The sequence below is a fragment of the Nyctereutes procyonoides genome, unplaced genomic scaffold, assembly GCF_905146905.1.
Source record: "Nyctereutes procyonoides isolate TBG_1078 unplaced genomic scaffold, NYPRO_anot_genome, whole genome shotgun sequence".
In the NCBI taxonomy this organism is placed as follows: Eukaryota; Metazoa; Chordata; class Mammalia; order Carnivora; family Canidae; genus Nyctereutes; species Nyctereutes procyonoides.
Window position 1 is genome coordinate 72836 of NW_026575106.1, and position 71420 is coordinate 144255.

The 71420-nt window shown below is 40.5% G+C and overlaps 5 protein-coding genes and 1 pseudogene across 5 annotated transcripts; 4 read left to right on the top strand and 2 right to left on the bottom strand.

Annotated features, from left to right (window-relative positions):
• Positions 1–6626: 6626 nt before the first annotated feature.
• Positions 6627–16662, top strand: LOC129514791 (ecto-ADP-ribosyltransferase 4-like; annotated as a pseudogene).
• A 3773-nt stretch (positions 16663–20435) lies between these two features.
• LOC129514790 (uncharacterized protein C12orf60-like) lies at positions 20436–23160 on the bottom strand. Its single transcript, XM_055333497.1, has one exon. It carries the CDS (start codon positions 23158–23160, stop codon positions 22429–22431), a length of 732 nt encoding a protein of 243 aa, XP_055189472.1. The 3' UTR covers positions 20436–22428.
• Positions 23161–30998: 7838 nt separating this feature from the next.
• Positions 30999–31703, top strand: LOC129514793 (single-pass membrane and coiled-coil domain-containing protein 3-like). The gene is given in 2 exon segments (XM_055333500.1): positions 30999–31251; positions 31254–31703. Coding segments are annotated over 2 exon segments (672 nt in total). The 3' UTR covers positions 31673–31703.
• Positions 31704–31838: 135 nt separating this feature from the next.
• On the top strand, positions 31839–50868 carry LOC129514788 (WW domain-binding protein 11-like). Its single transcript, XM_055333494.1, has 13 exons — positions 31839–31871; positions 36457–36568; positions 37035–37066; positions 37907–38000; positions 41073–41269; positions 42553–42686; positions 43220–43410; positions 44007–44210; positions 46820–46921; positions 47351–47644; positions 48631–48714; positions 48751–48849; positions 49906–50868. Exons 2-13 carry the CDS (start codon positions 36505–36507, stop codon positions 50337–50339), a joined length of 1929 nt encoding a protein of 642 aa, XP_055189469.1. The 5' UTR covers positions 31839–31871; positions 36457–36504; the 3' UTR covers positions 50340–50868.
• Positions 50869–65518: 14650 nt separating this feature from the next.
• Positions 65519–69783, bottom strand: LOC129514785 (histone H2A.J-like). Its single transcript, XM_055333492.1, has 2 exons — positions 69722–69783; positions 65519–65969 (listed from the first exon to the last, which is right to left on the bottom strand). Exons 1-2 carry the CDS (start codon positions 69781–69783, stop codon positions 65519–65521), a joined length of 513 nt encoding a protein of 170 aa, XP_055189467.1.
• On the top strand, positions 69782–70093 carry LOC129514789 (uncharacterized). Its single transcript, XM_055333495.1, has one exon. The coding sequence runs from the start codon at positions 69782–69784 to the stop codon at positions 70091–70093; it is 312 nt and encodes a 103-aa protein (XP_055189470.1).
• Positions 70094–71420: the final 1327 nt, after the last annotated feature.

Genomic DNA, 71420 nt, shown 5'->3' on the forward strand with positions numbered 1-71420 from the left:
AATTTCTGGATACTTCTAAACTGTGGCTTTTTTCTGTGTCCCAGCACAGCTAGGGCTGGTGTAGTCTGGTGGACCCTGGGCTTCTGAGGTTGCAAACTTTCTGTGCCAATCTGACCCACCAGTTTCCGGACGGGACCTACTAATTATGGCATCCCAACCGGGGCCTTATGATGTCCAGACCCAGGCTGGGCTTTTTAAGTGGCATAAGGAGAGTGTTCCACTGTCTTCGCGCTTTTAAAATCTGGCTTCTTTTTCTGTGCCCCAGCGTGGCTAGTGCTGATGTGGGCTGGTGGACCCTGGGCTCGCTGAAGTCCCAAGCTCACTGAGACAGCTGGACCTGCCCCTGACAGTTTCCAGACCCTGCTCCCATCTAGGTGGAGTGAGAACAGAAACCATGTCCCTCTGACTAGGAAAGCTTTCTCGGAGCAGAATTCTAGCACTGTCTCTTTTATAAGCTAGTTGCTCTTTTAAACCAGGACTTTTATTTCCTGTGCCCCAGGACACAGGGATCTGTTCCCAGGCCCTCAGTACTGTCCCTCCACACTGTGTTTACACAAGGGTGGAGGTTCCCTTCGTCACTGTGCCTCCATTTCTCTTGCTTCAGTTTGCCATTCTCTCTACCTTTGGTCGCTCTGTATCTATTTAGTCAGCCCTCAGTTCTTCTCCAGAAGGAATGGTTCTATTAACAGGTATAATTTGGTGTGTGCCCTCAAGGGAGTAAGTTCAGAGTCCTTCTATATCATCATCCAGAACCTCCTAAAGGGCATTAAAGCACCACCTCAGGGTGCCTGGGTGGCTCAGTGGGTGAATGTCTGCCTTTGGCTCAGGGCCTGATTCCCGCTGGGGTCCTGGGATCAAGTCCCACATCAGGCTCCCTGTGGGGAGCCTGATTCTCCCTCTGCCTATGTCTGCCTCTTTCTGTGTATCTCTCATGAATAAAGAAATAAAATCTTTAAAACTAATAATAATAAAGCACCACTTCATTAACAACTCAGGGGTGGTTGGAAGAGTCTGGTTCTGAATAACAAAAGACATCCATTTTAGCCTTTTGGCTCTGGATCTATTTCAGGAACCAGAAAAGATGCCCCTAAAGGCTCTTAGTGCTTCAGAAATTACAAAGGTCTTAGGAGGTGTGTGTCATAAACCACAGACAAGAGCAAATACATATTTATTTTTCAATATCTCAATACCCTAGGAACACACAATGGAAGTGTTCTGTCCAGAATGTTGAGGAGGAAATTCACAGTGGGTAGATGATGAAAACAAAGCTTTCCCAACACTGAGGTCCTATACTTAAAAAAAAAAAAAAAAAAAAGTGGAAATGAGAAAGCTTAGATAACATGTTTCATAATGAAGCTATTGATCTAACAACTATTGTTACAAATATATTGAAATAATGGATGCAAACACACATCTCTCCTGCAATTTCCCTGCTAACAGTGTATGACCGGAGTCTAATCATCAGGAAATAATAGATAAGTTCCAAACAAGAGACATATACAAAATAACTGGCCTATAATTTTCAAAAATGCCAAGATCAAAAAGCAATATGGACACTGAGGAAATGCTCCAATTTAAAGAGACTAAAGAAACTTGACAACTAAATGCAAATGATGGTCCTGGAAAATAGAAAGAAAATTATAGGAATAGTTGATGAAATTTGTGTATGGACTATGCATAAGATAATAGTATTCTCTTTTTTTTAAGATTTATTTACTTATTCTTGAGAAACACAGAGAGAGGCAGAGACATAGGCAGAGGGAGAAACAGGCTTCCTGTGGGGGGCCTGGGATCACTCCCTGAGCCCAAAGCAGGTGCTCAACCACTGAGCCACTCCAGTGCCCCAGATAATAGTATTCTATAAATGTTAAATCTCTTGATATTGGTAATTGTATTGTGGTTATGTAAAAGAATGCCCTTGTTTTTAAGAAATAAATTCTGAGCTATTTGATGGTAAAGTGTGTTAAGCTAGTGAAAGAAGGAGGCCATTTGACTGAGATGGTTCTAATACCTTAGCAGTCTATTGTAAGCAAGCCAAAACCTAAGTGTGTGAAGACCTCAAATTTAAGAAATCAAAACCTAAAGGCAACCAATCACAAATAGCCAACGAGGCTTTCCCAAATGAGGCAAATGCTTAATCTGTAGCCAATCAAATAATGTCCTTGCTTTGCTTCCCTTTTTTTCTATAAAAATCTTGCCCCTAACTCATGTTGGTAGAACTCTCCTAATCACTTCTGTGCTGGTGCTGCCTGATTTGAATCTATTTTTGCCCAAAAAAAACTATTTAAAATTTTAATATGCCTCATCTTTTCACAGGGACATGATGTCTGTAATTAGTTCTTGAGTGGTTTAGAAAAAAGAGCAAGAATGGTAGATCAAGTACAGCAAAATTTAGAAATCTAAACATATGTGTTACCTAACATGGATACAGTATATGGGAGTTCCTTAGACATATGCATGTTCCTTGTACAGACTTGCAACATTTCTGTAAGTTTAAATTTTTATCTAAATGAAAGTTAAAGACATTTAAAACATTTACCACTTTTGTAAGGGTATTGAGGGTAAAAAAGAACTGACAAGTTAAAATGTTAAAGCCACTCTGAATTACCAAATTTGGGGGGCTCTATCAAACTACCTTCCTTTGAATAACAAGGACTTTTGGCAGTAAAATATCCCCATTAAACTGACATGGGTCCAAAAGAGTTTAATAAGATCCAAACAGGAAATACTAAGTGCCATTTCAAAACCTTTAGGCTGGCAGCAAAATATACAGTTCCCCCTGGACAAGACCTTCTAGCAATTACTTTAACCTATGCTCCAAAAGTAGTTTTAGAAAACTAGTCTAGGGGCACCTGGGTCTGTCTGTCTGTCTGTCTTTGGCTCAGGACGTAATCCCGGGGTCCTGGAATTAAGTCCTGCATCAGGCTCCCCACAGGAGCCTGCATCTCCCTTGGCCTATGTCTCTGCCTCTCTCTCTCTCTGTGTCTCTCATGAATAAATAAGTAAAATCTTATAAAAAAAAATAGAAAACTAGTCTAGAATGTTTAGAAAATGGGCAAAACCTTTTCTTAAACAGCTGCTTATTTAAAAAATTAATAAAAATTGACTTTCACTTTGTTGGATACCTATGTGTTGGTCTTCACAAATCTTTGTAGAGCAAAAGAGGAGCCAGCATGCCTTGAGAAGCTGCTGTCAGTGGCACTAGGAAACAGGAAATTGAGGAAGAGAGAGGTAAAATACCTTGCCCAAGATCAAACATTAAGGACATGATAGATCTAGGAATTAAGCCTGTGTTTATTCACTAATCAATCTGCTTCTGAGCCAGTATGGTTCATGGATCCGTTCCATGATATTTCATAGAAGTATCTCCATGTCCCGTGGTGACAGCCCTGTAAGAGTGATGCCATCTCCATTTTTACATGTGAAGAAAATGCTACTGGGAACTAACATATTCAAATTCACAAAAACGAGGAAGACATGGAGGCAAAAAACATCAACATAGTTATGTGCGATTTCAAAAACCATATCCCTTTTACTCATCAAGACAGCAAGAAATAGGGATGCCTGGGTGGCTCAGCAGTTTAGCATCTGCCTTTGGCTCAGGACCTGATCCTGGAGTCCCAGGATAGAATCCCACGTCGGGCTCCTTGAATTGAGCCTGCTTCTCCTCCCTCTGCCTATGTCTCTGCCTCTCTTTCTGTGTCTCTCATGAATAAATAAATAAAATCTTAAAAACACACACACACAGCAAGAAATAGATTACATTTGGAAAAATTGGGTATCATCAAGAAAGTGATAACTAAGTGAATCCCAAGCTCTAAATTAACTACTATTAAATTATCACATGGGAACTTCCCTAAAACAGCCGCCAAGGCAAAAGATGATTTTTTAATGACTCTAAACATTGTCAGAAAATATTGTTTTCATTTTAATCCAAAAACGTACACACCCTCATGTATCAGACTTCTTGTCTTTCCCTGTTCCATTTCATGATCAGTGTTCTCTCTTCCCTTCCTCCCTCCCTTTCCGCCTTCTCTCTCTCTCTCTCTCTCTCTCTCTCTCTCTCTCTGGTTCTTTCTCTGCACTCCGTCTCTGTCTCTCCCTCCCTTTCTTCTCCTTTTTTTTTTATAAATTTATTTTTTATTGGTGTTCAATTTGCCAACAGATAGAATAACACCCAGTGCTCATCCCGTCAAGTGCCCACCTCAGTGCCCGGCACCCTGTCACCCCCACCTCCCGCCCACCTCCCCTTCCACCACCCCTAGTTCGTTTCCCAGAGTTCCCTTTCTTCTTTCCCTTTCTCTCTTCTTCCTCCTTGACCTTCTGGACACAGTTGTATAAAAAGGTTACAAAGGTTTCTGCTTCCCCCTAGAGGTATTGGTCTGGAAGTGGCAGTCACCATAGAAAATTCTGGACCTGGCAAGTCACATTGGGAAAATAGCAAAACTTTACAGACAGTAATAAAATGACACTTTAGACTCCTCTAGAGTTTTTGGAGACAGGGGCCAACAGGGTGAGAGGAAATAACCTGTGATCACAGACGGACTAGTTAACCTCACATGGCCTCAGGAAATGCACCTGTGACCAAGAAGTTAAACTATCTCCTTCTCACAGTTGTTTTGTGGATTGAGATAATATACTAAAGGGTCTTGAAGCACAGTACACTCCCACTAAAAGGTAACTATTATTTGCTTTTGACAGCTCTATAAGGTTAGGAAACTGAGGCTCAGCATGGCTTACTTAGTATCTTAAGTTAACTCAGCCAGCGAGCTGCAGAACTAAGCCCATAATCCAAGTTTTCAGACTCTCTAGTGTTCATCCTCACACCTCAGTATCCCAAATTAACAGTTGATAATGAGGAATCTTAAGAATTTTAAAAGTCTTAAGGGTATGTTTTCCAACACCACCTGTGTTTTCCATTAAATCCAAAAAAAAAATATGCATTTCAATGATCTGTGGTCATACCTTCCAGAATTACGTCTTAAAATTGTAAGAAGCACAGATTTGTGTCCAAAATGTTCACAGAGCCTTACCTATAATAGTGCAAAGCTCAAGTCCAGCTAAACATAAGATATTTATGCAACAAACCTTTGTACAAATAATGGCAATTGTTTTTACTTATTTATGTCATTTATTTCTCGGTGCCGGATGCTGTTGTAACAATTAGGATCAGATCAAAGCATTCAGTGAGGTAGGTGCTGTTCTGTTCTAGTCACTGATCAATCTGCTTCTGAGACAGATCCAGGGATCCACTCCATATTTCACTGCATGGTAACACCTATGGTGGGATATTGTACAACAGTGAAAAAAATCATGTTTTCAATAATTATTAAATTTTATGGACAGGTGCTTACATTTAAAGTGTTAAGGTAGGGACGCCTACATGGCTCAGTGGTTGAGCGTCTGCCTTTGGCTCAGGGCATGATCCGGGGATTGAGTCCCGCATTAGGCTCCCCTCAGGGAGCCTGTTTCTCCCTCTGCCTATATCTCTGCTTCTGCCTCTCTCTCTGTGTGTCTCTCATAAATAAATAAAATCTTTTTAAAAATAAAATAATAAAATGTTAAGGAAAAGACAGTATGAAGAATTGCATACTATATCATTTCAGTCTAAATGTGTGTGTGTGTGTGTGTGTGTGTAGTATCTAAATCTAAATAGTACTGTTCTCCAGGTTATAGATTATGAGTAATTTTGCGTCCTCTTTCATATTTTTCTGAATATTCTGAACTTTTGTAATGAGACAGAACTGCTGTGATCATCAGAAAATTTAGATAAAAACTATTTTAGGGTGCTAAAAAAAAACAGAATTTCTAAGAACAGGCTTTAGTTTCCTTTCACAGTTAAATAATGAATCGGGAAGTATAAATGGGAAAGATTTGCAAGAAAAACAATTACCCCAATGATGGGGAATGGAGGAAGGATGTTGAAACTAAAAGGGAAGTGCCTGAGGGAGGATGTTTAAAGAACACATGTGTGGCATTAACTTAGCCTACTGGATCCTACTTTTGATTGATGTCAGCTGTTCAGAAGCTGTCTTCTGACGGTAGTTGGATTCACTATAGACTGAACTAGTGCGGACAGAGGGTCCGACGCCTTCAGAAGAGAACACAGGGAAGACCTGTGACCCCAGAAGGTATAATTTCTGAATTGGAGAGTTTCAAAGTTACAATGGAAAAGCTGCAACAAGAGCCTTCTTTTTGACAGAAATCCAGAAGAGATGTGCTGCTTCCTACCAGCCCTCTCTGGCCAGGGCCTATCAGCAGCACCAAATGAGCGCGACAGAGGCCCACCTCTGAGATGGCATCTTCCCAGCCACTCGCAGGAGCCAATCATATCATCGCAATGGAAACCTGCAGCTCCAGATAATGTCACTTGGCCCCAACACTGTACAGCGTGTGCCTTTCCTGTCTTCCTGAGAAAGTTGAGGTTGAGCTGCTGAGCCTGACCCTTGAAAAGCCTTTGGAATTCCTCCCGACACAGACTAGATAAGGGATTTATTTTTAATTGGAAATTTTAAGGCGTTTACTTTACCATCCCTTATTTGGTGCACAGATCTAGCTATGTCACGGAGATTTCGGCTCTGCCAATGAGCGGGAGCTGATACCTTTCCTCAGAAAATCTGGTTGGGGGTGGTCAGCAGAAGATTCAACAGGACATGAACAAGGGAAGTTCCTGCCTAGACCCACCCAGAGAAAACCCCAGAGAAGAGCACTGAGCACTCATTTCATCATGAAGCTTCAAGAGCAGAGAAGTGCTTTTAACACAAACGAATACCGTCCAGTGCCCAACAGAAGCAGGAGGATTCTTCTCCCAACTCCTACTGCAGCCCCTGCTCTGAGGATCTGGCTTCTTCCCAGGCAGCTTCCTCTCTTGATGCTGTTCTCGGCCCTGCAGACACCCACCGGGAGTTCTGAGGTAGGGTGCCACTGAGGTGATTTCTTCCCTGTCCATGCTCCCCGGGGCACTTTCCTGGTGACAACCTTTAAGTGACCTGTGGTCACTTGGGATCTGATTTCATTCAGATATTTTAACAAATAATGCTGAAGGGTGTTGAAGGATGATGAAGGGTGTTGTGGTAGTGAAGAGTAGTGAAGGGTGTTGAAAGCAATTATTAAAAATTGTGGGATTCTTTGGAGTTTCTACATTTGGCATTATGGAAGCTAGAGGCATAATGTTACTTATATTTTTTTAAGATTTTATTTATCTATTCATGAGAGACACAGAGAGAGAGGCAGAGACAAAGGCAAAGAGAGAAGCAGGCTCCCTGCAGGAGCCCGATGTGGGACTCGATCCCAAACCCCGGGATCAGGATCTGAGTTGAAGGCAGATGCTCAACCGCTGAGCCCCGCAGGCATCCCTGTAATGTTCTTTTCTTGATTCTCCATAAAATTTAAGTAAAATACTGCTTCTGTATTTCAAATGATGCAAAATATAGTCTGTTTGCTTTAGATTGTTTCGTATGGATCAACTCCAAAAGAAGTATTATCATTTAAAGTTTTATATAATGAAAAATAACCAAATGTTAAGAGATAATAGAGTACATATTTGAGATCTCATAATATATTAAAGTTTTTAGAGCCCACAAGATTTAACAGCACATAATGAGATGGATTTTGTTTTGTTTGGGTTTAAATAGATTCTGTAGACCTATTTGTAAACCTTCTGTAAAGAGTTGTTGGTGAAAATCATTTAAGCAGTCTTAAAAATCTCCATTTTACATACAACTAGATGTCTTCTCATCATAAATAACAGTAAAAATACCAAAAGGTATGTTTCTGAGTTTCAACTGCAGCATCTTTGACATTGACTGAATGGAATCTTATCTCATAATATAAGAAGTGCTGTTCATTAGAAAAGCACTATTTCTTTGTCAAGAAGAAAACATCTTGGAATTTAGGTAATTGAAAATATGGTTCTAAAAAATAGACTGATGATACTTACTGAGCTTGTATTCAAATCTCTAACTTCAGTTTAATCTGGGCTAGATATTGATAAGTAGAATTCAATTGACTACCCATGGGAAAATGTCTTTTTCCCATTCCTGGGTTCTAAGAGGAAGGATGGTCCTAGGCACACCTCTCCTAACCACTATACCACTCCCCTGGTGGTTGGCAAGTTTAGTTGACTGGGAACATCAGGAACAATAACTGGGCATTCTGACTTTGACTCTGCTCTTCATCCTCCTGGGAGGTAGGCACATGCCAAAGGGCCTGAGCCCTGCGTTCCTCATGACAAGAATCTTACCTTTGGGCAGGCCACAATCCAACACTGTCTGCAGCTCAGTGGGCAAGTCTGCCTTGTTCCAGGGTTTACTCTTAACAAATCTTGCCATCAGACGTAAATATGTGTGCCCCAGCAATTCAGTAGTAAAGATGATATTTTAAATTTCATACATATACTCTTTTCCCCCAATTTTTTCAGATCCAGGTCAGAAGAGAGAGCTGTTATTTACTGGGGACCCCTTGGGAGAACCCAACATTACTCATCGCTGAAGCTTTTTCTTAAATATGGTTCAGAGACTTAATATAGATTTTAGGTATTCAAAAAAGAGATATTTCTTAACACCCATGAGAGAATATGAAAGGGGTCAGCAGGGAAAAAGAAAGTATACATAAACTTCTAGATGATCATTTGTTTTCTTCAAAGCACTATGCAAAAATACTGTTTTTGTTTATACAAGAAGGTCACACCCTCCCTGGGAGCGTGAGGGGTTTTTTAAGCTTCTAGTAATATTTATCAAACCAAATTCAATCTCCGGCACAAGTCACTGATCCAGGAGGTATTAGGGCAGTGTAATGATTATGAGTGAAACTTCAGCAAATAAATTTTGAGGAAAAGACTCGGCTTTATGGAAAATAGACAGCAAGCCACCACAGCCTACCATCTGATCTGAAAAGCTAAAATGAATATTTTTCCTTTCCTATAGGTTGCAGTTAACATCGACTTTGACTTGACACCAGATTCCTTTGATGATCAGTACCAAGGCTGCAGCCCACAGGTCATGGAGAAGCTAAATCAAGGGGATTATTTTGCAAAAGAACTAAAAGCACATAGAAATTACTCTAGATCTGGGCAAACGCCCACTTAACCTGGTTGAACAGAGCAGCAGATCTCCCCAGGAGCATGAATATTACACATGCTTTGGCCATCCTGGCTTATACATCAAACAACATTGTCCGCACAGATTTTACTAGAGCCATGGCCACTGCTGGCAGGTCCCCACAGCAGTATAAACACTCATTCCATTTCAAATACCTCCACTACTACCTGACTTCAGCAGTCCAGCTGCTAAGGGAAGAAATGATCCTGACGAATGACTCTTCATGTTATGAGGTACATCATGAGATGAAGGGTAACTATTTGAAAGCCAACAGAGGGGCCACCATCCGATTTGGCCAGTTCCTCTCCACTTCCCTCCTACAAGAAGAGGCACAGAAGGTTGGGAACCAAACTCTACTCACCATATTTACCTGCCTGGGAGTGCCTGTACAAGAATTCTCTCTCAGGAAGGAAGTCCTAGTCCCTCCCTACGAGGTGTTCAAAGTTGTAAATATGAGCTACCACCCTCAAGGAAATTGGTTGCAATTGCAGTCAGCTGGGAACCTGAGCACATACAACTGTCAGCTGCTAAAAGGTATTATGTTATCGTTCTAAATCAAATCTACTTGTGTCAGGATCCCAGAACACCAGTCTTTTTAAAAAGTTATTTTTCTGAGTGGGCCTGTGGGGGAAAATTGACCTTCAGGAATGGCAGAACTGACAGATTAGAAACCTGTCTTATTTCTTTTCCCTCCCCTTCTTTCTCAACTATCTCTAGAAAAACTGTGCTTCTTCAATGGCACTAATATGAGGAGACTTCTAGACACAGAGAGTAAACCTCTACTGAAAAAGATAGCACATAAAAATATAGCATTATTACCTTCACCCTCAAACTCATTTTGGTTTTTTGGGTTTTTTTGTTTGTTTTGTTTTGGGGGGGGTTGTTTTCGTTTTTGTCATGGTCACTACAGGAATACGGAGTGCTAAGAGTAAAGCAGGAGGCATGATTTATTCATTCACTCTTATCTATTACTCATCTTCAATGTTCCAAGCACTGGGATGGGAGGCCCCAGGCAATATGAAATGAATAAAGCAAAATCACTGTCGTAGGCGGATTTTAAGTCTACTGAGACATAGAAATATGAGCAATGTCCACACTCAAAAGCACTAAGCAATACACCAGATGTTTAAGCAATGGTTGTGGCTTCTCAGTGCTGGAAGCTACTCATTCTCTCTGGAGAAAGTGAGAAAGTCTTAATGATAGAGGACCACATGGGACTTGAAGAAGGAATGGGACAGGGTTGTAAAAGAAGAGAGGAAAAGTCATTTTAAGCAGAAAACAACATACGCTGAATCAAAGAGATTTCAAACAGCCAGTGTCTTTAGGGAATCAGCACAATAGGATGTATAGGACACAGGAAGAGGCTAGGAATGGAAAAGGAATAGGGGATCGATTGGGGTGGGGAGACTTCTGATGGGCCTGATGGTTAAAATTATTGTATTCTATACTAAGGGCTTTCTAACTTCATGCTAGAGGTAATGAGAAGTCCTTGGAGGAGTGGAGTATCAATTATATCAGTATTTTAGCAAGAGTTCTGACAATATTGTGAAAAATGAACTGAAGCAGGAGAAATTGGAGATATCACAAAACAAAAAAATATTGTTCAGATCATTTTTAGGAAAATATGTGGCTAACTCCATTCCATCTCTGTATGATGCCGGCCACAGTCCCTGCACAAAATGGTAGTTCTGTGGCAAGTGCTATGCCCTGTTTGATTTATAAGGAAGATTGTCCTTATCCACACGTGCACTTGTTCACACTCACACTTAACTGCAGTGTCTACCTTTGAAATATCCCCAAATCTTTCTCTATTCCATCATGATTGCTACTGTTAGTAATTCAAGCTATCAGCATTTCTTAGCATTTGGGGGCTGCAGTGTAACAAAGATCCTAAAACAGGCATCCACATTGAGGTCTTAGGCTTGCTTACTCTGGCCTATCTGCAAACACAAACCAGGGAAGAGGTGACCTATCAACACTTTTATCTCCTCCTGCCTGCCCTTGGAAGTGTGACAGGCAGCAGTATGAGCGAACTCAGTCTGTTCCATGGAACCAAGAGATTAGTGTTTGCAGAGGAGAATGAAAACCTAGAGTATAAAGCAAACAATGAGATTCTGATAATAAATAAGGACAATCATAGCTACTTTCCAGGGTTCTCTGGAACTACACTTGACTAAGGCACTGTTGCTTTATTCTCATCATGATGAAGTTGAGAGAGAAGAATTTTTCTCTAGGTCAATTCAATGAGCACAGTAAAATACATTAAGTAAAAAGTTGTAGAACATTTACATCAAAGAGGAGGAAAAAAGAGTATGTAATAGAAACTATTACCCATATTCTCTACTCTGTAAGTCTCAAAGAAAACTATTTCAAGACCCTCCCCCACCAAACTAATGATCTTTGCTTTCCTGTCAGGAAGCTGCTCAAACACAACTTTGAGTTAAGGCTTAGTTGGAGCAGCCGTGCACATTGCTAGACCTTGGAAGCTTGGTTGGTCTTGACTGGATATTTGAAATCACAAATCATATGTGAGGGAATCAGTAATCTTTTGTTGCTCTGTAAGCTCTCTCTGTGGGCAGGGACATGAGTACATAGTATTTAAGGGTTTGGCATGGAATCCAGGCAGTTTGACTCCAGATCCACTCTTTCTGGATTGCTATCCAACTTGTACCATTTTTTAGCTGTGTTCTCAGTCCAGTTGTTTAAACTCCCTATGTTTCTTTGACGATGTAAGAAGCATCATGATAGAGCCCCACAGGGTTCTTGTGAAAATTTAAAAAATAAACAAAATACTAAATTACTTCTACATGACCTACCATGTAATAAATGGCAAATAAGTGTCTTAACTGACAAGTAACACTCTACCTATCCCACCATCCTGGAGCAGTATTGGATTGATCCATACATGAAAAATGGGAGGAGGGAGGTGGTGTTTTTCTTTTCTGGGAGTCCTTCACTGAGAGGGAGTAAGATCAGTGGACTCTTTCCAGACCTGTTTTTCTAGATAACTCTTATTGCACCGACATCAACCTCAGTTTAGAGATTCACAAATGGTCCCTAGGATGCTGTCTCTTATCCCTTCAATTTTTTTTCTCATGCAAAAGCCACAAGCTATTTTAACATCTCAAAAGATCCCTCTGAGTCAGTGACTTGTTTCCTTTCCTGTTCCCTCTTAATCTGACAAATATCATACTTAAAAGACAACATGAAGACCTTTAAAATTGGTCAGCCAGGATACCGTAATTCTCCCAATGAAAAGACAATAGATCCAAGAGTACAGTTTCCCCGTCCTTTGATTTATTTCAAAATTGTTTCTGTTAACTTGTAACTACAGTTCTCAAGTTCAAAGAGTACTCAGGAATCTGTCAACCTCAGAATCAAAAGGTCAAATTGGTAGCATAAAATATTTAAGCAAGTCCATTTGCAAAAGAAAAATTAAGACATTCTTTTTTTTTTAATTAAGACATTCTAAACTAACAGCTCTCCCTTCTAATTCTTCTCTCACCCCTCTTGTGGCCTATAGTGGTTACCATAGAAACAGATGTTTTCATGCCCATTGAAAGACTCAAAATATGTTATTTTAGTTATTTGTCCTTAAATGTTGCTTTGTTCAGGAAAATAATCCATGCCAAAAATCTATAAACACACAAACACATACTCTGTTCTGTACCATTGGATTCACAAAGAAGGATTTATTTGTTAAAATGTTTCACATAATCAAAATTCTTAAGCATGTTTCTAGAAAAAATACAGTCAACTTTTGTAGTAAGCCTGGTTTTACATACTAACTTTACCAGTTACGAACAGTGAGAACACGGGCAAATGGCTTAGTCTCTGTGTGCCTCTACTATGTGTAACATAGGGAGGAAAATCTAATGAAAATCTACCTTATAGGATTCTGGTGAGTATAAAATGACTTATGCGTGTTAAAGCTCTTAGAACAGATTCTGACACTAGTAAGTACTCAAATTTTCCCTAAGCTACTATTACTGTCACATATGATTTACTTTATTAACTTCCTGTTCTTGTTTTCTTTTACTCTGGGTTTTATCTCAAACTAGTTTTCCCTATTGGTACCATCACATTAGCCTTGAAATGGAGTGTCTATCTGAGCTGCATGGATGAAAGAATGAGTAATTGAGGGGCACCTGGATGGCTTACTTGGTTAAGCATCTGCCTTCAGCTCAGGTCATGATCCTGAGGTCCTGGGATTGAGCCCCAGTCGGGCTTGCGCTCTCTCTCTCTCTCTCTCTAATAAATTTTAAAAAAAAAATTAAAGAAGGAAGGAAAAAAAGAAAAAGAAAAAGGAGAGAAGGAGGGAAGAAAGGGAGGAAGGGGAAGGAAGGGTGGAAAGAGAATAGATTTTGGAGCCAGGAAGGGCTGGGCATATATGTTAGTAGCTATGTGACCTTGTGTAAATGACAACCTCTGAGCCTGTTTCTTCATTTATAAAATGGGGGCAAAAAGAACATTGTGCAAGTACTTGGCGTCTACCCTCTCAAACATAATTGAAAAACCCTTGGAGGGACACCTGGGTGGCTCACTGGTTGGGCGCCTGCCTTTGGCTCAGGTCGTGATCCCGGGATCCAGGATCTATTCCTGCATCGGGCTCCCTGCGAGGAGCCTGCTTCTCCCTCTGCCTGTGTTTCTGCCTCTCTCTCTCTCTCAGTCTGTGTCTCATGAATAAATGAATAAATCTAGAAAGAAAAAGAAAGAAGAAGAAAGAAAGAAAGAAAGAAAGAAAGAAAGAAAGAAAGAAAGAAAGAAAGAAAGAAAGGCCCTGGGAAAGCACTTTGCATGTGGAAGTGGGATAATAGTTTCATGGCACAAATGTGTGCTTCACTGGTATTGACAGGCAAGAAAAAAAACAAAGAAGAGACAGAAGAAACAATGCTTATCATTGTTTGAGTGCCAAATTTTTCATAGATAACTCTCTTAAAAAATAACACTTGTTAATCTCCACATTCTGACAGAAAGAGGCTATAGATAGCATTTCCCTCCAAATATCAGATTAACTAGATATACTGCATATCAATTTTAGCTTCTGCTTTTCTTCAGGGGGTTGACTGTTTCTTTCTGAATAATCCAATATAATTCACAGATTCAGAGTTCATGAAATACAAGGTATAATAATTATGTATTTCTCCCCAAACTGTATACCCTAAGGCAGAGATGACCAAATTTATGTTATAATACACCAAAAATAAATGATACTTATGTAGCAAGTTTCATTCACAGAAGGTTTTCACACACATTATCTGTTTAATTCTTACAACTACCCTGTACATTGGTTATTGACCCCACTACACTGATTTGAATACTGAGGTTGAGAGAGGTTACATGGTTTGTGTGAGATTATTCAGTTTATAATAGACAAAAGCTTAGAAATATGTATGCACTATTAATTTTCCTTGTCTACTCTTATTGGTAAAAATGGGATTTTAAATATTGTTTATATATATAGAATTCCAAGAAATTTCAGAAAACACAAGGGATTTTATGTATTATTATGTGAAAACAATGGGAAAATATTTCTCTGTCATCTCATCATCCTATTGAACAATATGTTCAAATGTTGAGGCATTCACAGAGTTGAAGTTTTCCTAAATCAAACATCTTTTCTACCCTAAATAGTCACTGAAGGCTGGTTGAAAAGGAGATCCCACTCACTATTTAGAGCATTTTCTAAAGGTTTCCATCTTCCATCTCATTCTATATCCTCATCCCAGCATATTGCCAATCAGTAGTTTCTTGTATTTATTTTGCTTTCATCAGCCATACCCTAACTGGTTGCCAATCTTCTCCATCTTTCCATGAAGAGCATGTATGTATAGGAAGTACATACATACACACACACACACACACACACCAAGCAGGATTGTATGAATACTTTTTGCCCACTTTGTAATTTTTTTTAAGATTTTATTTATTCATTCATGAGAGACACAAGAGAGAGAGAGAGAGGCAGAGACATGGGCAGAAGGGAGAAGCAGGCTCCATGCAAGGAGCCCGATGTGGGACTTGATCTGGATCCTGGGATCATGCCCTGAGCCAAAGGCAGATACTTAACCGCTGAGCCACCCAGGCATCCCATCCCACTTTGTAATAAAAAAAAGAAAGAAAGAAAGAAAGAAAGAAAGAAGAAAGAAAGAAAGAAAGAAAGAAAGAAAGCAAGCAAGCCTATGTGTGGACATGCCATATATGGAGAAACAATACTGTGGCTAAAAAGATAGAGTTGAGTTGAGCCAGACTGCCTGAGTTGGAATGCTGCCTTCACTACATACCAGATGTGAGATGTTTGGTTAAGTTTCTCCACAAATCAAAATGTCACCTTTTGATCAGCGGAAAATAAGGAGAATAAGAATAAATACCTCGTAGATATCCTGTGAGGATCAAGTGAGTTAATTGATAGCATTGCTTAAAACAGACCACAGCACAGAACAAGTTGCTAATCGATGTTAGCTTTCATAATGGTGATGAAGATGATGGTAATTAAAATGGGGATACTGGTGATGGTGATGGTGTTGCTGCTGACAATAAAGACGGAAAATCAGGAGATCTCACACACTAAAGAAGAGATGGGTCACCTGGGGTAAATCTATGAGCTTCTTGGTGCTGTTCCATTACCTGTAAAATAAACAAGCTGAGTTCTGTTAGTTAGAGAACAATCTAAGAGGATACTTTTTTTAAAGCAGCTAACTGCAAATATTTGTATTAGGAGTTTTCTACATTAAAAAATGAATCAAAGGACAAATTAGATAGTTTTTTGGAGTTTTTTTAAGATTTTATTTATTTATTTGAGAGGAAGAATGAGAGAATGAGGAGGGGGGAGGCAGGAGGGTAAAGCAGAGCCCCCTGCTGATCAGGGAACCTGATGTGGGGCTTGTCCCAGGAGGAATCATGACCTGAGCTGAAGTCAGATGCTTCACCAACTGAGCAACCCAGGTGCACCAAGGTAGTTTTTCAAAAAACAAAAACAAAAAAATCTGCTACCTAAAAGATCTCTAACTTTGTTTTGTTTTTACAGGTTCCGGCAAAAAGTACAATCCTGCTCCTATGGTTATTGCTTGTCTCTTCTTTTTAACCAGTGTTGTCATCTCTTCCAAAAATGGAGTATAAATGAAACTTGTGGTTTTGCTTTTGCTGTGCCCTTTTGCTTGATGCCAGCCAGGGCACCCTGAATACCCTTGGGGACTCACTCTGCCTGGTTATCGACTGATACAGCGCTGGCTCAGCCTACTGCCTGTGAGTGGACCTAGAACTCAGTGTATTTCTTCTTCATGGACACAGATTTATCCTGGGATAGAAAAGGACCCAATCAAAGCTGATGAGATACAGTCATGGTAATTTTTTGGAATTCGGATCGGTAATGGGGTGGGGGCCTTTTTACTCAATGAAGATTAATGAAAGCAGAGTATGAGTCTACAGTTGCTGGCAGCTATCTTGCCACCAGTAGGGGAAACTCTATCTCCTTGAGAATAGAGTGAACACAATGAAGGAAGAACTAAAAAATGAAAAGAAACAGTTCTGATAAGAATATATGAGCCCCTAGATCCAACTATGCCTGAGTCGGAATCCTGGGCTTTTTTTATTACATAAATCAATAAATTTTATATTTTCATAAGTAATTTGAATTAAATTTCCTATCTCAAGTGATCAAAGGACTTTTTGGAGTTATGAATACAAGGATTCTCCATTATTTTTATTAGCCATCCTAAATGGGAACAAATTGAGAAGCTTGAGTTCGAAAGCACAGAACAAATTCTTCATCAAATGGAAAAGCTTTGAACCCCAGAGAAATAATTAAAGCAAATTTTCTTCAGAGATTTTTTAATCAGCATTCAAAGCCAAGCCAGTGTAGTCTCAAATAGGAGGAAATATGAAAACTTGAGAAATAAAAGGGAAGTTAATAAAAGATGTTAGTGAAATCTCATTCACTGGCAGTAATGGGATGCCACACCTATTTCTACAGTATTACAAAATTTAGAATTTAAATTCATATGTTAATTTACAGAGGGACTTTATGGCAAATTGGATTTTAAGTCATCTTCAAAACTTTAGGTACATTTATTAGGAAAGCACATGGATGTGTGTGGATTTAAAGGAGAAGATATGGAAGAAAAAAATCTGATAACCAAGCAAATATCAAAGATATATCAAGTCCCCACTATGTGACAACAATTAAACAAAAGGAAGTATAAATCACCAAACCTCACATCTGGGAATATTCTCTTACTTCCCTCAGGGAGTGACGGGGGTTGTTCTCCTGATTTCCAAAGACCCTGGTATTGGGCTAAATGGAGTAAAGGGGGAGACTAGCTCTATCCTTTGAGTTATGAAAGTCTATGCTACTTACCCCCCCCCGAGATTTGAGTAATAAACAATAAACAATGTCAGTTAATCTGACCCCATTAGGAATGTCTAAAGGGATGGTGTCTTGACAGAAGAGACACAATGGGGAGTTAGCTGCATAAAATCACCCAGTAGAGAATTTAGGCATCTAGTACTGTCATTCTTTACATGGCATTTTGAGAACAGGGCCAAGGGCATCTCTATCATCTAGCTTACATTGGCCTCTACACCAAATAAGGCAAGCATATAATTTCCATAGACACAGTTTACATGATTTATTGCCCAGGGACCTTGGCAAGTTAGTGGCTCCTGAGTAGAGAATTCTGTGGGCCTGGCTCTGGGAACAAGCTTTGCTCTGAGCCTTAGTGAGGCAGAGAAAAGCCTCCCAACATCTTGCATATTTTGTTTCTGTGCCATATAAATGCACTTATTGAGCCAGACTATGTACAAAACACTTTGGGGATGAAATGTTGAATATAATATGCCAGATCTTCCAAGAGTTTACAGTCTCTTGGGAGAGATTAAGAACACAAACAAGTCACAGAGGAATACCAAAAGAAAGGGGCAAGTCAAGTTTTCTGTTCACAAAAGTTCAAGAGAGAAACTCCTGAGGCAAGGGAAGAACCAATAAGGCTTCAGGGAAGAGGCAGCATTTGAGCAAGGCCTTGGGACACAGAGGTGGGAGCGAGAGATGAGAGGAAGAAGACAGTGAGTGTAGGTATGTGTCAAACGCTTAGAGCCAAAATGCATACAAATAGTAAGTACTTCAAATTTAGAGAAAAGTGAGATCCCACTGTCCTATGGTTGGAAACAGCTTTCTATGGGAAATGAGGCTCAAGGGAAGGCTTCAGAGGGAAAAGAGAGAGCTGAGTAGAAAGGAGACAGAGGATATAGGAATGATCAATGTACATAAGGGTCAGGAAATAGGTGTGACAGAGTGAAGCTGTAATGTGGACTGGAGAGGAAATTGCCACCCAAGCTAAAAAGTCAACCTAATGCATTGGATCTTCATGAGAAATCTATTTTCTGAGTAAGACATTCTAGATAAATGACTCTTACAGCCACACCATCAGTGTCCCTTAAGAACTTGTTAGAAATGTGAACTCTGGAGCCTGATCCCAAATCCGTAGAATCAGAAACCCAGGACCTGTGTTTAAGAAGCCCTTCAGGCTTATGACTTATGGGATTATGATCCATAAAGGAATAACCAGGTTTTTGAAAAGATAACTTAATTCTTCCTCCTGCTGCTGCTTTATAGGGCAAATCTCCAGAGATAGAAGTTATTCTCTTGAGTGGTATAGATTTGTGGGTTGAGGATGAATATGCATATTTTACATTCCCTCAATCTCTCCCTATAGTCCTAAATTTTTGTGCAAGTAGCCAGTGAAATGGACATTTATTTAAATCAATTCAAAGTTCATGAAATCTTAGGAGATGAGTTTCAAAAAAAATTCACTGTAATTTCTGCTTTTAGTCTGAGATATCTTTGAAGATAAAATGGATAAATTCACATGGATTGCTAAAAGGGCTGACACTAAAGTTGCATAGTATTTATCTCCTATAGTAACTTTTATTAATGCTTCTCCCTTCTTGTGCACATGAAAAAATAATCTGACTTCACTTGTTTTATTTTTATTTTTATGATTCAGTGTTCTTTTTTAAAAAAAGATTTTATTTATTTATTCATAAGAGACACAGAGAGAGAGGCAGAGACACAGGCAGAGGGAGAAGCAGGCTCCATGCAGGGAGCCCGATGCGGGACTTGATTCCAGGACTCTGGGATCAGGCCCTGAGCCAAAGGCAGATGCTCAACCACAGAGCCACTCAGGTGTCCCTTTGATTCAGTGTTCTAATATGCCTACCTGATTGTCCCAAAGTTCCCTATTTGCTCTCACTTTAAAAAATAATAAATCCAGGGATCCCTGGGTGGCGTAGTGGTTTGGCACCTGCCTTTGGCCCAGGGCGCAATCCTGGAGACCCGGGATCGAATCCCACGTCGGGCTCCCGGTGCATGGAGCCTGCTTCTCCCTCTGCCTGTGTCTCTGCCTCTCTCTCTCTCTCTCTCTGTGACTATCTTAAATAAATAAAAAAATAAAAATAATAATAATAATAATAATAATAATAATAATAAATCCAGTGAAAGAAAATTCCTATAGAGCTTGATTTGCTTAGAGAGCCAGGACTCTTGGCCTGAGTTGTCCAATGATCTGAATCAAATTGAATTATAGTTTATGAACCAGATCTTCATTTGGTAAAATTGAACATTTATTGAGCTAGATGCTTTCAGAGATGCCAACATGTACCAAACATTGGCAAGTGATAGAACATGGGAAAAAAAGGTATTACAAGCATTACAGGACTCCCTCACTGGCTTCCTTATCTTCTTGTAGTAAATGCCCATGTGTTTTTTATTTTGCTTTATGGCAGTTCACTTTTTCTTCCTCACTTATGCTTCATTCAAGCAGTGAGGTCACACTGTGCTCGCAGAGGAGGAATGAAACTAGATAGAAAGTAGAAACTAGTGAGCCTTCCCCCAGGTTGCTTTTCAAAACCTGAAGGAATTGAGAGCAACGAGAAGAACCCAAAATAAAGAATCTGAAAGACACATGCAATAAGAGTAATAGGTTTGAGAAGAGTGCATTCCCCCCCCCAAACCCCCAGTATATCCACCGGCTGGAAGCAACAGCAGACAGGCAGTCATCAGAGTGGGCAGATTAGAAGTCCTTGGTGGTGAGACAAGGCCTTTGAGAGGCCCTGTCAGTGATGGCCAGCTTCACAGGAGCCACCTGCCTCCGAAAACCCCTGCTGTGACTGAAGTATGCATGGCCCTTCCTAACCTCACAGGGCTATACTAGCTGCCATTCCCATTGAAGTGTGGTGAAGACCCCCCCCCCACTTGAACTGCCACTAGTCATGCTTCCTGTCATTTCGTAGGAAGACTCTGCCCAGGACTATTCCTGGCCCTTGTCCCATTCATTTCCAGATCACTCCCCCAGCTGTTGCAATATCCCTGGACAGTCTGACGACCAATAGCAGGAAAGTGAGGACCTGAACACACACAGGTTCAGAGAAAGTAACAAAGCGAGAGCTCCACCTCCCTTCTCCCACTTATATACGTTTATTTTTGAGGACAGAGTAGCAAATGAATCAGAGCTCAAGAATGTCCTCAAAATAAGCCAGCTAGAGGATCACCTGGGTGGCTCAGTGGCTGAGCACCTGCCTTAGGCTCAGAGCGTGATCCTGTGGTCCTGGGATCAAGTCCTACATCAGGACTATGTCTGCCCGTGTCTCTGCCTTTCTCTCCATGTCTCTTATGAATAAATAAATACAATCTTAAAAAAATAATAAGCCATCTACTAATGGATACCTATTTCAAATGCGCAAGGTTTCAGCTTTGGAGCTGAGAGATAATGTAGAGTTCACGTCTTGATACTCATCCTTTTCTCAAGCCCTCTAAGTCCTGAAACTGTCAAATCCCCTTGGCTCTTGCCACAGGACATTCTGAAGGTCTTCCTGTTTAGGGGGCAAGGAAGAGATTCCTAATTCAAAATTATAGTGGTGATTCCAATGACAGCCTTGGCTTTGGAAGCTGAGCTCCTAACTCAGGCTAGCAAAAATGCAACTTCAAAGTATCCACAACTGAGGAGGTCATGGTGGCAACCTTGGTGGATGTGACTGCATCGCAGACTTAAAAGTACAGAAACAGAGTGTATTCTTCCCCCACTCCATCAAATGCTCACAGTTTTTTTTTCTCTTTCAGTTTTTCATATTTCAGCCTAGTTTTTAAGTGTAGGGAAATATGTTTTATTTGTAGAGGAGAAAATGAGATTTCAAACTTGAGATGAGAACATGTTTGAATGAGGACAAACCTTAGGTATTCTCAGAAGAAAAATTCCAAGAAAGAACTAGAGTTATTCATTGCTTTTTAAAATTCTCAACAAAGTTCCTGTTAGGTGTCATGTAGAATAGGGCCATCTTGAAAGCATACACTCTTTCCCATGGATAAGGGCCAAAGACCTTCTGGTAGGCAAGGGATTTGTCTAACCTTCCTTCCCCAATACAAGCACATCTCAGAAATCCTACTTCTATGAGTGTTACAGTCTTTTCTTTGTGAAAGGTTAGAGCACCTCCATTTTTGAAACTCCAATAGCTCCTAATTATAACACCTCAATAGGAGACAGACAAGAATAAACCATTTGCCCTGGTCTTATCCAAGTAAGAAAACTATTACTCTTCATTGATTGTTCTTATTTACTCCTGGATAAGTCATACCAAAAGAATCTAGTGATGGCTTATGATAGGTAAGGCACTGATGATACAGAGATTGGTATATGAGTGACAAAAATGCAGAAGGTAGGGGCACCTGGGTGGCTCAGATGGTTAAGCATCTGCCTTCAGCTCAGGTCATGATCTCAGGGTCCTGGGATTGAGCCCCACAGCAGGCTCCCTGCTCAGTAGGGAGTCTGCTTCTGCCTATGCCACTACCCCTGCTCATTCTTTCTCTCTCTCTCAATTAAACAAAATCTTTTTAAAAATGCCGAAAATTACTTTATATGTTTCCTGTGCCTGAACAGTAGTTTCTGCCAGATTATCTAATGATAATGTTTACATTTACCTGGACTTCTCACTGTAGTATCTAGAAATAGGACTACTAAGAGTAGAAATTAGTTTAGGGTTATTTTAATTATGCTTTAAGATGATATGTAATGTTTAGAGACATCCTCAAATGTAATACATTTCCTTGATGTTCTGAACAATATGTTATTTTTAGTAACTGCCATTTCAAGTAGGTTTTCTTTGATTATTTTTATTTGAATAAAGCAAAACTTGAGGTAAATGGTCTACTGGGTGACTACTCTTTGTACTTCTGTCCTAACATAACTCATTTGTGGCATCAAAGGTCTTAAAACATACTCCAAATATTCACAGGATACAAAATGATTTTCTGACAGAAATGAGCAGTTCTGTTGCACTCCTACTAGTAATTGGCTTTCTTGGGCACAGAAACCTTGGTTTCCATAGTATTTATGGCTTTTTGGAGGACTTCTAAGATTGGCGCTACTGTTTTGACAACTTCCTCCAACTGAACTGCAATTGACTTGATGGTATTCTTGGAATCCTCAGTTTCTAGCACATCCTGCAATTTTTTCAAGATGTCTATTGTACCAATTTTGGATGGACCCGGACTTGTGTTTTTCTTGGATGTGTTGGCATCTGATTGCTCTTTGGTGTCTTTTCTATAGAGGTCACCTAACTGAAGATTCATGACGGGATATTTCATCAAGAGTGAAAGAGAAGATTCCAAAATCCCAAGGATGTTGCTACTATTCAATGCAGAGACAATGACTGGTGTTTGAACAGTTTTGAACACTTCTTTAGCCGACTGCTGCAACTCCTTTACATTGGTGGTATTCTCAACCATAGAGCAAACAGCTGTTGCAATCTTGGAATATAAAGGTTCCTTTTGCATTTGGTCATACTTTGTCTCCACTACAGATTGCATCTCTTTAAAAATTTTGAACATTTGTTCAAAGACATCCTTGGCATTATCATCTTCTTTCACAGTCATGGACTGGATCTGAGTATTCATAGTGCTGTTAAACAATTCAATAAGCATGTTAGTGAAGGCAGCAAGATCTTGCATGTGAAGGAAAAATGTTTTGGCAGCTTGAACCAGCCTCTCTTTATCCTCTTCTGATTCTGAAGACATTTCTCCAACAAAAATGTTTCAGTACTGCAAAATAGAGTAGTAATAAAGATGAAAACTTAAATTATATTTGTCAGCCATAAAGAGATTGACAGTATAATCTAACTGTGAAATTAACTACCGTCAAGGGTAGGAAAGCCACACAGGCTATAAAGCAGAAATGATCCCGTGCTTTAATAAAAATAACAACAAAAATAACTAAAAGACAGAATAGGGATGTTTCAAAGAATTTAAGCCACATATCAGATTTTGGATGGTACTGGATTCTCAATTGGATATGCTGATATTTTCTTAGGTATCACCCTAAATAACTATCCAATCTGGTGGAAAAGATTGTATACGGCTTAAAACTTACATAGAAAGGCTCTGGTTCCTGTTAAGACAGAGCAAGCACACTGAGTACAACCAAAAATCCTGAACTGAATATATAAAGTAATTCTCAGATATCTGAAAGGTGGGTAACAGCAGACCAAAAGGATAAAATACAACACTTCAAGATGATCAAGGCCATCTGATGCAGACTCCCAAGATCTCTGTCTTGCCTAAGAATGTATCTGTACTTTCACTGTAACTCACCCTCTTCTGCTATAGAGGAGAGTGTTGACGTCTCTAACCAATGTTCACAAGTAGAAGTCTGGGGGAGATACAAAAAGATAGGATTGTGAACATTGATCCAGGGATCCCGAACTAGCAATTTGCAGGCAAAGTCCGACCAGCAGATGTATTTTGTTTGAAAACAAAACCTCCAAAGATTTAGTGTTGCCTAGAGAATAAAATACAATTTCCTGGCATGGCATTTAAGGTAATCTACAAACTGCTCTTAATTTTCCACTAGTTCCCTTCCCTTCACTGCATTCACATATATCCTGGGCCACTAGCATAGTGGATTAATTTTGTTCCCTGAAAATGCTCTACAACATTAGCTCCTTTGTTCACAGTATTCCCTCCACCTGCGTTAACTCCTCCCTGCCCTACTACCTACACACCTATTGAAATCCTACTTATCCATCCACACACTCTTCTTCCCTTTTTTCCTCTGTGCCCATACACAGTAAGCCCAAGATATGTCAATTGCAAAATGACACACTGGGCCAAAGTAAAGTAACACCCCACTTGGTCCTCCTTTAAAACTATAGAGCAGGGGATCCCTGGGTGGCTCGGTGGTTTGGCGCCTGCCTTTGGCCCAGGGTGCGATCCTGGAGTCCCAGGATCGAGTCCCGCGTCGGGCTTCCGGCATGGAGCCTGCTTCTCCCTCCTCCTGTGTCTCTGCCTCTCTCTCTCTCTCTCTCTCTCTCTCTCTCTCTCTGTCTATCATAAATAAATAAAAATAAATAAGTATTTAAAAAATAAAATAAAACTATAGAGCAGAACTTTAGATTTTACACATCTCCTAGCTGATGTCCCCGTTCTGAATCCTCTACTCACCCATTAACAATAGAAATTATTGTTATTAATGTAAGAAGAATGGCTACCATTCAGTAAGTTTTTGCCATATATTAAGCACTATCTCAAATGCTTTACATGCATTATCTCACTTGATCCATATGACAATCCATAAATTACAAACTAATATATCACACCAATTAAAAAATGAGATTAAGAGACTTTCCCAGGGCTACATGGCTAGAGAGTGATTATTTTGGGGGCACACAAAATAAGGACTGTCCAACTCTAAAACCTTTGTGTTTTTTCCATTAAAGTTTTATGGGGACTGGGTGATCTTCCTGCTTCTGAGATGTCCCCGCTGTAGATGAAACAATGGGGATGAGAACAGAATCTAGAAGGAGAAGCATGGAAGACTCTAAGCTTTAAGAGAAAGAAGTTGATCTATAAGGCATTCCTATTGTCAGGGCATTCACCAACACAATAAGAGATGGTGATAAAGAGAAGAACTAGCCAGGAAAGAAGAGCACACACACAAAAACTGCATTTGGCTACAAATAATCTGGATTTCTATCTCTTTCAAGAAGGTAAACAAAGGCATCAGCAACAGATGTAGTATAAATGCAATAGAAACTAGAAGGAAACTTAATATCTGGAATAGCTAACAAGACAGAATGCCAGAAGCTGAGAGCTGCAATCAAAGAGCCATCTTCTCCGCTGAACTGAATTAGCTCAGTTGTACAGCACTTTTCAACAATTAACGTCCATGAAAGAACAGAAAATTAAATGTTTTACCGTGTTATTAGTTTTTCAAATTAGACTGTTTCATACATACTTATTTTATATTAATATAGGAAACAGAAGAATTCTGAGAACTAGGAATGCAGAAGTACTCTATAAACCAGACAGGCAGAGGGACCCAGCAGAGACTAGCAAAGGCTGTAAGTCATCACATTCCATGGAAACACCCAGATGAAACCAGATGAGAAAGCTCTTCAACAATGCTCCTAAACCAACTGCTGGGACTACTGAACTCAGAAACACGGCAAGGTAAGCAATGTGGATATTTCTACTTGTATTGATATGATAATTCTGTTTCTCTGGATTAAAGGGTATTTGAGGAAACATGTTAATCTTCAATCCTAGCCATAAATGTGATAAAGTCACAAAATGCTTTTTTAGGAGGGTCTGCTGGCTCTTCCTTGTAATTATTTACTTCTCTGAAGACACCAGATAAAGAAGAAAATTAACAGCTTATATGACTGATTAAGTCAGAGGGGAAGACGAAGCGGTAAAGATAGCAAATTTAGAAAGGATTAAGGACAAAATGACACCTGTGTACTGTTTACATGGATTGTAACATTTCTTTTTATGTCTCTAACATCAGTACAAGCACTCAGCATCAGTGAAAGAAATGTGCAATCTGATACTCACTAATTTATGGTGTTTCTGCTCCCTTATAAATTACATTACATTTAAATGTCGCCTGTCTCCAAATAGACTGTTATCTATCTACCTTGAGGGCAAGGTCAGGAATCTTCTTTAGAAGAACGTATATGAGAAAGAGTGTCATCACATCATTATCAACTTTTTGTTTTTGTTTTTTTTTTTTAATTAAAAGCCAGGGTTTTGATTTAAATTAAAGAAGACTCTCCGAACTAGTTAGTAGCTGTTATTTTCTTTTGAAAAGTTTCTGGTTTCATCTATTCTTTACCCCCAAACTCCCAAATAAGTGAACTTTGCAGGATAGCTGGACCCAACATGGATAGTGAGGATAGTGACAGCACAGAATAGCTTAAAACCTCAGAGAGCACTAATGACTAAACATTAGAGGCTGAGACATGTTTTCTTTGTCTCTCTTTCTTTAATTGTCACTATGGGAAAAGCTCAACAATACATAAAAGTGGAGATCATAATAAACTGTCATATACCCAGAACCCAGCTTCAAAAATTATGACAACAGGTTGATCTTATTTCCTCCCTAACCCTACTCCACACTCCCAGATTTTTTGGAAGCAAATCTCAGAGATCATGGGTATCATTTCATCATTGACCTATTCACCATGTATTTCTACAAAAGCAAAAACTCGTCTTTTTGAAATGTAACTTTGTGCTTCCCAAAATAACAGTACTCAATAGAACTGTCTTTGGCTTTGAAACACACATAGTGGGATCCCTGGTTGGCACAGCGGTTTGGCGCTTGCCTTTGGCCCAGGGCGCGATCCTGGAGACCCGGGATCGAATCCCACGTCGGGCTCCCGGTGCATGGAGCCTGCTTCTCCCTCTGCCTGTGTCTCTGCCTCTCTCTCTCTCTCTCTCTCTCTCTGTCTCTGTGACTATCATAAATAAATAAAAATTAAATATCAAGTACAGGGCAGCCCAGGTGGTTCAGCGGTTTAGCACCACCTTCAGCCTAGGGCCTGATCCTGGAGACCTGGGATTGAGTCCCCCGTTGGGCTCCCCGCATGGAGCCTGCTTCTCCCTCTGCCTCTCTCTGTGTCATAAATAAATAAGTAAGTAAGTAAATAAATAAATAAATAAATAAATAAATAAATAAATATCGAGTACATATTTAAGAGTAACAATTTGATAAGGGTACAAGTTATTAACCTTCCCAGATGACTGAATGTTTCCATATGGCGCTAGTGTTAATACATGTTAACTTGTGGGTTGTTTGAAATTTGAATTTGCACAAATCAACCACCAACCTTATAATTTCAAAGGACATTTTACTTTCAACTCAACATGTCATTTTAAGTCTGTCTCGACTACCTAACTAGATTAAAAATGCCATAAAAGCAGGGACCATGTCCTTTTCATTTTTGTGTGCTCCATAGAGCCCAGCATGCTATCTAATACATAGTAAGGGTCTAGTCCATTAGATAGATTGTTACTTAATTATTAAACTGTTTCCGTCACCAGGCTCTTCAAATTTCACGTGTCCAAAAATAATTCATTAGTTTCACCTTCAAATCCTACCTCTCCCCCACCTAATTCTCTAACATTTATCTCATCCTTGCGATGGAAATAATTTTGAACTGTATTCAGTACTGGAAAAGTATCAGGTGGCAGGCCTGCTGAAGATCTATTTGCATAAGGAATCTTCCCAAAGCCCTTCACCAAGAGAAAAGGAGCTAGGAAGGTAAGTCCAACTCAGAAAAATAAAAGTCCTTTTTCATTGATTTGAAAAGTAATTCAGAGCACATCATGATGTCTTACTCAAACTTGTTACTGGCACAGAATTATAGATTGATATCTGGAAACTGGGAAGAAGACTATAAAAGTGCATGTGTCAGGCCGTGGTTGGTTGCATAAAAGAAAGAAAATATAATTGAAAAAGGGCTGGGTCTTTGATTTGTGATCTTTGATTGAATTCTTTTCATCAATTTAATTAGCTACTATTCTTTTACTGTCTGGAGTTGTTTGCTCATTTAGCTATTAGATAACCACTGTTTTTCTTATTGATATCAATAGTCTTTAGAAATTCATACTTCATTTTTTTGTGTACCATTCCCAATTTCTTTTTAGTTCTTTTTACATGGTATGGTCATCTTGTTGGACCCGGGCTCACGGGTGCCAGCGTGTCCCGGTGGACGCCCCAGAGACTCAGACCCCAGACAGGCAGATGCAATCAGCAAGAGGGTTTATTGAGCATTTGCGCAAAGGGGCTCTCCGCCTCCGAGGGGGAAAAGAGCCCGGATTAGCAATTGCAGGGATCTTTTAGAGGCAAAAGGAAAGAAACCGCCTAAAGGCAAAAGAACCGCGGGAGTCGCAAGGCATCCAGGTTGATTTCACAGAGGGTCAACATGAACCTATTCAGGGACATTCCAATCAGGGTGTGGGGGGAAATGGTTTTCTTACTGTGAACAGAATGCTTTTAGTTGCTACAATGTCAGAAAGGCGCCTGGATGGGCTGCCTCTGGGTTAGGGCTGGCCCTACTTACAAGGGGGGAGGTTTCTTCAATCTTTGTTAGTCAAATTTTTGTGTGACTTTTTTCCTTTGGGTTTAAACTTATAAAGCCCTCCTCCATATAGACATTTGAAAATTATCCACTTTCTTCTGGCTGTTTTATCATTTTTTTTACAGACATTACACTAACTTCTTAAAATTAATTTTCACCCCCAAAACTAGCCCATTATGCCAAGAACATCTATAGAACAATAATTTCAATTATCATCAATTTCAGAGTCTATGTTCATTATGTATTAAATGTATAGAAGGGTCTGTTTTCAGAACTATCTTGTTCCATGATTCCATCTACTCTTGTACCTATACGATACTATTATTTTTATAATGTTTTAATATTTGGGGAAGAAAAGTCCCATTATTACTATTCTAAAAAAATAAGAAATCTCACCTATTTAGTTTTGTTTAATTTTATTTAAACTCTGGGGAGAAAAGGAAGAGAAAATGGAGTTTTCATATCTGTGTGGGATCTGGGTATATTTTCTCTTCAAGTAAATAGCATCCTGATTTTTTATTTTATGATTAATTTGTCAAGGTGTGTTAAAATAATGAGTTAACTGGGAAGAAACTGACCATTTGGAAGCATTCAACCTCCTCATTCTGGAGGAAGGCTCATCTCTCCTTTTGTTAGGCAAATAGAACACATACCTTTTCTGGAAGCTATGCCTTCAGATAAGAGCAGATGATAGCTGCTAGAGATATTTTACACTTTCTCAGGCTAAGAAAGACTCCTCTCACCTAAATATCTGAATTGGAATGTTGCTGATGGTCTTCCAAACTCAGTCAGAAACTGGAGTTTTCACTTCATGATAATATCTGAGAACTAGGAGTCAAAAAAAGAGAAAAAGCTGAAGAGAAAATTTCTGGAAGAAAAAACAAAGAAATCAAAGTTCAGATTTGTGCAGTTTGCAACCCAAAGGAGGTGAGCTGGGGAATATTTAACAAACCCTCAACAATTTTTTTAAATGAAATTGAAGTATGTTCTAAGTACTGTTTTGTGGAAATTTGTGTAACACGTGGATGTGTGTGTGTGTGTGTGTGTGTGTGTGTGTGTGTGCTGGATCTGAATCAAAGATAAAAATGAATTTCTGACCATGATAAGGTTTATCCTATCAGGGGTACCAAGGCATTTTTCTAAACTGAACAACATAAATGATTATGTTTCCAATCCATTTAAAAAAAAATGTTTCCCCTATTTCCAACTTATATTTTTATGACTTGGAGGATAGGCTATTTTCATGTTTCATGAGAGAAAAATATCTTCATTCTTTCATCCCATGCTTAAGAGAGTCCCCATATCTAGGCTAGCAGCCATGGTCTCAGAATAGATAGGGGCCAAATTCATCAGGATGTTGTTTATGAGAGAATGTGCCAGCTCCCACACAGATTTCATTTTCTCTTTTCTCCCAAGAGTTTAAAAATAAAAGTGCCAGGCACATAGTAAGCCTATTCAAGGTATGCGTATTGTGACATTGTTCTACCAGGGCTCAAACTTTTTTACCCAAATAAGCTCAGAAGATGCTTGTGCTTTTTTTACTCTGAGCCAGTGGAACAGACACAAGAAGGCTCCTACCTGATTCGTTGTATTCATTCTATGGTGTACTCTTGCTACTTATTTTTTAATACCTTCGTGAAACGGCATCATCTTCTTACTAAGGCTAATTCTAGCTAATCTCCATCGTGCCCAAATGCATTATAAGCCAGTCTAAATAATTTAAGTTATAAGCTTTGCAAATGGAGACCACAGATAGTTATAACTGTACTGTCCCCTGCACCATGCTCACTCTCCCCAAGCGAATTTTAATCTAAAGAATTTTGAATACATACGCTTAACATGAAAATTTTTTGTAAAGATCCTAGTATGTGTATTGTCTTTAATGTCCACAGGCTTAGAGAACAAATAATTTGCCTGTAAAGACCTATAGAGTGACTGGAATATTATAAATTAAGATAACAGTATATAAACAAAATTAGATATTAATAGCCCTGTAAACTCAGAGATCTTAATATTCTTCTGGCCCTACTAATTTATCTCCAAATATTAGAGAAATCAATCTGGTAGATCTATTCAGTGTGGTGACTAGGGTTTGGGAAAATTAAGGAGTATTGGTAATCAAGAGCTAACCGTATCAAACTGCAGTCTATGTCAAACCTTATTAAATATGACTTGGAAATAATCACATTTATTTATTATTAATCAGATGCTTGATAAACACATATGTTTCCTATCCAGGATTTCTCTCAACCACAAAAAAATTAGTGCCTTAATTAATGCATCAGGAGGTTGCATTGTTACCCATATTTATATAAACTAAGTTTCATAAAAACTGTTTTGAAGAACCTGTTGAATTTTCTGAGGAATTCCTTAGCACAGTGCTATTTTTCCACTTGTAAAGTAAGATTCATGGTCAAATGCACACAGACAGCAGATATTTTTCAAAATTTTTAGTGAGGATTTACGACTTTATTTTTCAGAGACTGTATCTGAAATATGGCTCAGAGTGACTTCTATCCAGAAAACCCACGGAGAAGGCAAGAAGTAAACCGTCTTCACCAGCACCTACTTGGTTGCCTATCTGATAGCTTCCATGCCACCAATAAGCTGATTGAGGTTTTAAACATACGCTTGGGGTGCAAGCTGACCTCCATTGAGATGAAAAGAGATGGGACCATCAAAGAAAACTGTGGTATCATCATCCAAGCCATGATGAAAATCCAAAAGGAATTGCAAAAGGTTGATGAAGCCCAGAAGATAAACTAGAGCCAACCCTCTACAGAAAACTTCAAGATATTAAAGAAAAGGAAACAGAGAAAATTGCAATAGCACAAAAGGTCATTTCAGTCATCCTGGGAGAAGCTACTTCTGCAGCCAGTGCAGTCGCTGTTAAACTTGTAGGCTCAAATGTCACAACTGGCATCATTAACAAGTTGGTCACTGTGTTAGCTCAAATTGGTGCTTCTCTCCTTGGTAGTATAGGAGTTGCTGTTCTTGGCCTTGGCATAGATATGATATTCCGTGCCATCCTGGGAGCAGTGGAGAAAACACAGCTTCAAGCAGCCATTAAAAGTTACGAGACGCATCTGGTGGAATTCAAGTCAGCTTCAGAAAAATATCATCATGCCATTACTGAGGTCACCAACACAGTGAAACAGCAAATGAAATGAACAGCCACTGTGCCCCTGGAATATTTTTCTACTTCTCAATACAGTGTTTTGCTCCTTTGATTAGGTTCATTTTCTGGACGTTTCCAACATGGACAGAAATACAGTTAACAACTTGGAAAGATGTTTTAAGAGAGGCTAAAATCAGATGACTCCAGAGTTTTGTATCAACAACAAATGCCTACATTGGTTGGTGCTAGAGGTAAAAGATTATATCCCAGGATGCTTCTTACTTTGCTCTACCAGATCAACTTTAGGTTAAATGCTATGGGTGTGGGGATTACCTTTCCCTTTTCTAACTCCCCAAATCATTAAAATTTAAGTTGAATGAGGAGAGTTTTATTTCTACCACTAGCTTCAGACATCATTTAGTACTAAGGGGATGTACTTAGTAACTTCTGCCTAGACACTAACTGTGGACTTTGGGTGAAATAGAAATACTACCATAATTTTGACCCTCAGTTTTTAAGGCTAATTTTTAATAAACTAGGAGACACTGACATATGGGTTGTAACAATTTACTTCAGTGATAAAAGGACACAATGGTTCTGTAACTTCTACTAATTACACCTTATAAATTTGAATGGATTTTTTAAGAGATAAAAGTTAAAACTAAAAAGATAAAGGTTCTGTTTCTGTCATTGCAATCAACCCTGGCCAACTGTGGTGCGATGATTAAATAACCCTCATTGTGAATGTTTGAACACTCTGGGACATTGAAAAAAAAAACAAACATGCAGATCCCATCTACACGTGCATAAAACGTGTTTAGGATACAGGGAGAAGTTGTTACTCTTTTAGGAATTTGCCATTTAAAGGAGAGCTGTAATTTATTACCTCACGAGTTTTCAGAAAAATGACATTTCATTTTCTACAACAGCAGAATAAAGGAAGCTGTTTCTGCTTCATAAAACTTCAGGTGGCCCATTTCATTAATTACCTGATTTCAGGAAAACCCAGAGGCTAAGGAGGCCTAATGGTCCAGCTAATATCTGCACACACAAGTGTTTTCTAAATCCTTCACCGACTAATAACTTCCCATTGTGACTCTTAGCTTCTACTTACAAAATCATTAATAAGTTGCTGGTGCAAGAATGTGTTTGTTACAGCTGATTCTTGCATCCAAGTACAAGAAATGTCTCGAAGTTCTAAAAGCTCAGTGTGTCTCAAAAACTAAAAATCTAGATGAAAGACCAACTTTTCAGATGCACTGTTCATTTTTCTCTTCTGTCACTGCTTCTCAAAATTAGTCGGACAACTAAAGTAGTTCACCTTCAAAATTAAGTTTGATTTTTATTTTATTTATTTTTTATTACCTAACTTACAACTTCTACTAAACTGCAAGACCATGTTATTGCTCTTTCTGGGACTCAAGATTCGGCCTAAAACCAAATCAAGAATTTGCTAAGACAAAGGCTAGTGTAGGTAAGGAGCTGATTACAAACGTTTAAGTGCACCACGTAAATATTCTGCTGTTAAAAACCAACGTGTTATCTCCTTCGGTAGTTTGGAGTGTTTATAATGGGTACTTAAGAACTGACCTCGGCCTCCCATATTTTCCTATAAGGGATATTAAGATCAGCGATAACAAAGGGTATCTCTTAGGAGTCAAATTTGTTAAGTGTTTAAACTTACCCTTAAGGGGAAGGGGGGGTGGGTAAGAGTCGTGGACAGAAGGAAGAGGACGATGACTGCACCTAAGTGATAATCCGCACACAGGTACAGTGATATCATAAAGGACTCCTAGCTGGTGTGAAGACCGAAAGGCAGACGCCAGGACCCATCAGCCTCGTCGCTCATAAATCTAAAACCTGCACACGTATCCCATTTCCACCTCAAAAAAAATAATAATAAAAAAACAAACAAACAAACAAAAACCCTTATTGTAGATTAATCTATCGTTCACGAACAATCTGGGACTTTCACACGGGCACTGATGACTCATTCGCTCAGGTCTACAAACGATCTGTCGTGCCTATACACTTGGGAACGGCCGTGATGGTAGCAAAGCGCAACAGGCACACTAGCAAACGTTACTCAGGGATCCGTTTTCAGACAGACACTCTCAAGAGACCGCGCTTGCTTACATCATGAAAAGACAAAAAAAAAAAAAAAAAAAAAAACCCAAAAACCAACAAGTCCAGCCGACTGACTGCAAAACAGCACCCCGGCCCGAAAAGGCCGGTATCCCGCACAGCGGTAACAAGAGCTTCCGGAAGTTAAGTCCAACCGTCTGGGTCGGAGAGGCCAAGTAGTCCTCTCATCAGCCAATCACCTGCCCGACCCGCTAGGTTTTTCTTTCTATTGGTCTAAAGAAGTGTCAATCACTGCGGTTCTGCGCCATGAGGGCGGGCCCTTAGCACAGAATCAACCAATACGGTGTGATGCGGAGCAGAAGAGACTCTGGTCCTGGGGGTCTTGGTTCCTTAGCGAGAAACGCTAAGATCCTGGATCCTTAGGAATAGGAAGTGAGGTAGGGATGGCGGAGGGGCGCGAAGTTTCAAGATGGCGGTGGCTGGGGGGCTGGGGGGTTTTAAGATGGCTGAGGGGAAGGCCCCTACGAAGTAGAAGAGGCCGAGAATCGTTCCCTCCCCGCTTCTCGCAGTCCCAGGGACCCAGCAGAAGTGTGAGTGTGCAGGGTTGTCTCACTCCGTTTCTCCATCTTTCTTTCCCGTCTCGGCCCCGGGCCCTGCGGCTGCCTCGGGGACCCCAGGCCCCTCTGCCCGGTTCTTCCCCTCCGCGGTGTGGGTCTCCCGGGCCGGGCCGGGGGATCCTGGAGCCCGAGCGGTGCGGCTTCTAGCGTGAGTCGCTTAGCGCCTCTCTTGCCGGCCCGTTGGCGGGTTGCTTTAATTTTTTTTTTATTTATTTATGATAGTCACAGAGAGAGAGAGAGAGAGAGAGAGAGAGGCAGAGACCCAGGCAGAGGGAGAAGCAGGCTCCACGCACCGGGAGCCCGACGCGGGACTCGATCCCGGGTCTCCAGGATCGCGCCCCGGGCCAAAGGCAGGCGCCAAACCGCTGCGCCACCCAGGGACCCCGGGTTGCTTTAGATTTGACGCCTTCGTGGACCTCGAGTCAGGATCACCCGTCCCTATGGTTTTGGCAGGTGCTGGTGCCGTTGTCTCTCTGGGTGGACCTGGGCCCAGTCCCGCTTGAACCCCGGCCTCTTCGGTTCAGTATAGGGGTTCCCCCCGCCCCGCCACGGTTCTGTGGCGCGATTTCCTTATCGTTTCTCTTTTAGACAAAAAGCGGTTTGTGCAGACTAGGGCTGCATTGTCTCCTGTAGAAATTCTTCTAATTCCCACCCGTTTTTTTGTTTCACCTGTGGGAGAGGAGGGTCAGAACGGTAGCCCGAGGGGAATTGAGAGAGGACAGCAAGGAAGATCACAGGCCATCAAAAAAAAAAAAAAGAAGAAGAAGAAGAAGAAGAAGAAGAAGAAGAAGAAGAAGAAGAAGAAGAAGAAGAAGAAGAAGAAGAAGAAGAAGAAGAAAGAAGAAGAAGAAGAAGAAGAAGAAGAAGAAGAAGGAAGAAGAAGAAGGAAGAAGAAGAAGAAGAAGAAGAAGAAAAGAGAAGAAGAAGAAGAAGAAGGAAGAAGAAGAAGAAGAAGAAAAGAGAAGAAGAAGAAGAAGAAGGAGAAGAAGAAGAAAAGAGAAGAAGAAGAAAGAAGAAGAAGAGAGGCCGTATTTATATTAATTTTGCTTGTTTCCGCCTGCCTTCTCACCTTCTCCCACTTTTTCTGAGAAGGAAACCCTGGACAGGGTCAGTTAGTTGCCACTGGAACAGCTCTGGAGCATTTAGCAGAAATGAAGGCATTTGAGGACTTGCTGAAAGAGGCGTTAACTAATGAACTTTTCTGACAAAATCTTCAAGGAAGAAGGGAGGGTATTATGATTAATTGTGTGGGCTACTGGAAAAATTGACGTCATGATCGTCCCTTTCACACCCTTTAAAAGTCTACTTTAAAGGGGGTGAATTTGTCAACTTTATTATTGGAAAAGAGTAAGTCATGACTCAAACACAGTCATCCCTTTCGGTTACCATAAAAAAAAAAAATAGAAGTCAGGAGTCAAGTAGGTGCTAGTAGAATAGTTCATGTCTTGACGTTTTTGGACACTTCTTCGTGTAATACTTTCATTTTTAATATTTGCACTCTTAGTTACATTGTTGTTTGCTCTTGTGAGTCAAAAATTACATGTGAATTAGAACTAAATCTGAATTAGATTAGATCTCTCTCTCCATGGGGAGAGACAAGGGAGACATTTGTTGTTGAACCCAGATCATTACCCCATTCCCTTTTTATTCCTCTTTCACCCTACATAAAATCAAGGGGAGGGTGTAGGAAAAGGACTAATGGCATTTCATATTCATCTATATATTCATATTCATATAGGTTTATCCTATATTAAAGCGGTTCGTGATTTTTTTTTTTTCGATTTCAGAATTAGTCCATGATCCATTAAAAAAAGTTAACAATCAAAGGAGTGTTACTTTTTAGGACACATGGGTGGCTTAGTGGTTGAGCATCTGCCTTTGGCTCAAGGCGTGATCCCCCCGGGTCCTGGGATCAAGTCCCTGCATCAGGCTCCCCCAGGGAGCCTGCTTCTTCCTCTGCCTATGTCTCTGTCTCTCTCTCTTTGTGTCTCATGAATAAATAAATAAATAAAACCTTTAAAAAAAACAAAAGGAATGTTACTTTTCAAGAGATTGGTAGAAAGAAATTTTGTAATATAAGAAGGAAGATATTTTGTAATTATCAGAAGAATAAACTCTGTCTTTGTCTTTGCAGGGTTTTTTTTGTTTTTAATGAGCCAGGTAAACCATATAAGTTGTCAACATGGGACGGAGATCTACATCATCCACCAAGAGTGGAAAATTTATGAACCCCACAGACCAAGCCCGTAAGTGTCCATTGGTGTGGAATGATAAAGAAGAGGAGTGATAAAAATTGCAAGCACTGGAGAATCTATTATGTCTTAATTATAAAATCAGCATTGCTAGGAGTCAGTTGTATAAAGTTATCCAGTGTTGTAGGCACATGATGAAACCTTTAAACATGCAAAAAAATTAATACTCATACTTTTAATTTGATTGACTTGCCAAGTATAATTGGCTTGAAACTTTCTTTTTGTATTTGAAATTTTGGACAGACTAGTGTTGAGAAACTTAAAGCAAAAAATCTCTTAAGATTTTGGTTGATATAATTAAAGGTTGCTATTGGCATCTAGTGGGTAGAGACCATAGATGCTGCTAAATACACTGCAATGCACAGGATAGCCTCCCACATTAATTATTATTTGTATTAAATTAGAGAAAATGCTAGTGTTCAGGATTTGAAAGTTTTATATTTTCTCTGTCTCTCTCAAGGAAAAGAAGCACGGAAGAGAGAATTAAAGAAGGTATGATTTCAGAAGCATCCTATTACCCCTAAGTGACGTTTCGCACATCTTATTATTTGGGATTAGTGGATTTCAAAACAACATTTACAATTATTTGTCAGAAAAGATACTTTATGCTTCTTATAACAAACAATAAAATTTACTAAGGCAAAATACTGTACTTGGAAACTGAACTGAAATAACTTTACAGATAAGCTCATGATATCCTAATATTGTATATTTTATTATCTTTCCCACTGAGTTAAATAGATATCTTTGAAAGGATTTTTTTTTGCGCTATTAAAGCATACTACTTTGTTAAAAGCTACTGATTTAGTGAGTGAAAATAAATGTGATTCTGAGTAGCTTTGTGGGTTCATTTTCCTTATTATGTACCTATTGAGTTTGTGGCAAAGTGTTTTCCCAGAATAAGACAGTATTTGCTTTATAGTGTCATTCTTTAATACCTGAAAGAATACAGATTTTTAATAGTTTTTAATTGAACTTTTCCTATTGCCGTGGTTAGCATCAAATCCTGTAAAACTTTTCTCTAGTATATATAGTTTTAGAATTTAGCCCAAAAAAATCTTAAATTTTTTAAGTAATTGCTAAAGATCTCACAAAATTAAAAGAACTCTTTGCCTTAGAAAGCACATGTACTAAATAGTGATTATCTTTTTGTCTAAAGTTGAAACGTTTTTTTGAGAGCCAAAAATGACATGGCTTTGTTATGGTGGTTGAAACAAGTGACCAGAAATCAAGAAGTTCAACTCAATTTAAATAGATTCTTGATGCAAATTGAAGTAGAATTTCAGGAAGGTCCAATTTTTTTAACACAGTGCTCTTTTTTTTTTTCCTAAGAACAAAAAACAGCGCATGATAGTACGAGCTGCAGTTTTGAAGATGAAGGATCCCAAACAGATTATCCAGGACATGGAGAAATTGGATGAAATGGGTAAGAGTTTATTTTAAAAGGCTAGATTTTAGAGCAGAGGTATAGTCTGATACACAGAGGCAGGCAAACAGGTAATGAGTAAAGCAGCACAGATACAAGAAAAACAGAAAAGCATGATGACATTTGTCACTTTGGGTTTAGTTTTAGCATCAGAAAAACAATGGAATGATGGGGAGCAGTTGCACACTGGGGATCTCCTCTGGAGTAAGATGGATGCTGTTATTTAGCTTGAACTAGTTGTTGAGAGAAGACTGAAATCTGGAGTTTTTAATTTTTTTAATGTTGGCAACTACCATGTAAATCTAAATATTAGGCTACCATGAATTTATCAGTTCCCCGTTTTTTCCAGTGAGAAGATAAGACACTTGACCCACTAAGTAAGGTGGTAGAAGAATCGTGAACTACTTAAAATCTAATTTTATAGAATATCATATATATCGTTAGGATATCTCATTTTTTCACATTTTTTTGAATGATTTTACTTAATTTCTTCACATACATCTTCAGTATCACTACTTTTTGTCATAACTGGAATCACACAAGATAATCCTTGCCTCCAAGTTGCTTCAGAATTCTCTGTGTGATGTTCCCATAGGAAATTTTATTGCAACCCGTCTAATATTTTTAATATTAGAACATGAGATTTTTAATTGTTTTGCATCCTGCTCCTTTTTTTTGCATAATGAAATGATCTTGACAAGATTTGTTTTCAAAGGTACTCAGTTTAAGTGGTTTGCCAAAGATCAGATAGTAGGTGAAAAAGGTACAGTGGATCTCAATAATACATTAAATGGGTTGAAAAAAAAAAAAATCCAGGGGTGCCTGAGTGGCTCAATGGGTTAAGCATCTGCTTTTGGCTCGGGTCATGATCCCAGGGTCCTGGGAGTGGACCCCATAATGAGCTCTCTGCTCAGCAGGGAGCCTGCTTCTCCCTCTGCCTCTGCCTGCTGCTCCCCCAGCTTGTGCCCCCTCCCCCATCAAATAAATAAATAATCTTTAAAAATAAAAAAGTCCAGTTATGTGGGGTTATGGTATTAGAGGTTCCTTTAATAATGTAACGTAGCTTGTGCATTTAGCCTGGGCTAAATTAAAATTTATTTAATAATTAGTTCTGGATCAGATTGCTTGATCCCAAATCTTTCCCAGTTCAGCTCTAACTGATCCCATTTGTTGCCTCTGGTTTAAATATTACTGTGGGCAATTGTTATCCCTAGAGTGTCAAGACATGAAATGACCTATTAAATTCAGATTGATTTATGTGGTTTTAAAAGGAGATAATAGTAGTAATGGAGGTTTATTGAGCTCTTATTTTGCTATGCACCAGTTTTTTCCATATGCTATTTAATCCTTAAAACAACTTTCAGGTAGGTGTATTAACCTATTTTATGGATGAGGAAACTCAGGCACAGAGAGATTGTATACTTTTCTCAATGTCACGCTATTAGGAAGTAGCAAACTGGGATTAAAACTCAGGCATTCAACACTTTCATTAATCACACCAAGAATAGTGTATGTTGTAAGACTATTCTCTTCTGAATAAATCACCTAGGTTAAAAGGATTTAGGGAAGAAGATAATTAAACTTGTTATCTGTTTAAAAAAAAAGGAAAAGGGAGAAGGGAATACTGTTGAGGGCTCAGTGCAAACTAGTTTAGGCAGAAGAAATACATAGATTGACTCCCATAATTGGGAAATCCCAGAGGGAAGCCTTCCTAGAAAACACAGGTATGGTTATTGAGACGGTTCATCTGCCTGGTCTACTCTCTTGTTAGCTTCATTCAGCATATTGCTAATGAACTGCTTGGGATGGGAAGTAAGAATATGTGCTTGGAACTGGTGGGAGACAAGGTTATAACTCTAGGTTTATTTTATCCCTCCTGTAAAGGAGCGTCACACTCTCACTTTCACAAAGTCTCAGAGAATGATCTGGTTTCAACTTGAATCATGTGCCAGTTGATCTCTGAGTCAGTCACTGGTGAGGACAACAGAGGGAGGCACGTATAATTGACCAGGCAAGCTCAGGAGTCTTGTGCTAATAATCCTTTTTGGGGTAAAAGACCTGAAATTAAGCTCCCTGTTGAACACATGGAAAGAGAAGGAATTATATGGTAGTTAGACAATATCAGTCTGTTATAAAAATAATTAAGCTGCAAGCTAAACACCACAGGATATTTTGTGATCACTTAGTCATCAAAGCTTTGTTGTGAGTAGTTGATGTCCACATTTTCCAGATGAAGAAGCTAAACATAAGAGAATTCAAGTGCCTAAGATCTCAGAATTAAGTGACATAATTAATCTGTCTGGCTGAAGCCTCACTATACTATAGCAAGTTGTTAGCATAAATAAAAATTTATTTTTATGTAATTTTTATTACATAAAAATTTACAGTAATGATGAAAATCAACTAATTAGGATGACATTAGACTTAGAAAAGAAAGTAAAATTAATGGCTATCTTAAAGGGGTGTAATTTAAAAAAAAATACCTATTACACTTCTTTTTAATAAAATTTTAAATTTTATTAAATAAAATTTAATTTAATAAAATTTAAGATATAAATCCCTGTTAAAAGCTTTATCATAGGGATCCCTGGGTGGCGCAGCGGTTTGGCGCCTGCCTTTGGCCCAGGGCGCGATCCTGGAGACCCGGGATCGAATCCCATGTCGGGCTTCCGGTGCATGGAGCCTGCTTCTCCCTCTGCCTGTGTCTCTGCCTCTCTCTCTCTCTCTCTCTCTCTCTCTCTCTCTCTGTGACTATCATAAATAAATAAAAAAATTTTTTTTAAAAATGCTTTATCATATAAGGAGATTTTATGGGGCAGCCTGGGTGGCTTAGCGGTTTAGCACTGCCTTCAGCCCAGAGCGTGATTCTGGAGACCTGGGATTGAGTCCCACGTTGGGCCCTCTGCATAGAGCCTGCTTCTCTTCCTGCCTATGTCTCTGCCTCTCTCTCTGTGTCTCTCATGAATAAATAAGTAAAATCGTAAAGGAGATTTTATTAAGTGATATAGCTAGTTGATACCTAAACGAAGTGACTCTTTGTTTTGAATCTCAGTATCTGCTCTTTTCTTTCAGAGTTCAACCCAGTGCAGCAACCACAGTTAAATGGGAAGGTGCTGAAAGTCAAGCGTAAAAAGCTGCGTGAAACCTTTGAACGTATTCTACGACTCTATGAAAAAGAGAATCCGGACATTTACGAAGAATTGAGAAAGCTAGAAGTGGAATATGAACAGAAGAGGGCTCAACTTAGCCAATATTTTGATGCTGTCAAGGTAATCAAGTTTCTCTAGAGAGGTAAACTAAAATGTTATATTTAGATTTGCTTTTTAAATTGTTAATGGGAGAATTGGTCATGATGGACTTCTTCCTCTTGGCAATTTCCTATCATATAAACTTCATCATGGCAATTTCTTGTAAAACTATCTCATGAACCAACCAATCTTAGTGATGTATATTTATACAAGAGAAATTAATCCATCTGCCAGTATAGTAATAGCCAAAAACTGGAAATAGCCCAGATGTCCATTAATAGGAAAATGAATAAACAACCTAGAATATTTATAAAATTGAATGTACTCAGCAATATAAAGAAATGCTCTACTGATACTCAAAACAACAGGAATTAAGAAAAAAATTTAATGGATAAATCTCAAAGCATGTTGAATTTCTATCATAGTTAGGATTCCATTTGTATGAAATTGTAGGACCAGCAGAATTAATCTATGAATGAAAGCGTTTGTAACGGTGGTTGCTTTGGGATAGTGTTAGGGATGATTGAGAAGAAATGTGAACTAGACGCATTTGTCAAAACTCAGAATTTAATTTCACTGGGAGTTTTGTCTCAAAAATGTAAAAAACCCAAATGGTATAATTTTTGCAAAGCAGGTAGTATAGGTCCCCTTTTACAGATAAGGAAACCAAGGAACTTGCTTAGTCGTACATCTAGTATGTGGCAGAAATCCAACAAAGACTAATTTTAGAAACCCAAGCTCTACCATTGGATATATAGTATTTATAAGTTTATTGATAGTGTTATTTATCATACAGAATATTTAAAAGGATGGCTTTGGTGCTAGATACTTTTTTTAATTTTTATTTATTTATGATAGTCACACACACACACACAGAGAGAGAGAGAGAGAGAGAGGCAGAGACCTAGGCAGAGGGAGAAGCAGGCTCCATGCACCGGGAGCCCGACGTGGGATTAGATCCCGGGTCTCCAGGATCACGCCCTGGGCCAAAGGCAGGCGCCAAACCGCTGCGCCACCCAGGGATCCCGGTGCTAGATACTTTTAACAGTTAACCATAACCCAAAAGGATAAGTTAATAATAAGGGAGAAAAACAGCTGAGTTTTGTTTCTTTTAAAGGTGATAGAGATTCTTTCCATTCATCAACAGACTTTGGAAATGTTGACAAACACTTATATTCTTGTTTTTCCTGATACTTAATGTTAGGTAGAAAGCAAATCCAGGTTATGAAACAGCAGATACTGAATTTTAACTGTTGAGTTTGTGGGTTGCTCTTATACTATTGAAAGATTTTTCTCTGTTTCAGAATGCTCAGCATGTGGAAGTGGAGAGTATTCCCTTGCCAGATATGCCACATGCTCCTTCCAACATCTTGATCCAGGACATTTCACTTCCTGGTGCCCAGCCACGCTCCATCCTTAAAAAGACCTCAGCCTATGGGTGAGGAAGCAGTAGCATAATTAAATAATATTTATTAAAAGTACCTTTTGACTGTCCACTGCCAAAATTATTGCAGTGGGAATTAAAAGGCAATGGGAATGTAAGCAGTGCCTTACTTGATTAAATGTGAGGTAAGAAATCCCTTGAAGTTTGGCGCCTGCCTTTGGCCCAGGGCATGATCCTGGAGACCCGGGATCGAATCCCATATCGGGCTCCCAGTGCATGAAGTCTGCTTCTCCCTCTGCCTGTGTCTCTGCCTCTCTCTTTCTCTCTCTGTGACTGTCATAAAATAAAAAAAAATTAAAAAAAAAGAAATCCCTTGAAAATATTTTAGAAGAAGAAATAAATATTAATGTGATTACTGTAAAATTTTCTTTTTTAAAAAAATTTTATTTTATTTTTTTTAATAAATTAATTTTTATTGGTGTTCGATTTACCAACATACAGAATAACACCCAGTGCTCATCCCGTCAAGTGTCTCCTTCAGTGCCCGTCACCCATTCACCCCCCACCCTGTAAAATTTTCTTTACAGACCTCCAACACGGGCAGTTTCTATACTTGGACATGGTGTGCCACGTTTGCCCCCTGGTAGAAAACCTCCTGGTCCTCCCCCTGGTCCACCACCTCCTCAAGTCTTGCAAACGTATGGCCGTAAAGTGGTCTTTGCCCTAGATCTTCCCCCTCGCAGGCGGGATGAAGACATGTTATATAGCCCAGAACTTGGTAAGGAGTGACTGTTCCTTTTGCTCTTGCAGCTTTTCCACTGTCATTTTTTTATGTTGGTCCTGTTTAACATCTTGTTCACCATCCTCAGAACTTAGGAGATAAATCATGATTACATATACTTACTAACAGATGGATAAATCATAGAATTTACCCAAGAAAAACCAACACACATTAGGAAGTACAGAAATATTTATTGTGTTTTAAATTAGGCTTTTTTTTTTGAGATTCCTTAAGCCTTGGATACCTGTTTCCTTTTCAGTTTTATTGCTATCATACCAGAGCATAGTTGTATATAGTCACTGGTGTGTGTGTGTGTGTGTGTGTGTGTGTGTGTGTGTGTGTGTGTGTACCAGTTTCTAAGTAGAATTTGTTTTCAAATTTAAACTTTTTAAAAAATATTTTACATTATCAAAAAAGATTTTAAAACTATTACCAAACGGAAATATTGTCAGACTATATGAAGAACTATTACATACAGAGTCATTTTAAATAATGAAGCTATTCTGAGTTAGCACAGTTTTCTGTGCTTTGGAAACCATGAAGTGGAGGATCCAGTCATCTTACATGTTTCCTGCTCCCTTCTCCCTTTTCAGCTCAACGGGGTCATGATGATGATGTTTCCAGCACCAGTGAAGATGACGGATATCCTGGGGACATGGATCAAGATAAGCATGATGACAGTACTGATGACAGCACTGATGACAGCGACACTGACAGGTCAGATGGAGAAAGTGAAGGGGATAAATTTGTGCACCGTGATGATAACGAGAGAGACAACAATGAAGAAAAGAAGTCAGGTATGTGCAAATGAAAGTTCATGGTATTGATAGTAGCAGACAAGATGAAGGTCCTGATTTATTAGTGTATCTGTGAAAGTAATTGTGAGCACCTTGAAAAGAAGGGTCATAGTTTTATTCATCTTTATATCAAAAAACTCAAAAGTTCATGATACATAGTCCTCAGTGGACATTTGTGAGGGGAAAAAAGTTAAGCAGAGTATGTGATAAAGAAGTCTATGTAATAAAGTTCACTGTGAGAGAAAAAGAGCTATTCAACAGCATACAGATGGGCTCTTGTGGGTCTGTATAGGAACAAAAGAATAACCATGTAACTATTTTGATTGAGAAAGCCATATTCATATCATTGGGGTTTTTTTGGTAAGTCTGCTTAAATATTTTTTTAAGGTTTTATTTATTTATTCATGAGAGACAGAGAGAGAGAGAGAGAGAGAGAGGGGGGGGGGCAGAGATACAGGCAGAGGGAGAAGCAGGCTCCATGCAGGGAACCCAATGTGGGACTTGATCCTGGGACTCCAGGATCACGCCCTGGGCCAAAGGCAGGTGCTAAATCGCTGAGCCATCCAGGGATTCCCCCTACTTAAATGTTTTTATCTGGAGCCATTTAAATTTCTGTGTTCATTTCGTCTCACATCAACCAGACCATCATTATAATTCTGGTACACCTCCAGGTAGACTCATGATTTAATGGAAGTACCCATAATATATGATATATGTCCATTTGATTATTATAAAATCAAACTGAGTTATGTGTACTTTTAAAAAGTAGTTAAGGCATTCATCAAGATAAGTTTAAGCATCATGATAGATACTGAGCAATATAAAATGTATAATCTGCCACACCTCTGCAGTCTTTGAGTTTCTTTTAAAATTATTTTTGTCAGAGGACCTGCATGGCTCAGTGGGTTAAGCATCTGACTCTTAATTTCAGCCCAGGTCATGATCTCAGGATTGTGGGATCAAGGCCAGCCGCCTGTTCACACATGCAAGCGCTCACATGTGCTTGCTCTCTCTCTAAAATAAATAAGATCTTTTAAAAATAAATAAAAGCAAAATTGTTTTTGTAGTCTACAACAGCATATTTATGTATTTGTAATACTACTGATGTTCGTATTTGAAGTGATGACAAGTCTTTGATATTTCATAAGAATCGTGGTTGCAAACCAAAAAGCTGTCTTAAAAGGGGTGGATGGAGCTCATAACGAAAATTATAGACGACTTATATAGGAGCTAGTACTAGAAAGTACGGAGTTCTTAGAGCCACAGCAGCTTCATTTTTCTCTGGAATCGTGTGATCCTTTGCCTCATTTTTCTTTTTTTCTGCCAACTTGTTTTACTTTTACATACTTATCAATGGATGTGTGCTGAAAGTGGCTATCCTGTGATTTGACATTCAACTAAAATTTGAGTTTTTACTATATGTAAGGAATTTTCCTAGACCAACGATACAAAATAGATAAAACTAAAGCCCTGCCCACACGGAACTTTGTAAATGTTTACCAACTAAGACTGCTCCTAATTTCGTACCATTTAGCATGATGTTTAATTTAATAGTGTCTAGTGGATAGCCTGATTTGTCAGGTTAAAAAGGTGCTTTCTATTCCAAGTTTGCTAAGAATTTTTATTATAAATATTTTATAAGTGCCTGTTGAGATGTTAGGGATTTTAAGTTGTGTACTGTAATGAATTCTATTCATGGCTTTTCTAATGTTCAACCTTATTTTGCATTTCTCGGACCAACCCTATATGTTTATGATGTGTTTCTTTTAAAGCACTGTTGGATTCAATGTGGTTATAAAATTGGCCCTTGAACAACATGGGGGTTAGGAACACCGACCCTCTGCACAATCAAAAATCTGTGTATAACTTTGAGTCCGCCACAGTTAGCCTACTAATAGCCTATTGTTGACCAGATTTTTTACTGATAACATGAATAATCAATTAATACACGTTTTGTTGTTGCATGTATTATATACTACATTCTTACAATAAAGTAAGGTAGAGAATTTTTAAGGAAAATACACTCTCAGTACTATACCGTATCACAAAAAATCCACTGTGCAAGTACCCACTCCGTTCAAACCTGTGTTCAATGGTCAGTTGTATTTTACAATTGGTTAGTTTTGGTATCAAGGTTGTGCTAGCTTCATATGTTCTGGATTGCATTCCATCTTTTCTGTTCCCTTTTATAGGAAATTTCTGTAATTTAATGTTTGGCTGAACTTCTTTATAAAATTATTTGGGCCAGGTTAAAAATAGATTTTTAACTACCATTTCAGTTTTATATGTTGTAGTCTTACCACTTCTGTGGCCAATTTTTATAATTTTTATTTTTTTAAAGAAATGTCTGTTATCTGGGTGTTCAGTTTTACTGGCATAAAGATGTTAATAGTATTCTTTAAGTTTTTGAAATTTATAGATTTTAAATCACAATAACATGTTTACCACCAGTTGGCACTTCTTATACTTTCTTTTTATGACTGTTTTCTATACTTAACTTCTGCCAAATAGTGAGCAGCATCCTATCTAGTGCTTTATCACATTATATAGGAAACATTTGCTGAGTTTTGTTGTTCTAATCCACCCTATTCTCTCCCTCTACCCCTTAGGTCTGAGTGTAAGATTTGCAGATATGCCTGGAAAATCAAGGAAGAAAAAGAAGAACATGAAGGAGCTGACTCCTCTTCAAGCCATGATGCTTCAAATGGCAGGTAAGACAGGGAAAGAAGAGTGAAATCACCTTTTGGGTATTTCCTCCTGCCACTTCCTTTACATACATTTTCCTATTTAGTGTCTCAACAACTCTGAAGTAAGTAATAAATCCTTGTTTTTAAAAGTTAAGGTTTGGAGACATTTGGAGACTAAGCTGCCCAAAGTTACCCAGCTAGTAAGTGGTTAAACTGGCATTTAAATCCAGGTCTGTCTTGTTCTAAAGCCCAGGCTTGTTTCACTGCTCCAGTAGCATAGATGAGTAGAATACTATCTTGATTCCTTCACGTCTAAGTAGTTTATTAAAGAAGGCTAGTTACTTGTTAATTTTTAAAAAGCACTTGATTGAGCATGTGTCTGCAGGCTTTGCTATTTTGCAGGCTGTAGAAAATGAATCAACTCCATTTCACCTGGTTTAAAATTTCTTCTAGGTCAGAAAATCCCTGAGAAAGGACGAGAAGTAGAAGAATTTTCAGAGGATGATGACGAAGATGATTCTGATGATTCTGAAGCAGAAAAGCAATCACAGAAACAGCATAAAGAGGGATCTCTTTCTGACGGCACATCTACTACTTCTTCACAGCACCAAGCTCCCCCACAGTCTGTTCCTCCTTCTCAGATACAAGCACCTCCCATGCCAGGACCACCTCCTCTTGGACCACCACCTGCTCCACCTTTACGGCCACCTGGACCACCTACTGGCCTTCCTCCTGGACCACCTCCAGGTAAGTAAACACTGATATATTGTGAATAATTAACTAAGTCTACCTGTGATTAGAGTGACGAAGTCATTCCGAAAATATATATTAGTAGTGATGTTTTGTTTTTCCTAGTATAAGTCGCTAGGAGATAAAGGATAGTACAATTTACTTATTCCTATACCACTGTTCACAGTTCATAGTAGTTCTGACAGCCCTCTTTTCCTCCAAAGCTCTTCTCTTTGCAGGGTTCTGTAGCTCTGAGGTTAGCAGGCAGAAACAGGAGTATTGAACCTGGGGGTTTCTTTAGTACTGTTATTTTTAATGACAAGTTGACCCAATTCAAAATTGATAGCTAATGAGATTAGGGTACAGTAAATACCATCAGGCATCCTTCCTTGGTTGGGAATTGTTGGAAGTCAGTCTTTAGAGACAAAAGGGATCAGTATTAATATAATCTTTGGCATACAAGAATGAGAAGTTTGTTTTGAAGTTTGAACTTGGCAATTTATGATTTTATAGTCCTTCATCCTACAGTTGGCCAGTTAGGTTTTCTTCGCTTGAGTTCATCCCTTTTTGATTGGTGGTGCAAAGCACATTACCTCTCCTGTGTCATCTTCTGTCATCCTTGCCTACATATCTTCCTGTGTTTCAGGGGGAATGCTTAACGCATTCTGCTTTGTATTCCATTTTCAGCTTATTTTTGAACCCACTTAAAAATATTTTCCTCTTTGTTCAATTTCTAGCCCAGCAGAGCTGTGCTTTAAAAAAGCTATATTTTTTATCAGTACTGGGAAATAAAGAGAAATGATCCATAACAAGTTTAGCACTCTATCTCTGGTGCTCAGATATTTGTTGAGTGAATTCTTTTTCCACCTGTGTTTTGATCAGTTTTTGAAGTTACCTGATTTCAAGTTAAAATGCTAAGTCAGACCACATTCGAGTTATCTTTATACCAGTTACGACTTGGTATGTATTTCTCTTACATTAGTTTGTCATTTTTCTCTTTTCAGGAGCTCCTCCATTCCTGAGGCCCCCTGGAATGCCAGGACTCCGAGGGCCTTTACCCCGACTTTTGCCTCCAGGCCCACCACCAGGCCGACCCCCTGGCCCTCCCCCGGCTCCACCTCCAGGCCGACCCCCTGGCCCTCCCCCGGCTCCACCTCCAGGTCTTCCTCCTGGCCCTCCTCCTCAGGGACCCCCACCAAGGCTACCTCCCCCTGCACCTCCAGGTGAAGCTTTTAATTTCTACTACAAAAATTTAACTATTATATATTTCATTTGCTCTAAGACATATTTTCACATCTCAATATCCTGAAGTCAAAGCGTATCCTAAAATGATGTTTTTTAACAGCTTTTGGCCTGGGTTGAAGTTGAGTTCTTCCACAGAGTATTTGCACTGGATTCTCCTTGTCCTGTGAGGGGCTTTTCCCAGCCAGAGACCACTTGGGATTAAATTCTCCATTTGAGTAGTGTGTTTTGTGGGGGTGGGGGGCAATTGTAAAGTGATTCCATGTATTTCCATATATTTCTTAACTATATGTACCAACTTAAAGTTTGAAATTACAAGGCACATTTCCATGTGCTTTTATCATAGTGTACCAGTGTATTTCTGGTTTATTACACTGTCCCAGTCTAATGTGAAGGCCTCCTTTGAAGCTCCCCAGCTTGGACTCTCCATGGTATCTGGAATAATTATGAGTCTATATAAGCAATAGTATCTTAGGTTCCATGAAATTTGGCATTTTTATTCAGTCTTAAAAGTGGCGCTGACAATTTTTTAAACATGGGCAATTTACAGAAAACAAGCTGAAACTATGATGCTCAGGAATAGATTTTGATAGTAAGGAGTACTTTATTGTGAAATAGTATTCACTTTCAGTCTATACCCCTGTACTTAGGTTTTCTTCCTCTCTGAGTAATGTACTGTCTTACAATACAAAGTCGACAACACTAACTGGTTTCAAGTATGATTTCAACTCTGAAAGCCCAAGACTCTACTCTAGCTGTATACTAGACATGTTATCAAGGCCAAGGTTGGGAGTTACATTCTCATGCATTATTTACTGATTTCCACACCATTCCTCCCCTGAAAAAGGTAACCCAATGGCCAGGAAATGAAATTTTAAACATCAAAGGACATGAATGTAACTAATCATGGTATGTTACCACCAATGGAAAAGAATTCAAGTCCTTTGATGGTTCAGACAACACCACTGTCATTTACCCAAAATTGCAGATTTGATTTTCTTCATGGTGTTCACCTGCCTGTTTTCTCCTTCATTTAGGCATCCCTCCACCTCGTCCTGGCATGATGCGCCCACCTTTGGTGCCTCCACTTGGACCTGCCCCACCTGGGCTTTTCCCACCAGCTCCCTTGCCCACCCCGGGGGTTTTAAGTGCTCCACCCAACTTGATTCAGCGACCCAAGGCGGATGATACAAGCGCAGCCACCATTGAGAAGAAAGCCACAGCAATCATCAGTGCCAAGCCACAGATCACTAATCTCAAGGCAAAGATTACTCGATTCGTGCCCACGGCATTAAGGGTACGTCGGGAGAATAAAGAGGCTGCTGCTGCTCCCCAAAGAAAGTCAGAGGATGATTCTGCTGTGCCTCTTGCCAAAGCAGCTCCCAAATCTGGTCCATCTGTTCCTGTCTCCGTTCAGACCAAGGATGATGTTTATGAAGCTTTCATGAAAGAGATGGAAGGGCTACTGTGACACCTCTTAATGCCAGAGTGTTTCTGTTCATACCAGAGGTTGGTGGGGAAAGAGGCTTTTACTAAACTTAGTGAAAGAGCGACTTTCACTGTCAGGGTATTTTTAAATTTCAGTTCAAGGAATATCCTAAAGTTTAGCCTTGTTCAGAATTTATTGCATATAAGAGAGGATTATTTCATTTAGAATAAATTGGTTATTGAAGCAGTGCTGCTAACATCCATTCCCTTTCATACCACCGTTTTCATCCAGTTTGTTCCCCTTCTCCAATTTTTTGGAAACTTGTGATCGAGGGGATCTTGTTACTTATTTGTTTTGATTCTCTTCTTGTGTGCAGTGGGCACTGGAGTAGAGATTTCTGAAAAAAAACAGTTTATTTTACCCCATCTTGCCTTTTGTGTTTGAGTTATTTTAATATTTTCTTGTAAATATTTTGTAATATTTTAGTGAAATGGATCGCAATGTCATTTCCTAATACAAAGCAAGATATGTGGGAAGAAAATGTACAATTCTTTGATTAAAATTATTTCCCACTGACCTAAACTTTGAGTGTTTCGTGGAATAGATAAATAAATGTTCTACACCAAGATATCCTCTGTGTTACTGATGATATATAAATATGGTATCTGTGTTAGGGGCAGTAAAGAAGCAAGGATTTAAAAATCTCTGTTTTAAGGAACTGCCATTGCTGGTACAGAATAAGAATCTTATTGAAAATATTGTTAAAACTAAGTTTTAAATTTTAAGGGATAAAGAAAAGAATTATTTTCCTTCGGGATTATACTGGCTTTGGAGAAATTGAAAGGTTATTTACTGTATAGAACATGAATCTTCTCAAGGATTATTTACTTTTCCAGAGCTTTGTTAGCTTAGTGATGGGAAAAGCTTCTTTTAAACTGTGTCTAAATTATTAGATAGCTAGAGAAGGTGACTACTATTATTTTATTGAATTTGTCAGTTTTATGAGCTTTTATTATTAAAAGACAAAATGAAGAATGCTCAATATTGTTAATTTACATTGATATAATTTTCTTTAAAAAGTGCTTTAATAGCTAGTTCAGCTAGCCAGTAATCCTAATAATTTTCACAGATATTTTCTCCATCTTACAGATGAGAGTATTGAAGCTAAAGGAGTTGTGTGAATTAGCCAGTGGCCCAAAGTATGAATATTTTATGAACAAAGATACACACGCACAGTGAGACAATGTGTGCATTGAGTTTAGACTTAGACATACCTATTCTTACTTTGTATCTTAAATACCTGTCACATGAATCCCATGTCATCAAAAATTGGTAGTATCCTAAAAAAAATAGTACAATAATATGATAAGGCTTTTATTTTCTTGCAAGTGATTCCTTGATGGATTTTTAGATTTCTCTTCTGAGATCCTTTGTGTATGAAACTTTTCTTGGAAATTACTCTTTCAGATTAAAGCAAGTTGTCAAACCAGTCTATAGGTCATTTTGGATTTTTTCTTTTTTTAAGATTCTATTTGGGACTGTGAAAGCGCAAGCAGGGGGAGTAGCAGAGGGAGAGGGGGAAGCAGGCTCCTTTGTGAGCAGGGAGCCCGAGGTGGGGCTTGATCCCAGGGTGAAGGCAGATGCTTAACCCACCGAGCCACCCAGGTGCCCTGGGCTTTTTTTTTTTTTTTTCAGTATAGTCATTTAGTGTAACCAGTAAGTGAATTGAATATTTGATCATTTAGATGCTAAGATGGAACACCATTCTATCATCATTAAGTCAATATTATACTTTAAACAATTATTTGGTATTTGGTCTGTAATATTTTTAGCGTTCTTGCTTGAAGTTTATATTTTTTCTGAGATTTCTGTTTTCACATTTATTAGGCTGTTCAGTTTATCATAGTCATTTCCTAGTATCGCTGGTTTTATTTTCTGAAATGTCAGCTGTAAAATCTGGCACATTTTTATGTTACCTCTATTTGCAGGAAAGGGTAACCCGTTCAAAATTTGGATAGGTTCTGAGTCGGCATTTGTCATGATCATAATTCACCCTGTGATTTCAAAAAAATGCTTGGATCAATGTTAAGCTTGATAAAAATCTTTAATCAGATAATACGGATAAATACTGTTTCCTTCTCAGTGTCATTTTATTATACAATAATTGCCCCTTAAAGTCGTTTTCACAGCAGTCTGCCAAGGCATGGAATCCGCATAAAGCCTTAGATGACATCCAAAGGTCAGTTTAGTTTCGATTCTAATTTTTTTGCACATTCCAATTTGTGCCCTTTATAAAACATTGCTTTGTTTATACAGATTCGGGAGGTATTTTCTAATATTTTCTTAAACTCTTTTTTACTTCAAGTAATTCTTCAGGCCACAAGATGCCACAATCACCACCCCATATGGAACTGCACACTCATGTTTTGTCTTCTTTTTTTTCTTTCTTTTTTTTTTAATTTATTTATGATAGTCACAGAGAGAGAGAGAGAGAGAGAGGCAGAGACATAGGCAGATGGAGAAGCAGGCTCCATGCACCAGGAGCCCGATGTGGGGATTCGATCCTGGGCCTCCAGGGTCGGGCCCTGGGCCAAAGGCAGGCGCTAAACCGCTGCGCCACCCAGGGATCCCTCATGTTTTGTCTTCAATTCCAACTGCAGCAGGTCTAATACGTGGAAATGGTCATCCACCAGGATTGGTTTGGAGGACAGGCCTTGCAGCACTCCTGGAGTTAAAACCTTCACTGAGCAGAGCTGTACATAATTTCTATCCACCGAGTCCTGGGTTCAGGTATAAGTGAGCTGTGGGGAAATTTTTCTGTTCTTTACATTCCTTTAATTAAGAGCTTTTAGCAAAGGTCGGAGCTGGGACTTCTGTGAGACCAAAATAACTGTCTCCCTACCACAGTTCTCTTATTTCTAAGAATGCCTATGAGTGTGGCTGTGAAGGAAAGTAGATAGGACAGAGCAGGTGGCTAAGGACTGAGCAAGCACAGGGGTTTTGCTGGATCAGCATGTGCAAGTTTGCTGAGGCTTAAGATCAAGGAAGGAGGGACAGGTTGGAGAATGAAAAGAGTGATTGATGGAATGAGCTACCTGAGGGTTTGGGGAGGCATGCACATTATAAATTTCTGCAGATAGTCTCTGAGCTCCTACCGTGAGCTAGGTGCTGGGAAAACCGTGGCAAGCAAAATCAGATGTTCCTATCCTCGGGATCCTCATAGAAATTTCAAGAGATAAGCATCAACATCTATATACTTCCATCTCATACCTTGAATACAGTATTTACCAATGCTAATTTTTTTTAAGAATTTATTTTACTTAACCTGTGCTCATGAAAAATTTGGGAAAAAAATCTGACAGCTATTATATGCTATGTGCCAGTGAAGATATAATTCATCATACCTTTATAATCTTTTTATGCTTTAAAAGCCTTTAAAAGAAGCTTTTAAAAAAATGGAAATGTTGGGGATCCCTGGGTGGCTCAGCGGTTTAGTGTCTGCCTTCAGCTCAGGGTGTGATCCTGGAGTCCCGGGATCAAGTCCCACATCAGGCTCCCTGCATGGAGCCTGCTCCTCCCTCTGCCTGTGTCTCTGCCTCTGTGTGTGTGTGTGTTTCTCATGAATAAATTAAAAAAATCTTTAAAAAAAAGGTACAAACTTTAAAAAAAATGGAAATGTTTTCTCTAAAGGTTAGTAAATACTAAATATCAACAAATTACCTTAATTGTTACCTCCTTGCTGCTACCAAGGAGGAAACATGTTTAAAAAAAATAGGTTTGCAAACAAAAGACCACAGCTTCCCCAATACATGTTTTCCTTGACCTATTATCCTATTCAAACAGACCATTCCTCCTCATTAGGCATCGAAGCCTAAAAATAAGCTACTATTGCAATTTACCATACTGAATCCTTATTTAGTAAGAATTCTATCACATTTACCTGATAACTGATAAGTTAGGAGAATAAGTAGGAGAACTGATAAGTAGGAGAATTAACACTTTAAGAATACTGTTAAGAAAAAAAAATTAAGTGTTTTAAGGATTTGTATAGCAATATTGGGAAGGAAAATTAGGATCCAGTAGCATTTATATCATAGAATCTCAAGAAAAATTAGAGTCCAAGGGAAAAACAGAATTAACTCCATTATTACCACTGCACCCAGCAACCTTGACTCCAATAAAATGGGGAATGAGGTAAAAAAAGAAGGTAAGAGCCCAACTTCAGGCAGGGAGAGGGGGGGAAAACATGAATATAGCTCTGAAATCTTGTCTAATTTTATAAACTACTCTACCCATGAATGAAGAGTCCATGCTATTTTGAAACTTGGACTTTTTTCTGGGAGTTAATAAAGGTTGCCATAGTTAGGCATAACATACTGCAAACAAAACCCCAAACAAACAAAAAAACTCCATACCTTCAAATAATATTTGTTGGCTTTTTTGAGTGCTAAAGAGAATCAAAGTGCAAATAATGTAGAAATCCAGCATCTCCTGCAACCATTTGTACTGCTGAGTAACCCAGATCACAGGAGGGCCTATTTTAAAATCTATATTTGTACTCTGAGAATTTATTCATAACACGCATGTTTGAGAAAAAAACTTATGGTTAACATTAAAAAGTAAAGAATAACATGAAAATGCCACATTTCTGGAGAAAAATTAGAACAATTATTTAGATAGATGGATGACATGTTAATTTAGTTTTTTATTTTGTATTTTTATTTGTTTCTTCTTTCAACTAGAACAGGGATCAGCAAACTTTGTATAAAGGGCCAGATGGTAAATATTTTGGGCTTTGTGAGCCATAGAGTCTGTCACATTGACTCAATGCTGCCTTTGTAGTGTGAACTCTGCACTCCAGGCAGGTGGCCCGTCACACTCCCTGACCTCAAGGAAAGGACCACAAGAGATCCGCTCTGGGGGGTTGGCGTGAGAGGGAGTCTGGGCACTGCTAAAATCCAGAGGCCTGGAGAGTGTTTTCCCGGTGGGAGGCTGTAAGAAGGTAGTCCCCAGACTGAGTTGGGGCTGCCAGGTCACAGAGAGACCATGCATTGTGGACACGTGGCTGGGACAGATGGCCACCTGATGTCCTCACACCTCACTGCTTACCCACCACTACCACCAGCAGCCTGAGCCAGCAAGACATATCCCTTCCTCCTATGAAGTCGCTCCCATACCTTCTACTGAGAGAGACCAGCATACCTACCAAAATGGAAAAATTGTTAAAAGAACTCTGCCTCTTTTCACAGAGCAAGTACTGAAGTTAGAATGTGGAGCTCAGAGGAGGCAATAAATCCATAATTGACACATGTGAGTGTGAAGAAAACCCAGCCTTCTGTCACAACCTAGTCACAAAATTATTAGCACCGATTTCTCTGACAAAAACAAATGGAGTATTTCTCAAGCTGCTTCTTCCAGGCAACCGGTTAGGCACAGTTAGCTTATGTGCCCTAGCTAATGATAAAGGGTTTTTTAGGGAGTCATTTTTGTTCTTAAAAGATCTCAAGAGAACCCTGGTTGACTGGCAGTCTCCATGTCAAGAGTACATTAAATAAAACAAAGCTCAGAACTAGGAGGTGAGCAAAAAATGCTCTGAGAAACCCTGACAGACAGTTACTCACTAAAATTTTCTAATGGCTCTTTTACAGTTTCCAGCCTTTGCAGTTAGATTAAACATGGGGCTAGTTCTATTCAAGGGGCTGAAGCAAAGAAGAGTGGGTGTGAGTTCCTTTGCCTCTACCTCTGCTGCTGGAAGAGATGGGAAGTAGCTTTATACGGATGGTGAGTGGTGTGTACATATATTTTTATATATACATATATATATGCATATGTATTTGTAGTGTGAACTCTACACTATTTTTTATATATATATGAAAAATGGCAGAGCAGGCTGGAATCTCCAGGTTTCATAGACTTCATTCAAGGTCTGCTCTTACGAAAGTTTCAGGAACACAGAGATCCCATCTTCTCTGTTTGCTCTTGCTGGCAATCTGCAGGTCGAGGGTTTTATGAGGGAGTGACCTTCGTCCTGCCAGGCAAGGCCCAGTTAACATTCTTCCCCTATGGCAGTGGGGGCCTGCTCACTTTGTGTTTGGATTACCTAGAGGTCTGGTCCCCCTGAACTCCACTTTACACTTTTCCACTCTTCTATGGCCCCAGGCAATTGAATTGTAGCGATTGCATCAAGGGGTCCTTTTTGTCTTTTGGCTTTCACTTGGGCTGGCCAACGAGAAGCAGGAGCTTTGGGGAAGGAAGGAAAGTGAGGCCGTGGGAATGACTCCCTTGGCCCCTCCCTACTGGCTGTCTTAGATTAGACTCCCTCCATTTTTCCTGTCATGCAGGCTCCCTCCACACAGCCTCCTACCAGATCTGGTGAGCACTCCTTCCTTTCACTCCATCAAGCACAGGAGTGATAGTGGAGCCCAGCTGTCAGTAACTCTTCCATGCAGTTGCCCTGCACCCTCCTCCCATCATGGTAAATAATCCCATCATTACACTTTTCTCAAATTACCGTATTTGGGCATGCCATCTGCTTCCTGGCAAGATCCTGGCTGATTGAGCTCATGATTTATTGAATAAATATAAGACTTATGGAATAAATAAATAACATATGAAAGAAGGAAAAGTCATTGAACATAGATAACAAATGAGTTAAATCATAAAACTCTGAGAGTAGCGTTTGGCGCATGGGAAATATAATGTGCTTGCCAGAATAACGTTTGCTTTGTGAGGCAGGGAATGGTCTGGCTGCAGGGTGAAAGACCAGAGCTGGGGTACGCAAGAGGAGACCACTCAGACTAGCATAGGAGGGTGGAGGAGAGGAGTTGAAGATCTAGTTCAGAGAGAGAAAGCACAATCCTGAATAATCCATGTGACATAGGGGATGAGGCAGAAAGAGAAATAAGAACAGAATCACTAGCTGACAGCTTTGGTGGCATGGCACTGACAATATTCAGGGGACTTATAAAGGGTGTGGTGCCGGTATATTAGGAAACATATAATAACAACAGCTAACACTTGCAGAACATTTACTGTGTGCCAGGCATTCTTGGACGCCTTCTGCCTTTTGTGCATGAATTTGTCCAGTCCTTACTACATCCGCGTGAGGCAGCCGCTGTCATTTGCTCCATTTTACAGATGTGTCAGTCAGTCGAGGCACAGAATAATTAAATAACTTGCCCAGAGTACCCAATGATCAGAGCAGAAATTCAGACCTAGGGAAGAGGGAAGTGGAAGGAAGGGAACTGGTCTAGATTGGAACAGGCTCAGGTTGAGGTCCCTGGGAGAAAACCTCATGGGAACCTGAAATAGGCAGAGAAAGTATGAAGTGCATCAGGCTGGTAGGTAATATGGATCATAAACACCGACTCAGAGACAGGGTAATACAAAAGGGAAAGAGAAAAGCCACATAGAAGATGTAAGGTGATGAACATAACAATCGCAGGAACTTACTGAGCCCTTACCATGCACTCTTCCCTAACTGCTTTATGATAGGCTTGGATGTGATTATCCTATTTTTAATGTATGAGAAAACAGAGGCTTAGCAAGCTTATAAATAGATGTCTAGATTTTTTATTGAGTTTAATGTTTTTTTTTTCTGACATGAGTTCAAATCAGAATAACTTACTGATTTGTATTTGGGCTGGGCAATGGGGAGCAGGATATTGGAAGACGGGAAGAAAGTGGGGTCATGGCATTTACTTAATATACACATTTAAATACATAAAAAACATATAGGTATATACAAATATCATTTAAATTTAAAGCATCATTTATTATTAGCAATACATGGATTATCATGTTAAAGAAACCACAACATTCTTACCCTATACAAAGACACACACAAAAAGTTAAATTCAAGATAAAAAGTTCTTTGATGAACATGAAAACAAGGGGATGTTGTTAGAGGATTTGGATGTTTGAAGTATGTAAATGAAATACCCATAGTCAGTAGCTCCCTCTTTTGATGGTGCTTGGACACTGTCACATTTTTCTTGAGATTTTCTTATCTACTTAGATGGTGCAGCAAGCTCTCTTCTGGGTGTCACATTTCATTCTTTAGCCATTGAGAAAGGGGAAAGCAGCCCATGATAGCTTGTAATTGGCCTCGACTATCAGCCAGGCCTTGGTGCTACTAGGAGTTGGCTTGACAGCTACACCTTGCCGTTCTGTGGAATATAACTTCATAGAACATCAACACCAGACAAGGCCATTCTGGACCATGAAAAATCAAACAAAAACAAGAATACTCTGTAATCATGTCTGAATACAAAACCACTAGCATTATCCAAATCACAAAAATGACCAAACAGCCCAATGTACATTAGCCAGATTCACCAATGACAGCTACAGTCTCACTACATTCCTTACATCTTATTAGATGTATTAAGTTACCAAATCAGACTTACCCAACCCACAGACTTACCCAACCCACATGCAATCCTATACAAAGCCCCTACACCAATGATCACAAACAGAAACCTATAATAAATCCTAATATCCTCTCAGTGAGACACCCCCCATTTCCCCACAGTATGTGTCTCCCATGCTGCAAGCAAAAATCCAACTTGCTCAACTACCAGTGTGTTCCTCGTGGTGTTTGGCTGAAGGGCATAGACAAAAATACAGATTCAGCTAAAGCTCCCACTGCTAGGACCAAGACTCTCAACTTGGTAAGACTGTGTACATCTGAGACCCCTTGTGAGTCTCTATGGAGCAGGTGCCACCTGCTTAGGGCCTGGAGATAAGTTCATGCTGAATCGAGTTCCTATATTTTGTTAAAGCTTCAGTGTTGAGTTAATTTTATTTCCCTTTGAATAAGAGCCCTTGGAATTTTTTTTTTTTGATTGTTCACATTAGTGTTCTTTGATGAAATTGGTTTTGGTCTTCTGTTCTCTGCTTTCATTGCTTGTTGGCTTGCTTGGTGTTTTGTGTTGTCCTAAGAGGCAAAGTCCATGGGAGAGAGTGGACATAAGTCTGATGTCTGCTTTCGTGCTAACCCTCGAGAGATGAAGCATTCAATTCTCTTAAGACAAACTGCTTGGGGTCGCCATTTCTAAATCAGGTAAAGAGTTCGGCTTCATTCTTGTCTTTGTGTCTCAGCGGACTGGTCCGTTTAGTTTTGTCTGTCTGGGCCTATGATCAATGATGACTGGCCACTCTCCAAGTTGTGGGGACCAGAAATTACCCATTTTTTAAATTTATTTATTTATGATAGTCACACACAGAGAGAGAGAGAGGCAGAGACATAGGCAGAGGGAGAAGCAGGCTCCATGCACCGGGAGCCCGATATGGGATTCGATCCCGGGTCTCCAGGATCGTGCCCTGAGCCAAAGGCAGGCGCCAAACCGCTGCGCCACCCAGGGATCCCGAAATTACCCATTTTTATAAACCATATTATTTTTCCTAGCCGTCACAATCTAACACTGCACCTCTTCCAGGCCAATCATTTGCTTCCTTCATATTTTCTCATTTTAACAAAAATTTGTACACCTCTCTCCCTGAAAAACATAATGTCACCAGGGATATTTTAGAGTTGCAGGTACCACCTGGGCTTTTGACATGAACAAGATAGTTCATTTGAGAAGTACTTTAAAACCGAAAGCAGATAAACCCTCATGAGCAGATCATTGGTCTGATTTGCCTTTAAAAAATAGGTAACTTAGTATAGGGCTTATCGCTCTTTTGCTTCCATACATTGGAGTTAAGCAGTATTGGCTTTTTAACTGCATGGCTTGATAAAATTATCAAGGACCCGAGTTACTATCCAGATGTGCTGCCATTCTCTTTTCTCTATGTATATGTTAAAATCTACTATTCAACACATAAACTTTTTTCCCTCTCCTTCTAGAGAAAACATAGTAAAGCTTTACAGTGGTTATTTTGTATTTGCAGAAAGCCAGTTGGCTTTTCTTTTCTTCTTTTCTTTTCTTTGTGTTTGTTGTTGTTGTTGTTCTGTTTTGTTTTGTTTTTGTTCCTCTTAACTCCATTTCCCTCCCTTGGGAAACAAACATTAGCTAATTTAAAAAAATGTCTATTTGTCCAGGTCAAATTTCTCTTGTTTTAAACATTTGAAAATATCTACACTACACTAACTGGAAAAGATATGTGCACCCCTATGTTCATTGCAGTATTATTTCCAATAGCTGAGATATGAAAAACACATAAGTGTCCATCAATAGATGAAAGAATAAAGAAAACGTGGTACACACACACACACACACACACACACACATTATTCAGTCATAATGAAATCTTGCCATTTTGACAACATGGATGGACCTAGAGGGTATTATGCTAAGTGAAATATGCCAGACAGAGAAAGACAAATACTGTATGATCTCATGTATATATGGAACTTAAAAAAAATACACACCAGGTTCATAAATACAGACCACAAATTGGTGGTTGCCAGAGCTGAGGGTGGGGGAGTGTATTGGGAGGGCTGGGCAAAATGGGTAAAGAGAGTCAAAGGTACAAACTTCTAGCTATAAAATAATTAAGTCACGGAGATGTAATGTACAGCATGGTAACTATAGTTAACAACACTATTGCATATTTGAAAGTTGCTACAAGAATAAATCTCAAAAGTTCTTATCACAAGAAAAACAATTGTAATTATGAATGGTGACAGATATTAACTAGACTTATACACAAATATCAAATCATCGTTATACACCTGAAAATGTTATGTCAATTATGCCTCAGTAAAACTTACTGTGACTTTCTACAAATGATACTTATAAGCAATATACCTTCCCTTAAGAAAGTAAATTAATTACCTAGTTAATTACATCGTTTTATGAATTAGTAAGTCATCACTGTTTCTATAACTTCTTTAAAAGTAAAACCTACTTAATAGTAAAAATTCAAATAAAATTAAAGCAGGTTAAAAAAAAACCTATTCAACTAAATGTTATGATAATAAAGGACATATTTTTAAAGGGTTCTTTACCAACATTGTTCTCAGCTTTGTAAAACAATGCTCTTGTCACTGTATATGCCCCGGGTTTCTGTATGTGTAAAGTAAAAGTGCAAAGGGTAAAAATGTATATCCATTCCATCACCATTAGTAAGTTAAGCCAGCCTGTCAGCATTGCCTGGCTAGAAGGTAATAACTTTTAAAGAACATTTTCTAATTATACAGCAAAATATAAGCAAATTAGGGGGTGTCCAGGAGTGCAGGGATCCAAGCTGTGAGAAGTCTTCAAGCCATGTCCTCCCTCCACGTCCATGGCTCCCCTTCCTCTGCCAGTCCATTAGATCTCCCATGTCCCCTGTTCAGCTGGGCTTTTTTTTTTTTTTTTCGATATCTCTGCTTACACATCTATACATAGGTTCTATGCAAGTATATTCCCCCTGGATGATTTTATCCACTGCCTATTTTTAGTTTTGACTCCCAAAAGACCTTAGCCCCTAGATTCTCTCACATCCAACTGCAGCCATCATCCTTTGACTCCTGTGCCTTGGTGTGTGCTGCCTCTCTGCCCAGAACAGTCTAGCAATGTAGGCTAACTGGCACACCTACACCTATCTCAGGTGCCATTCTCCCAGAAGGCTAATACAAGTGTCTCCATTACCTGTTACTGTAATGCCCTGGGTATCTCCCTTTCTTTACAATGTAGCCTGCTATATTGTAATAATCTTTGTATTATATTATAGTCATTTTTTTTCTGAACGGCTGGTCAGCAATCATAATAGGCTTCACACATAATATATACTCAATAAATTGTTAAACAAAAAGGTTGCATTTTAAAATTTGCGTGGCTGTACTTAAGCCATTAATCTTGAACTAGGTTGTCTGGAGGGAGGGATGCAAATCAAGGTTTTAACCTGAATGGTTAATAAGCTTTAGCTATTTATTACTCTCTCCCCTGTTATAGATTGAGTTGTGGAGTCTTGTCATTGGTAAAAGAGCCACTAAACGTTTTTTATGGCTTGCTATCAGAAAAGCCATAGGATTGCTAGAATGCCATGCTTTTCTATTTCAGTAGGTCCCATAATTATTGCAACTCACTCAAAATCCAGTTGAACATGGAAATAAGAATAATTACTATTTGCTGAGCATGTTTCTACATGGGAAACTCTAGTGCCCTCATTCACATTAACTCAATGAATCCTCTGCAAAATCCACTGATATAAACTCTACTATTATGCCCACTTAATAAATAAAACTGAAGTTTAAAGAAATTGAGTAACATTTCCCAAATCATCTAACTAATAAGGAGCAGAGTGGATGTGAACTTAAATCTTGTTCCAGAGAGCTGGAGTCCTTAGGCACCATGGTATATGACATTGCAAGGGCATTTGTGAAGCTTGCATATAGTAAGCCAGTCATCACAAATTATGGTGACAGACTAAACCTTTTGATTCCAGGCAGGCAAAACTAAACAGACCAGTTCTCAGAGACACAAAGACAAGACTGGCCCCACAGGAAAAGCAAAGCATAAATCCTGCCCAAGTCACAGCCTGCCACATGAATGGCCTATCTTGGCAGGAAAGAGTACATGTGTCTATAAATACAACTATGCATTATAAATGCATTAGAAAAAAATCAGAATTCATATCCCACACAGTTCTGCTCTGTCTTCTTCTACGTGGTCTTGTGCTTGAAGCAATACTGTCCTTTTAAATTAACAATCATATGTTGGCAAGAGCTGTTTGTTCATCAAGGATTGCAGGCTGCATTGATCTTGCAGGAGGTACGCATTTTTAACTGCCAATAAATTATTCAGGTTCTAAAAATCATCCCAAACAGAAATGCTGCAACAGAAATGGTGAGAGACTGATTGAGCCTTGCAGCAGGAAAAGTATTTGAGAAGAAACAGAATCCTTAGGGCAGTGGAGATGGCATGGGGAGGGCGCTGTTACTGTACTTAATATTTTGCCTGTTTTGCTCTTCAGGTTAACAGAGTTAGATAGACTCCTGTGATCTTCAGAGGGAAAGGAAAAATTGCCTTTTTTTTCTTCTTATAAATGTCTGGTGGCCCTTGTTTTTATTTTGTCACCATTTTGGGAACAGTCTTTCAGGTCCCCCAAATCTTATAGGAAATTAAGAAAGACTTAAATGTCAAAACCAGCACTGGTTATCTCCATTAGATAGATAGATAGATAGATAGATAGATAGATAGATAGATAGATAGATAGATAGATAGATAGATGATAGATAGATATAGATATAGATAGATATATCTATATCTATACATATATGCCTAATGTGTATATAAACGAACAATCTGTCCTCAAAATTGGTGTTATGACTGTTTCACATATGAAGAAGCTTTCTGTGTGGAAGGTAGGAGTGGAGTAAATAGCTGTGGATATCTAGGCACCTACCCATGGTACCCTTGGGGTCTATTGTCTCCAGAATATGGGGGCAATAATCTGACTCCTAACAGAAGTGTGTGTAGCCTGATCTTTGTATACCTCAAAAAAGATGACCATGTGGGAGAAATAATCCCAACATTCATTGCACAAACAGCAGAGAGACACAAGTGTCAGTGGAAGCTGAAGGTGAATCCTTTCTCTGATATTATTTATTTGTTCATTGTTCTGCCTGTCTTCAGGTACTGAGAAAAAGAAGTGAGCTCCAAAAGAGTGGAAATCTAGTTGGCCTTATTCACAGCTGTACTCCTCCATCACCTAATATTGTACATGGCATATTTAAAAGTTCAATAAATATTGGGGAAGAAATAAAGAAAGTCCGTGTGGGAAAAAGCGCCACCCATTACTAAGGATGAAGAAATACCATAATGTTTTTCAGGAAGACTTTAACTCTGACTCATAGGAAGGATGACTCCAAAGATGTGAGAACCTGTCTTGTGGGCCCTGTGGGCTTTAATGAAACTTGTGGGAAAAGGTGAAATGGAAGGATCCGTTAAGGACAGAACAGGATGGCTAGTGTTTAACTTATTAAAAGTGGATTCCTGATCTGAAATGTGTTACTGCCGGCATTTCAGTCATTTATCCTTATTTCGGGATCCCTGGGTGGCACAGCGGTTTGGCGCCTGCCTTTGGCCCAGGGCGCGATCCTGGAGACCCGGGATCGAATCCCACGTCGGGCTCCCAGTGCATGGAGCCTGCTTCTCCCTCTGCCTGTGTCTCTGCCTCTCTCTCTCTCTCTCACTGTGTGCCTATCATAAATAAATGAATTAAAAAAATTAAAAAAAAATATATCCTTATTTCACGTTTACTAAAGCACTGCGGTACAACTAAGCGATGCGACCCCTATGGGACTGTTGGAATGAGGTCATTACTCCAGGCCAGTGGGGGAACCTAAGAGCATTCAAGCAAGTTATTTGTTGTTAGGAAGCAAAATCAAACTAATTACATTTCCAAAGAAGTACAGTATGCTGGGGACAAGAGCATCATGAGAAAATCGTTTTTAAAAAGCTCCTAAGCATAAGTAACTCATGACTAAAGACACTGCACTGTTACGCAACATGGGTGTTGGGGGAACAAATTTACTCATGACTCCTGCTTCTGTATTACACATATCACTGGAGGTTCCCCTCATTTTAAAGAAATGTGAACATAAATGTGTATATTAAAATCACCTGCTATCCAAAACATGAAAACACAACAGCTACCAGGCTGAGAAAAAAAAAAATCTGTTGACACTGTCTACTTTTCCAAGACGGAAAGTTTACTCCACCTTTTGAAAAGTAGGGTCAGGGAGCCAACTTCCTGCTCGACACCAGCTAACCCCGCACTGCGTCTCCGGAACCGGGTCCTCCGGAGCAGCCCAGACAGGACAGGAGAGTGAAGGCCCTGGGAATGGGACGTACAGATGATCCCCCTGCCGCCCCCGCGCGCGCACCCCACTCTGCCCCTCCTTTGCTTTAGGGCGAGAAGGGATCCCAGCTCTGCCCACCCCCAGCCCGCGCGCCCCCCGCGGTCCCCCTCATCCGCCCACAAAACCCCTCGAGGGTGCGGACCCGTAGTCCACGAGCGGCTGGAACCAACCCCCCAGTACCTGCTCCAGAGGTCTCCTGGTCGCCCCCCGGGTCATCCGGAGGGTCCCCGACACTACATAGCTCTCTCGACCACACGATTTTCACCGACTTTACTGGCCTCGGACTCTGCGGGCCCCCTGCCACCCACCTCCCCACTAGACCGCGCCAGCCTTCCAGGACATCCAGTATATTGGGGGGGGGGGAGAATACTGCGGGGTGGCGGTGAAAAGAGCCCTTGCTGGGGAAGCCAGCTCCCCTGTGGCGGCGTCAGGGTCGCTTGCTCTTCGGCTTTTGACTCTCCGTCTTCTTGGGCAGCAGCACGGCCTGGACGTTGGGCAGGACGCCGCCCTGCGCGATGGTGACTTTCCCCAGCAGCCTGTTGAGCTCCTCGTCGTTGCGGATGGCGAGTTGCAGGTGGCGCGGGATGATCCTGGTCTTGTTGTCGCGAGCGGCACTGCCAGCCAGCTCCAGGATCTCGGCCGTCGGGTACTCCAGCACCGCCGCCAGGTACACGGGCGCCCCGGCGCCCACTCGCTCCGCGTAGTTACCTTGGCGCAGCGGCCTGCGCCCTCGGCCCACCGGAACTGCCTCTGCCACTTTGCTGGCACTGGGCCGCGCCTCCCCATTGGACGCAGCGACATCTGGGGCTCTGGGACCAATGACGAGCAGGCTCCGCTCCCAACCAGCGCTCCGGGCACAGGCACCTCCTTCTCCAGCTCTGTCCAGTCAAAGGAGCAAACTCCCAGCCCTCATTTACAAAGCCTCTCCTATGAATGCCGGGGACCCCAGCGCCCCGCATTCGGAGCCTCCGTTGACTTCACTGGCTCCTGAGGTGTCAGGGTCCAAGTTCGCCCCTAGGAAAAGGACGTCTTAAGAATTAAGGAACCACGGTTAAGAAACTGCAAACTCAAATAAATAAATAAATAAATAAATAAATAAATAAATAAATAAATAAATAAATAAATAAAACCTAAAATCAAAAAAAAAAAAAAAAGAAAAGAAAAAAGAAAGAAACTGCAAACTCCGGAAGAGCCACCCCGTACAAGTATAAAGCACTCAAGCACTTGAGGCTGCAAGTTGAGCCCCACTTCCCCACGGTGGCCTGCCCGCGAGGCGGATTTCCTTGCACCGTACAGCACAGCAGCATCCTAGGCAGCTAGTTAACCTGACTCCAGACACCGCGCTTGGGGACGGGGGGGGGGGGGGGGGCGGCAACAGTGCCCCTCTGCCTGCCATTTCTCTAAACCAGCGCCTGTCTCCTGCGAACCCAGATGCTCCTTTTGCCCAGCAGTGTGGAGAGCGGGCTCCGAAAGATGCCTGGGACTGGCCACCTGAACTTTCTCAACCAGACCAAATGACACGGGGCTCCCCGCGTGCCCTGCCGCTCCCAGGTTGCCAGTATTCGCTTCTGCGAAACTAGAGCGCTGCACTAGACGCCAATGCTCTCCTCACAGACTGCAGAACAAGCTCGCGTAGCCAGAACTCAGCGTCTCTTGTGTTCGACGTTGTGAGCCTGAAAAGTCTCTGGATGCCAGGGAGAGGATGCAGGATCAGTCTCTGAGACACAAAGTCTTGGCCTTGGCTTCCTCCTTATTGATCACTGCGGGGTTGACCATGTTCTCCACGGAGACTCGGAGCCCCGAGGTAAATTAGGTCGCCTAAGACTTTGTGGTGGCACTCGGTGGTCCCTTTTTCCAGCTCTCTACTGCCCCTGCGGCGCTCAGAGTTCATGAAAAAGACAAAAGGAAGAATAGTAGCAACCGTCCTTACCTAAATTGCAGAGCCAGAGCATTAGGAACAAAGTAAGGTTGTTTTTGTTTGTTTGTTTGTTTGTTTGTTTAGGTTCATTTATTTATTTATTCATGAGAGAGACACAGAGAGACAGGCAGAGACATAGGCAGAGGGAGAAGCAGGGTCCCTGCAGGGAGCCAGATACGGTACTGGATCCCAGGACCCCAGGATCTCGACCTAAGCCAAAGGCAGATACTCAGCCACTGAGCTGCCCAGGTTTAAAAGTAAAATTTACCCTCCCACCATCCTAATAAATACTTTATTTCAATGAAATCACATTTTCAGTGATTTTTGTACATGCCTTACTGCCTACAAAAATGATTAGCCTATGTATAGTAGGAACTCAACAAACGTCTTTAGAGTTGAGAAACAGCATATTGTCATAATTAAGTCATCCTGGAGCCAGATTGCCTTGGTCCAAATCCAGGCTCTACCACACTTACCAGCTGACCTTGGATAAGCTCTGTAGCTATCCCAAAATGTAATTTTGAAGATTAAATACTTTAGTAAGCATGTAGTAACTGCTAGATAAACCGAATAAATGACATACAGATGTCTGATGCAGTTATTAACATGTTTCTGACATGAGCTTTGTAAATTTCAAATTTTTGCTATCAAGGAAAACTTTTAACAATTATTTTTGCTATTATTTGGGACACTTTTTCCTTTTATTTTTGTAAACAAGATGGATTTCTAACTTGAAAATGTTCTAGGTGCACCTGGGTGGCTCAGCGGTTGAGCTTCAGCCTTTAGCTCAGGTGGTGATCCTGCGGTCCTGGGTGGAGTCCTGCATGGGGCTTCCCACGGGGAGCTTGCTTCTCCCTCTGCCTATATCTCTGCTGCTCTCTCTCTCTGTCTCTCATGAATAAATAAATAAAAATCTTAAAAAAAAAAGAAAATGTTCTAACCATGACTTTTTAGTCTTAATAAATGTAATCAATCAATTTACGCTTATTAGAATTCTGATCTCTTCCAGATCTGATAGACTTTTCTTCTTCCCTGGGAGTCAAAGATGAAAATCATGTAGTACGATATGACTATTTAGGATTCTTCGTAGCCATACAAACAGTATTCTGGGGCTTTATTATTTTTTTTAGAGTTTTTTAGAGAGCACACATGTGGGTGGGCAAATGAATGGAGGAGCAGGGTGCCTGGAGAGGGACAGATGGACTCCCTGCTAAAGGCGAAAGTTGGGTCTCCATCTCACTTCCCTGAGATTATGACCTAACTGAAATCAAGTGTGGGAGGCTGAACCAACTCAGCCACCCAAGCACCCTTCTGAGGACTCTTTTATCTTTGTTTTTTGAAAACTCTATATATTTATTTGAGAGAGAGAGAGAGAGCAGAGGGAGAGGGACAAGCAGACTCCCCGCTGAGAGAGGAGTCTGATGTGGGACTGGATCCCAGGACTGTGGGATGACAACTGGATCCAAAGGCAGACACTAAATGGAATAAGCCACCCAGGCTCCCCTCTTTAGTAAAAGGAGTACTTTCTGTGTTATGCAGATGGGTAAGGATGGGTAAATCATAAGCATTTACACACATATAGATATTAACTATAAAACTTTTCTGGAAAGGCTTACCTTTCAAGACTCCTGCCAGGGAGCGGACGGAATTCAGTAGTATTCCCTCCTTCAGATGTTAAGTGCCGGAGAAAGAGTTACGAATCATCCTCTAAATACTGGCGCCTTTTATTGCAGTAAACCCTTTTGGGAAGACAGAGTCCTGTAACCTAGAGCGGTGACATTACTGAAAGTTTCATTTTTGTTCAGGGGTTCTCTTAAAAAAGGATGGAGAGCCTCGTAATGGGTGATTTGCAGCACAAATCACTCTTCAAAGCTACCGTGGAGGCGTCTATGATCCTAAGAACTTTGAATTTGTAAGTAGATGTGAGAACCTCGGGTTTGAATGCAGTGAGAAGTTTACAATATTTCATCTAAATAACCATAGAAATCGTTACTTGGTTGAAAAGCAAATATGCACGGGTTTGGGGGAATGGGGGGTGCGCACAGGAGGCCAGATAATCTGCAAGTGGCGCACAAGCCGCTGAAAGGGAAAAGTCTGGGAGAGGGGAGGGAGGAAGGGGTAAGGTCAGACTTTTAAAAATCATCTTAATTCTCTGCGGGGGTCACAAAAAAAGAGAAAAAGAGATGTCTTAAAAAATTTCCTCTCCCTCCCATTGCTGACTGAAGATCCACGGATGAAAGAAAAGGTGTAAAACAATTGCTTTGAAAGCCAACATGATGTCACGCACTTCTGGTTACTGTTTATCTCCATATTAGTGTAATGGAGTAGCATCGTGAAAAGAAGCGATGCTTTTGAAAAATGATTCGAATTCGCGCGCGAGATGGGGGTGGGAGGCGGTGGGAGGGAAGGGAGAGAGGAAACGAGCGCGCACAGCATCTGGCTTCTTTTTATTGAAGGGCTGAGAAAGCGCGATAGACACATTCCAGGGACTTTTCCCTCCATTTTGCGGCAAGAATTAAAAAGTCTCTCCAAGAAAGCAAAAAAAAAGAAAGAAAGAAAAGAAAAAAGAAAAAAGCAAAGTCAGGCTTGTCCCGCCTACGGCTCCCTGGCTCGCCATTGGAGGGGGACGACGTCTCCTGGGGCCGCGAGCCCCGCCCACTCCTCGAGGTCCTCAAACAGGTCCGCTCCCAGGGAGTATAAGCCCCGGGCTACGCCGGCCCGACGCCGGTCGCCCGCTCGTCCGCGGACCTCGGCTGCTCCCGAGCCGCGGGCATGTCCGGGCGCGGGAAGGGCGGCCAAGGGCTGGGCCAGGGCGGCGCCAGGCGGCTGCGGAAGGCCCTCCGGGACAGCGTCCTGGGCATCACCAAGTCCGCCATCCGCCGGCTCGCCCGCCGAGGCGGGGTGAAGCGCATCTCTGGGCTCATCTACGAGGAGACCCGCGGGATGCTCAGGCTGTTCCTGGAGAACGTGATCCGCGACGCGGTGGCCTACGCGGAGCACGGCAGGCGCAAGACGGTCACCGCCATGGACGTGGTGTACGCGCTCAACCGCCAGGGCCGCACCCTCTACGGCTTCGGCGGCTGAGCCGCGTCTGCCGCTCCTCTCCGCACTCCAAAGGCCCTTTTCAGGGCCCCCGGAACGTCAGGGAAAGAGCTGGCGCTGGCCGCTGCTGGGCGGGGGTAGGGCGCTCGAGCACGCCCTGCCGCGGGCGGTGGAAGCTGCCGCCGCGGGGGGCCGCGGGGGGCTGCGGGCGGCGGGCTCGGGGCTCGGGGCTCGGGGCTCCGGAGGGGGACGTGTGAGCGGCTGCCGGACCCGGAATGCCGACCCGGCGCCGCTCGCGGGGACGTGGTGTGGGAGGTGCGGTGCCGCGTAGAGCCCGCGCCCTGCCCTGCGCGCGCAGCCTGCGCTCCCGTCCTGGCTCGGGCTTGCACCTGCGGGAGGAGGCAACCCCCAGGCCCCGAGCGCCGGCGGGTAACGCAGGGCTTCTAGGGAGCCGCGGGCTCGCGCGCCGAGCCTATACGAGGGCTCCCATGCAAATCAGGGCCAGCTGGTGCCGCCTCCGATTGGACGGGAAGCTCGCGCGTCACGGGGGGCGGCTCCGGCTCCGCGCGCTGCCCGGGCCCTAGAAGGCGGAAGCCGGGCGGCGCGCCAAGTGCCGGGTCCTGGGCCGGGGCTGCGCCCCGGGGCGCTGCCGAGTGCGGGTGTTTTGTCTTTGCGGACGTTTGAGGAGGAGGTGACCCAAGCTGGGACGCTGAATGGAGGAGGCAGAGGCGGGCGAAGCCGAAGGGGGGGCCTAGTAGCGCGCGGCCTCTGCAGGACGGGGCGGTGAGCGGCCCCGAGCTGCGGAGCGTCCCGGCACGAGTCCCCGGCGGCGGTGCCCGAGCCCCTTTAATTGCCTGTTGATCCCTTAGGAAAGTCCTAGTATTTAAGGCCGCCAGCCTTTAGCTCTGGCTGAGGCTGCAGTGCGGAAGGAACGTGGAGTCTCTTGGCCGAGTCAGCCACGCCTTGAGGCCAAAGATGACCCCGAAGAATCTGGTCTAAGCCTCCTGCCTGCCCCACTTTAGCTTCAGCAAAAAAAAAAAAAAAAAAAAAAAAAATTACATTGTCAGAGGACGGTATAAGAAAGCAGGCTGAGACTTGGTTCCGCATCTCCTGGTCAGGCAGTGGCTGCATTTCCACAGCATATAAGAATATATTTTATATATTTGTGCATGAGTGTGTATGTACATATATAAACACATCTATACGTGTATATATATACACACAGACACACCTATATAATATACACATGTATATATTTATATATATATTTATATATTATAATAGAATATATTTTGTGTACCTTTTAGGCCCATCTTACATTCGTTTTTATAATCAGCCATTTGTTTTTAGAAATTCCTCCACTTTATCT

Coding starts and splice junctions, on each gene's coding strand:
- LOC129514790 (XM_055333497.1), bottom strand. CDS start 23,160: ATGTCTTCAGAATCAGAAGAGGATAAAGAGAGGCTGGTTCAAGCTGCC.
- LOC129514788 (XM_055333494.1), top strand. CDS start 36,505: ATGGGACGGAGATCTACATCATCCACCAAGAGTGGAAAATTTATGAAC. Junction 36,569..37,034: donor GAACCCCACAGACCAAGCCC/GTAAGTGTCCAT, acceptor GTCTCTCTCAAG/GAAAAGAAGCACGGAAGAGA. Junction 48,850..49,905: donor ACCTCCCCCTGCACCTCCAG/GTGAAGCTTTTA, acceptor TCCTTCATTTAG/GCATCCCTCCACCTCGTCCT.
- LOC129514789 (XM_055333495.1), top strand. CDS start 69,782: ATGTCCGGGCGCGGGAAGGGCGGCCAAGGGCTGGGCCAGGGCGGCGCC.
- LOC129514785 (XM_055333492.1), bottom strand. CDS start 69,783: ATGCCCGCGGCTCGGGAGCAGCCGAGGTCCGCGGACGAGCGGGCGACC. Junction 65,970..69,721: donor GCGACCGGCGTCGGGCCGGC/GTAGCCCGGGGC, acceptor TTGACTGGACAG/AGCTGGAGAAGGAGGTGCCT.